Genomic DNA, 72089 nt, shown 5'->3' with positions numbered 1-72089 from the left:
TCGTAGGAAGGAATTCAAATGAGTGACCATGGGTGACTGTGTTGTAGTAAAGCCAATTTATTAAATAAATAAAGTAAATTTATTAAAGAAGCAAGGCAAGCAAATATATCATAATACATCTTGCTTATGAAGCAGAGACGGACTTCCCAGCTAGTCTGAGAAGTGCTGTGTGGTAGAGGTTTGGCTTTTTATACTTCTTTGTCTACAGGTTTTAAAATTCCTCTGCCATATATCTTGGTACAGATTAACTTTCAAAGTCTCCCTTTTACTTTGTATGGTTTTCCAGAAGTTATGAGAAGCATCTGGTGATTTTATCTTTAACAAGCACCGAGACTGCTGGCTTCTCTGTTTAAATAGTGAGATAAAAACTTCCTCCTTTCCCAAAACAGCTGACTTTGTTTAGTGGGTGAAATAAACTCTCTTCTTTCCTTCCCTCCTCCTCTCTCCTGCCTTAGCAGTTCCAGGGTGATTTACACTTTCTATTCTCTGGTTAGGAAAAAGAGTCATTAACCCCCCCGGCCCCTTTCTTTTCTGAATTCTTTGATTAGTGAGGAGAGGTATTAGCCGTTTATTTGTTCTCAAGATAAGGTTTTGCTGCAAATTTGCTACAAACTGTCTAAACTGTTTGGCCTTGTTTAATTTTCTTGTCTCAATTTCCCTATTCCTCCTGCCCGGGACATTTCCTAGCTTCTCACTATCTTTAACAATATTGTTAAGGGTAGCTGTGTTATATGTATTTGAAAGCTTTTGGGGTAAGAGACAAAAAATTACTCTTAATAAATTTATGATTATTAAATCTATTTTGTTTTGAGAGGCTGATTATCTTTATGAGACTTATGGCACCGGCTCAGTTCTAATACCCAAGATGACCACCAGTGGGTACTTTCTCAGTACGTATGAGAAGAAGAAATGCCAATTCTTTAATTTCCAAACTGAAGCTGAGTACTGAGGACATATAACTCCTGGCACCGAGGACTTCAAGTACCTGGGAAAACATTTTCCATCTTGACAGCAGCACCCTGTCTGAGATATCAAAGTTTGTTTTATTTACATAATTGCTCTATAATTGTGAGAATCTTTACATGATACATAAATATGTGAAGGAGATAGAAGAAATTCCCAATTATTTAAATATAATTCTATTTGCAATGTTAAAAAATTATAACATTAAAATATTTTATCATCTGTATCTCTTTATATTAATATAGTTATACTCATATATTGTTTCAATTTTTTAAAAATAAATAAAACAATATGAAAAAATGCTAAAAATCACTAATCATCTGAGAGATGCAACTCAAAACAACAATGAGGTACCACCTCACACTAGTCAGAATGGCTATCATCAACAATTTAACAAATGACAAGTGTTGGAGAGGATGTGGAGAAAGGGAACCCTTGTATACTACTGGTGGGAATGCAGACTGGTGCAGCCTCTGTGGAAAACAGTATGAAGTGTCCTCAAAAAGTTAAAAATGGAAGTCCTATTTGACCCAGTGATCCCACTTCTAGGAATATATCCCAAAAAACCAGAAACACCAATCTGAAAGAATATATGCACCCCTATGTCCATAGCAGCACAATTTATAATAGGGAAGACTGGGAAACAGCCTAAGTGCCCATCAGCACATGAGTGTATTAAAAAATGGTGGTACATCTACACAGTGGAGTACTATGCAGCTGTAAAAAAGAAGGAACTCTTACCATTTGCAACAGCAAGGATAGATCTGGAGAGCATTATGCTAAGTGAAATAAACCAGTCAGAGAAAGATAAGTATCACATGATCTCACTCATTTGTGGAATATAATGAACAACATAAACTGATGAACAAAAATAGATACAGAGACACAGAATCATCTAATGGACTGTCAAAACTCAGAGGGAAAGCCGGGGAGGGTAGACTGGGAGGCGGGGGTGTGTATGTGGATAAGAGATCAACCAAAGAGCTTGTATGCATATAAGGATAACCAATGGACACAGACAATGGAGGAGGGTGAAGGCCAGGACTGGGTGCTGGGGCAGGTTGGGAGAAGACAATGGGGGAGGGGGTGGAAAGGGGACATATGTAATACTTTTAACAATAAAGATCTTTTAAAAAGTTTATCTGGAACCCCTTAAAATTACTTTTAAAAACTTTAATTGAATTTATTGGGGTGACATAGCAACAGATTAGCCTGGGAATCAATACCTCTTAGTGATGCCAATATCAGTCAAGTCTCAACTACAATAGGACAGTGCACACAGCTCACACAGGGGCTCAACTGTAGTGCCCAGCTCAGGGGGTTGGGGAGGCTGTGCCACTGGGGTTCACAAGACACCTACTACATAAGGTGACTCTAGCAAGTCTGGAGACCTAGCAGATCTACCTAATAAATAGAACCAAACACAAGGAAGCAGCCAAGATGCGGAGCAGAAAAAGAAACATGTCATAAATGAAAGAACAGGAGAAATCTCCATTAAAAAAAAAAAAACCTAAATGAAATGGAAACAAGAAAACTACCAAATACAGAGTACCAAACAATGGTTATAAGGTTGTACAAGGAACTTACTGAGAACTTCAAGGAACTTAATGAGAATTTCAAAGACAAAGAAAAGGACCAGTCAGGAATGAAGCATACACTAACTGAAATAAAGAATAATTTATAAGGAGCCAACAGTAGAGTAGAGGATGATGGGAATAAAATCAAGAATTTGGAATATAAGGAATCAAAAACACCCAATCAGAACAGCAAAAAGAAAAAAGAATCCAAAAATATAAAGATGATATAAGGATCCTCTGGGATAAATTCAAGTGTACCAATGTTAGCATCATGTGAGTAGCAGAAGAAGAGAAGAAACAAGAGATGGAAAACCTACTTGAAAAAACAATGACAGAAAACTTCCCTTACCTAGTGAAAGAAATAGATTTACAAGTCCAGGAAGCACAGCAAATCCCAAACAAAAAGGACTCAAAGAGGCCTACACAAACACACATCACAATTAAAATGTCAAAGGATAAAGACAAAGAGAGAATCTCAAAAGTAGCAAAAGCAGTTAATTACCTACAAGGCCAGAAGTGAGTAGCAAGAAATAATCAAAATGATGAAAATCAAGAACCTACAACCATGATTACTCTACCCAGCAAAGGTATATATAGCTAATAAGCTAAGTGTCCGACTGTCTGGGTAATGACGTCACGTAGCAATGCCCAGCTTCCTCTCCCTAGTGACTAGCCTCCTTGAAGTTTCTTCAGCCCAGGAATATGACTTGCTTTATATCCAGGTGGAAACATTTCACACCAAAACCAAATGTCTGTGAAGTGTTTTCACATGCCTCATCTCATTTGATCCTCACAGAAGTCCTGGAGCAGGTAGACAGGAGACTTGGTAGAATCCTATTTTCTTTTCATTAGCTGGAAAACAGAGCTTTAGAAAGCTTAGAAACTTGATCTGACTGAAAAGAAGTAAGAAATGGTGGACCTTGAAAATGACTTCAGGTTTTCTCACTGTGCAGAATATAGTCAAACACTGCTGCAGTTAAATATTTTACCCTTTGTTCTCCCTGAGTGATCCACAATAATAATCTGCTTCATGTTGATATTTACTGCTGTGTTGCTGACAATAACCTGAAAGAGAAGTTGGGGTGCTTCACTGGGCTGGAAAAAGTTTAGCTAAATCAGAAAGCAGGTCTAATTAAGCAATTTTATTCTATATCTATAAAAGGCTAAGTTGATTTGCGCATGCCCAATAGATATAAAGCTCTTGCTGGCGCCAATCCACATGTGTGTTTCTATCTGTCATTGTTGATTGTGAACTTGGTTGACACTTCTATTATAGAGAAAGGGCGAATAGTGATATTAAAATATTTCTTCTAATTAATTTCCTTTCTATATGCATGAATCTGTTCACCAGGCCACTAGTCATTTAGAACTGAAGGTCAGATAAAGAGCTTCACAGACAAGAAAAAGCTAAAGGAGTTCATCACCATCAAACCAGTATTACATGAAATGTTAAAGGGTCTTCTTTAAGAAGAAGGGAAAAAAAGAAGAAGAAGAAGAAGAAGAAGGAGAAGAAGAAGGAGAAGGAGAAGGAGAAGGAAGGAGAAGGAGAAGGAGAAGAGAGAAGAAGAAGAAGAAGAAGAAGAAGAAGAAGAAGAAGGAGAAGAAGAAGAAGAAGAAGAAATAAAAGATCAAAAGTATGAACAATAAAAGGCAATAAATATATATCTATCAATAATTGAATTTAAAAATCAAAATAAATGAACGAGGAATCTAATGAACAAAATAAACTGATGAATAAAAGAACCAAAGGTATGGAAACATGGAACAGATTAATAAATCTCAGAGGGAAGGAAGAGATTAACCAAAGAACCCATATGCATATATGCATTACCTATGTACACAGAGAATAGGATGCTGAAGACCTGGGGCGGGATGAGAATAAGTTGGAGGAGAACAGTGGAGTCATGACAGTCTCTTCAATAAATGGTGTTGGGAAAATTGGACAGATATATGCAAAAAAAATGAAACTAGACCACCAACTTACACCATATACAAAAATAAACTCAAAATGGATAAAAGACTTAAACATAAGATGGGAAACCATAAAAATACTAGAGGAATCCACAGGCAGCAAAATCTCAGACATATGCCAAAGCAATTTCTTCACTGATACTGCTCCCAGGGCAATGGAAACTAAAGAGAAAATAAACAAATGAGACTACATCAAAATGAAAAGCTTTTGCACAGCAAAAGAAACTATCAACAACAAAACAACAAGAAAGCCCACTGCACGGGAGAACATATTTGCCAATGTTATCACCAATAAGGGTTTAATCTCCAACATTTACAGGGAACTCATACAACTTAACAAAAGGAAGATAAACAACCCAATCAAAAAATGGGCAACGGATCTTCTTTTTGAAAGAAGATAGAAGGAAGGCTAATAGACATATGAAAACATGCTAAAAGTCACTAATTATCCAAGAGATGCAAATCAAAATGAGAATGCGGTACCATCTCATACCCGTCAGAATGGCTATCATAAACAAATCAACAAACGACAAGTGCTGGCGAGGATGAGGAGAAAAAGGAACCCTCGTGCACTGATGGTGGGAATGCAGACTGGTGCAGCCACTGCGGAGAACAGTATGGAGTTTCCTCAAAAAACTAAAAATGGAACTCCCATTTGACTCTGTGATCTCACTTCTAGGAATATATCCTAAGAAATTAGAAACACCAATCAGAAAGGATATATGCACCCCTATGTTCATAGTAGCACAATTTACCATAGCTAAGATTTGGAAACAGCCTAAGTGCCCATCGGCAGATGAGTGGATTAAAAAACCGTGGTACATCTACACAATGGAATACTATGCTGCTGTAAAAAAGAAGGAATTATGCCATTTGCAACAGTATGGATGAACCTGGAGAGCATTATGCTAAGTGAAATAAGCCAGTCAGAGAAAGATAAATACCACATGATCTCACTCATTTGTGGAATATAATGAACAACATAAACTGATGAAAAAAACAGATCCAGAGACAGAGAAGTATTGAACAGACTGTCAAACCTCAGAGGGAAGGTAGGGGAGGGTGGGGGTAAGGGGGAGAGATCAACCAAAGGACTTGTATGCATGCATATAAGCCTAACCAATGGACACAGACAATAGGGGGGTGAGGGCATGAACTGGGGTGGGGGCTTGGAGGGAAATGGGGGGATAAGGACACATATGTAATACCTTAATAAAGAAATAAAAAAATAATTTTAAAAAATGTGAACAATAGTATGGCAATAAATACATATCTATCAAAAAATTGAATCTTAAAAACACAATAAATAAGCAGAACAGAAACAGAATCATAGATGGAGAGAACATTTTGATGATTGCCAGATGGGAGAGGGGATGAGGGTATGAATGAAAAAGGTTGAGGGATTAAGAAGTACAAATTGGCTGTTACAGAATAGTCATGGAATGTAAAGCACAACATAGGGAATATAGTCAATAATATTCTAATAAATATGTGTGGTGTCAGGTGGGTACAAGATTTATCAGGATGATCACTTAATAAATTATGTAATGTCTAATCACTGAGGCGTACACTTGAAACTAATACAATAGTGTATGTCAACTGTAATTAAAAAATAAAAATGATTTAAAATGCAAAGTATTTTTTTTTTGATTTTCCAAGGACCATCTGTCAGTTGACAGGTGTCATAAAAAACAAACAAACAGAGGTGAGGATATAAGACTGACGTTTGAGAGAACAGGTTAACTTTCCAATGAGTTTAGTATCTTGCCCACAAGAGGGTGCATTTTCCTAACAAATGTACATTTCCTGCTTAAATTCTGAGCTCACATTCATCCTTTTACTCTGACCTTAAACTTTCCTCACACTCAGAAGTCAAGACACAATGACATCAGAGACTCTAAGAATGAACTCTTTTACAGGATCAGTGATTACACTGTTCTTAATGTTTGGTAAGTAAAAAGGCACAGAAAACTTAAAGTATTTCTTTCCATTATGTTGGAAATCTTTAACCATGATTTTCTCTAAGGGGTAAAGCTGCAGATCATGCTCAAGGTAAGCAGAACCATTATTATTATTATTATTATTTATTATTATTTTTTTCAGGAAGAAGCAATGGTGGTAATTCAGTGACGCAGACAAAAGGCCAAGTGACCCTCTTAGAAGGGGCTTCCCTGACTGTGAATTGCTCCTATGAAACCACAGGGTACCCCACTCTTTTCTGGTATGTTCAGTATCCCGGAGAAGGTCCACAGCTCCTCCTGAAAGCCGCAACAGTCAATGAGAAGGGAAGCAACAAAGGATTTGAAGCCACTTACCAAAAACAACCAAATGCCTTCCATTTGGAGAAAGCCTCAGCCCACCAGTCAGATTCTGCAACGTACTACTGTGTGCTGGGTGACACAGTGACAGAAACTGCAGGGGGAGCTGAGCACAAACTCTGAGCAGCAAGGAGAAGATCTAGTTTACTGTTGTTGTCACCCACCACTCCACCCCAGGCACTCTTGTTGGTATGAAAGTCATCCAGATCAACTCTAAGAACACTAGGAGAACAAAAAGTAACCATGGTTTGCTCAGTGGATGGAGTGTTGCCCTGCAGACTGAGGGGTCCTGAGTTTGATTCCGGTCAAGGGCACATATCTCAGTTGCAGGCTCCTATAGGGCCCAGGCCCTGGTTGGGGCATGAGAGAGGCAACCAATCAATGTGTTGCTCTCACATCGATGTTTCTCTCTCTTTCCCTCCCTCTTCCACTCTCTTTAAAAAGAATTAATGAAAAAATATCCTCGGGTGAGGATTAACAACAACAACAAAAAAGTAACCATGCCTCATATGAAGTGCTTTAATGGTGAGAGTGAAAACAGAGTGTGTCTGTATAGTTTCCTAATCACAGCTCAAATTTATGATTTTGAATGTCTAAATCTGGAATGAAAGAAATAACCCATGTGTTAATCCTTGCATAAAACTCTAGCTCACTGACTTAACCCAAGTCATGCAGGAAAATATTATATTTAGAGACACACCTGCAACAGATGAGGTTTCAAATGTCTCTTTGACAAGATGGGACATGCAGGCCTGATTTCTAGGGAAACATCAGCCCAAGAAGCAATAGATTCTTAAAGGAAGAAAGAAATACAAGAATGAAAGGAGAAGGAGGAGAGAGTGTTACATATGACCACTCATATGCAAAGAGAAGATGGAACATTTCTTAGTTTCTTTTTGGGCAAATTACATGTCAGGCATAGGGTGGTGTTCTCCATGCACATTAAAGCAAAATTTTGCCCTGGCTAGGTAGCTTAGTTGGTTAGAGCATCGTCCCAATACACCAAGGTTTTGGGTTAGATCCTTGGTTAGGGCACATATAAGAAATCAACCGCTGTAACCGGTTTGGCTCAGTGGCTAGAGCGTCGGCCTTCGGACTGAACGGTCCCAGGTTCGATTCCGGTCAAGGGCATGTACCTTGGTTGCGGGCACATCCCCAGTGGGAGGTGTGCAGGAGGCGGCTGATCAATGTTTCTCTCTCATCGATGTTTCTAACTATCTCTCTCCCTTCCTCTCTGTAATAAATCAATAAAATATATATATATAAAATAAATAAAAATTCAGGGGAAAAAAAGAAATCAAACAATGAATGCATAAATAAGAGGAATAATAAATCAATGTCTCTTTCCCTCTCAAAAAAAATCAATAATAACATTTTTAAAAGTAAAATTTTTTATCTCTGTAATAAGAATAGTGTCTGCATCACAGTAAAAGCTCTTCAAATGTTTGTTAAATTAATAAATGAATAGGAAATTTATTACTGCTATCACAAAAAGTTACCAATTTTTTCATTAAAAAATTCATTCAACAAAAATTATTTGTATCTACTCTGTGCCAGATCATAATCTAAGATACAGTACACAGAACAAACAAAATTTGCTGCCCTAATAGAGCTCATATCTTAATATAGGCCTTCCTCCATGTTTCTACTATTCTAGTCTTTACTGTACATCAGATCATTTAATTCTCTCAAAAATTGTTTTATAGCCTTAGCTGGTTTTTCTCAGTGGTTAGAGCATTGGGCCTGTGGACTGAAGGGTCCCAGGTTTGATTCCAGTCAAGGGCACATGCCTGGGTTGCGGGCTTGATTCCCAGTGAGGGGTGTATAGGAGGCAGTCATCAATGATTCTCTATCATCATTGATGTTTCTACCTCTCTCTCCCTCTCCTTTCCTCTCTGAAATCAATAAAAATGTATTTAAAAAAGATAAAGAAAGAAAATTCTTCACGGAGAGATATTTTTAAAAAAATTGTTTTAGGACACATATGTAATACCTTTTGTAATACTTTAAGCAATAAAACAATTTAAAAAATTGTTTTATAGCCCTAGCTGGTTAGGCTCAGTGGGTAGAGTGTCTGCCTGTGGACTGAAGAGTCCCAGGTTCGATTCTGGTCAAGGGCACATGCCAGAGGTTTCAGGCTTGATCCCTAGTAGGGGGTGAGCAGGAGGCAGCCAATCAATGATTTTCTCTCATCATTGATGTTTCTCTCCCTCTTCCTTCCTCTCTGAAATCAATAAAAATATATTTAAAAAATTATTTAATATTACTAGGTCATTGTGAATACACAGATAGTGAGGCACTAAGAATTCAAGTCACTTATTCACGGTCACATAGATAGTTAGTAGCAGAGCCAGGACTCAAATGCAGGTTCACCATAAGTGTCTTAAGTATTAACCTAGAGCAGTTATATAAATGCATATACAGGTCCCATTGCCAGCAGTAAAGAGGATTCTGAACCAGAAGTTAATCCGAAGTAGATGTGACTGTAAGATGGTTTTCTGCTCACACATACAGAATGACTCTTTGAGGAGATATAAATGTATCCAGGAGAGCCAAGCCTGGTGTCTGATGAGCCAGGCAGTAAACTTGAGTCTGCCTTTCATGTGGCACAAGAGAATATAGGAGAGAGGATTTGGATGCAGCCCTGGGCAGTGACCTTGACAGAGAAAGTATGGAGATGCATCTGAGAGCCTTCTGTATTTTCTGGCTTCACTTTTTAATGAGATGGGGAGAATTTTGGTGAGGATAATTAAAAAAGTTCAAGATACATTTTTCTTAGGATTTGGGACATCTGAACAGGAAGAATGAAGAAAAGAAAGTTATATTTCAGTTCAGCTGGGATAATTATTGGAGATTATAGAAGGGCTACAAATTAGTGAGCATAGAGACTTGTTGACCAATCTCTTGGGTGTGGCATTTGATTTTTATTAATTTACTAGAGGCCCGGTGCACACAAATTTGTGTACTCGGGGAGGTCCCTCAGTCTGGCCTATACCCTCTCGCAGTCTGGGACCCCTCGGGGGATGACCACCTGCTGGCTTTGGCCTGCTCCCTGGGGGATTGGGCCTAAGCTGGCAGTCAGACATCCCTCTGGCAGCCCAGGAGCCCTCAGGGGATGTCCACTTGCCAGCGGGGAGCAGGCCTAAGCTGCAGTCGGACATCCTTAGTGCTGCTGAAGAGGCGGGAGAGGCTCCCACCACCACCACTGTACTGGCAGCCGTCAGCCTGGCTTGTGGCTGAACAGAGCTCCCCCTGTGGGAGCGCACTGACCACCAGGGGGCAGCTCCATTGAGCATCTGGCTCCTGGTGGTCAATGTGTGTCATAGTGACCAGTCATTCCCAGTCTTTCTGCTGTTAGGGTAAATTTGCATATTACCCTTTTATTATATAGGAGTGCCAGGCCAGCTTGGGTGAGGGGCTGATGGCTGTTTGCAGGCTGGCCACAGCCCCTTCAGGGTGGGGGTCCCCACTGGGGTGCCTGGCCAGTCTGGGTGAGTGGCTGATGGCAGTTTTCAGGCTGGCCACAGCCCTCCAGCAGGGGTCCTCACCCCATGAAGGTGTGGCCAGCCTGGGTGAGTGGCTGATGGCTGTTTGCAGGCTGGCCACAGCCCCTTCAGGTTGGGGATTTCCACTGGGGTGCCTGGCCAGCCTGGGTAAGGGGCTGATGGCTGTTTGCAGGCTGACCACAGCCCCTTCAGGGTGGGGATTTGCACTGGGGTGCCTGGCCAGCCTGGGTAAGGGGCTGATGGCTGTTTGCAGGCTGACCACAGCCCCTTCAGGGTGGGGATTTGCACTGGGGTGCCTGGCCAGCCTGGGTGAGGGGGTGATGGCTATTTGCAGGCTGGCCATGGCCCCCAGCCACCCAAGCTCCCAGTGGAGGCTGGCTGGAAGCAGGTATCTGGGATTTATTTGTCTTCTATAATTGAAACTTTGTTGCCTTGAGCAGAGGCCACAGTTGGCTCATGGCAGGCAGGAAGCTTGGCTTCCTCCATCGCCTGGGCAACCACGCTTCCTGCTTGCTCCAGCTCCCTGGCTTCCAGCCGCCATCTTGGTTGGGTTAATTTGCATATAGTTGCTCTGATTGGCTGGTAGGCAAGGCTTGGGGCATAGTGAAGGTACGGTCAATTAGCATCTTTGTCTTTTATTAGTGTAGATAATTGCAGTGCAATAAACTGCACACATTTAGAATGTACAATTTGACCAATGTTAATATATCTCTATGCCACAATCAAGGTAATGAACATTTCCATCAACCCTAAAAGGTTTCTTTTGCTCTTTATAATCCCCCCTCCTCCTACTTTGGACCTGAGAAAATAATTTTCTATCTGTTGCAATAGTTTAGGTATATTGTTTCATTATTGTTTTTCTGTTCTACTCATCTTTAACTTTTGCTTTCTCATCCCTTTTTTACTGACTGTTTTGGGTTCCTGGGATACTTTTTAATATTCCATTTTATGTATATTGGCTTTTTGGCCGTATCTCTTTGCACTGTTTTGAGCAATTGTTCTAGAGTTTCCAACATACATGTGTACTATTCAGAGTGTTCTGAGAGTTAATATTATTTTCATGTAAAATGTTAAAATCTTGCACAGTATGTGTCTTTATCCGCCAGTACTGAGATATGTTATAGTTGATCATATATATTATATCTACATACATTGAAAAAACTGCCATAATTAGTTATATGCATTTTAAAACTTAATGGAAGAATAAGAAGTCTTTTCTACTTACCAGCTATTTACATGTCTTGTATTCTTCTTCCATTCCTGAAGATTCAAACTTTTCTGAGTCACTAAGGATATGTCTAAAATGTTGCATTTCCTTTTAACCTTGAAACACTTCCTTTAGCATTTTTTTTGACTAGGTCAATATTTTTAAGTCACCTTCAACTGTAAATGTCTTTATTTCACCTTTATTTTGGAAAGATTTCCACTGGATCTTCAATTTTGTCTTGAAAGTATTTTTTTGCACTTTATTTTAGTTAATTGATTAAATTTTTATTGAGGTAACATTGGTTAATACTATGTTATAGCTTTCAAGTGTGCAATTGATATCTTTATACACTATATTGTACTCACTACCAAAGTCTAGTTTCCATCCGCCATCATATATTTGACCCACTTTACACATTTTGCCCTCCTACCACACCCCCTTATCTCTGGTAACTACCATTATGTTGCCTATATCTTTGAGTTTGTTTTTGTTTTGTTTATATGTTTGTTTATGTATATATAAATTTATATAACATATATATCCACATGTGAGTGAAATCATGCAAATTTTATCTTTTTTTGTCTGAATTATTTCACTTTACATAATGCCATCAAGCCCCACCCATGTTGTCACAATAAAAATATTTCATCTTTTTTATGGCTGAGTAATATTCCACTGTGTGTGTATAAATGTCTCATCTTCTATCTATTCATTGGTTGATGGGCACTTAGACTGTTTCTATATCTTGGCTGCTGTAAACAATGCTGCCTGCAATAAGCATACGATTGAGCTTTTAAAATTAGTGTTTTTTATTCTTTAGATAAATATACAGAAGTGTTATAGTAGGATCATATGGTAATCCTATTTTTAAATTTTTAAAGGAATCTCCATACTGTTTCCCATAGTGGCTATACCAATTAATAATCCCACGTTTTTTTATTTTAAAGATGCTATTTTACTGTCTCTATGTTTTCACTGTCTCCATGTTTTGTGATAAAAATCCATGATTATTAAAATAACTGCTCCCTTTTATTTTTACAGCCGATAAATTTATATATATGTACATATATCTACATTATTTTACATATGTTATATATTAGTATATAATCTTTGACTGATGGTAGTTTAATTACGATAGGTTTAAGTGTAATTTTCTTTGATTTTTAGCCTGTTTTAGTTTTGCCAATATTCTTGAATTTGTAAATTTGTGTCTTTCATCAAATTAGTCATGTTTTTGTCCATTCTTTTTTTTAAGGCATGAAAATACATTTTATTATTACTATTTTATTTTTATTTTATCTTTATTGTTGAAAGTATTACAGATGTCCCCTTTGTTGTTTTTTTCCCATTGACCCCCCTCTACCCTGCACCAGCCCCTCCCATGCCTTCACTACACTATTGTCTGTGTCCTTGGGATATGCATATATGCATATAAGTTCCCCAGTTAATCCCCCCCCCTCCCCCCGCACCTTCCCTCTGAAATTCATCTGTTCCATGCTTCTATGACTCTGGATCTATTTTGTTCATTAGATTCCACATATGAGTGAAGTCATGTGATATCTTTCTCTGACTGTCCATTCTTTTTAAAAATATGTTTTAAGCTCCAAACTCTTTCTCCTTTCTGGGATTCTAATTACATATATTTTAGACTTTTGTTATATTCTCACATGGCACTTTTTGTTTCAGGTTTTTTTTTTCTTGTTCTTAAGTTTGATCAGAGTTTCTTGATTTTTGGCATTATGAACATTTTGGCTAAATAAATTTTTCCTGGTGGGAGGCTGTTCTATAAATTGAGGAATTTTGGGAAGTACCTAGGTCACTACTCACTAGGTACCAATACTCTGCCCTCAAGTTGTGGAAAAAAAAATGTGTCTACAGTTGGGAAATGTCTTCCTGGGGAGAGGCAGAGTTGTACTTGGTTGATAATTGCTGAATTAGATAATTTATACTGACCTATTTTGAAGTTCACATACTCTTTTCTCTATCATCTTTATTCTACTATTGAGCTCTTACTGTGAGATTTTATTTCATTATTGTATTTTTAGTCTTAAAATTTCCATTTGCTTCTTTTTGTAGGTTCTATTTCTTTGTCAAGAATTCTTTTCCTATCATTAATTTTGTTAACCTAAAATAAAAAGCCTTCCAAAGTGAGAGGTAACAAGCATTTATTTAAGATCAATAAAAATAGCTACTAAGAATACACTGACTCAGGCAGAAGCCCAAATAGTGTTTCAATTAGGAGTCAAAGTCAATGGTTATTTATGGGAATGGGAAGAGTAAATAATTACATCATGGAAGGAAGCCATTTCTATTGGCGTAGATGACATAACATAGTGATGTTAATTCTAAGCTATTAAAAAACTTTTTTCAGGCCTATAGTCACCAGCCCAGTAGTCATACATAAACATTTGCTTGTTATCCTTATAGACAAGTCATTGGGAAACAGGGTGACCTTATTCCCAGGTTAAAAGTTATTTTACCCGTTTTAACATTCTGAAGACTTGAGGCATAAGATGTGCAAAGCAGTTCCTCTGGGATGACAGATTTGGCTCCATTTTATATTATTTTGGTCATTTCAAGTGTGCTTCCTTTTACTTCATGGACTATATTTAAGAGCTTCTTTTACCTCTTTTCTATTAGTTTTAGCATCTTAATCATCTTGCCAATCGCATCTGTTGATTATCTTATACTTAGATACATATTAGTCAATTTTTCTGATTCTTTTTGTTAAAAGAAAGAAACAGCGGGTCAAAAGTGAAGTTGCTTGCCCCCAGGACTACAAACCAAAACTTAATTGTAATTTCAGCCCCTCTCTGGAGTGTGACTTTGAACCAATCAGTCTGGAATCTCCTGATCAACACTAGTGAGGAGCTTTGCATGATAGGACCCTTGCACCTCCTGCTACTCAAGAAAGCTGACTCTGCCGGAAACATTTATTTCTTCTCTTTTGCCAATACAGTTCTTTTCCTTCTCTGTTTATTCCTATAAACACCTTCCATTTTGTACATCTTAGCGCACCTCTCTATTTGCCTTGTTAGAGCCTCCTCAATTCATGAATTGTTCGATAAAGGCAATTAATTCTTCAAACTTACCCAACTGAATTTTGTTTTGTTAATATTTGTATGTTGAAAAACTTTGGAATTTATTTTAAACCTTTTAAATGTTATGTAGTATAAATTATTTTTATTAAAAAAAGATCATCTGGAGATTTTTGTTTTAATAGGAAATCAAACTAGTTTAGTTCAGAAGAAGAAGGAGGAGGAGGAAGAAGAGGGAGAAGAAAAAGAGGAAGAGGAAGAAAGAAGAAGATGAAGAAGAAGAAGAAGAAGAAGAAGAAGAAGAAGAAGAAGAAGAAGAAGAAGAAGAAGAAGGGAGAAAATAAGAAAGAAAGAAAGAAAGAAAGAAAAAGAAAGAAAGACAGAAAAAGAAAGAAAGAAAGAGAAAGGAAAAAATAAGTGTGTCTCTCCTTTTGTGAGTGGTTGTTCAAATCTCAGTTCAGTTCTCTAACCTTTTGTTATGTTGGTTTCGGTCTTTCTCCATCATGTTTAGCTCAGTGATTAGTAAGAAACTTGTTTGGGTGGGCCTCAGGTCAGTTTCTGAAACTGCTGCTACATTGGTTTGAGTCTGTCCTGCACAGGTCCACTCAGAAGTTACTAGTAGTCTGAGACTTGGACAGTGGTTCACATCGCAGCTTTGTTCTCCTGCTGTGGGTCTGTCCCATGCATGTCCAGTTTTGGGAGTAGCCTGGCACATAATCTGTTCTCCATGTTTTTCATCAGGGTGTTTCTTTCAATTTTAGCTTTGTGGTTTGCCACCGTGCCATCAACAGTCTGACATCACAGAAAAGCCCCCGCCCCCAAAGTGTGAAATTCATCCTTCTGTAGGCTGCTTCTCCAATTTTTGACTCCCCTCCACAATATGCCTGCTTTTGTATAATTTTTAGAGTCCACTTGAAAATGAGAATGCTTTCTTGTTTTTGCCCATGCCTTAAGTACTAAAATTTTTGCTAAAATTCTAAAATTTTTTGAATAATGCATCAACTTCTAAGAGCACGGTAGATATGCTACAAAGGGTCAAAGACTATGTCTTCTCAGTACCTAAAACAGTTGTTTTGTTTTCAATTTTCTCCTCTATCTATTTTTAAAAATGTTTTAAATATTTTCTTGTTTTTAATGGACCATGGTTTATAGTGTTCTAGGCTGTCTGTGGAGACTGTTTAATGTTTCCGGCAATCAATATACAGTATATATTTCTTATAACCCTGTGAAATCTTTACCAAAGGATATGTTTTTATTGATTTATTTTTTTAGAGAGAGAAAGGGACATCGATGTGAGAAACATTAACTGGTTGCCTCCCATATGCACCCCACTGGTGAATTGAACCCATGACCTTTCGGTGTATTGTACGATGCTCAACTGAGCCACACCATCTAAGGTCCTATCAAAATTCTTAAAGGATAACATCCCATTTATGATGTTATTCTTCTTCAACTATAAGATGCTTCTTTTACCACCATTAAAACCTGGAGAATTCCTTTGCATTCTTCCAGTTCAGAGGAAACAGCACTGTGCCAAGGCACCAAAAAACGCTGTGGCTTTAGACTCAGTACATGCTGGAGTTTGCCAATGCCCAGCAACACTGATAGGAGTTGAAATGACCACCACCCTGGGATCAGCCAGCAGGGATGACTCCTCATAGCTTTCTTTTAATTGTTTCTTTTCTGTCCTAACGTTAGTCCTCAATATAAGCCCATCTACTTTCTGTGTTCTAAAAACAGGTATAAATATTTCCTCTTCAGATGATTTCTACTCTTTTTACTTATGAATTTGGGTATATTCTCTTTTACATTTTTATTCTTTTAGTTAGGAGGACAACTAGAAGAGATGGGAGTGAGTATATAGCCCTAGGACTCAGAAGTTCACATGTATAGACTACAAATTAAAAAATTGACAGCATTACTGAATCTTTTATGTGGAAAGCAATCTTTTTTTAATAAAAATATATTTTATTGATTTTTTACAGAGAGGAAGGAAGAGAGATAGAGAGTTAGAAACATCGATGAGAGAGAAACATCGATCAGCTGCCTCCTGCACATCTCCTACTGGGGATGTGCCCGCAACCCAGGTACATGCCCTTGACCGGAATCGAACCTGGGACCTTTCAGTCCACAGACCCGACGCTCTATCCACTGAGCCAAACCGGTTTCGGCAAGAAAGCAATCTTAACAGGAATAAATAAGTGAATGAAGAACCCCAAAAGTGGGCTGGGCTCATGCTCTTGGAATAAAAGAAAATAAATATTTCGATTTTTGTCAAAGAGCCCTATTAGCCACAGAGAAAGCAGAGACTTTCTCTATTCTCAGGTTTTCAGAGACAGCTTTCTTGGTGTGGAAGTATGTCCTTCAGGACATGTCTTCCCACCCAGAGTTACTTTTTGCCACATAGCAGCACTGCTCTCATTGTATAGGCTCTCTGCTTTCCTCTAGGGTTCATGAGCATTTTGGTGCATGAGCACCAGGCAAGGGAAATACCTCATACCACATGCAGCACTGAGCCACCCAACACTCAGTCTGAGGTAATTGGTCTGATTCCAAAGACTCATGAACTTGAATTCCACATCAGATTAGCTTTTCAGATCCTGATTTCTCATTGAAGTAACTTGTTAGTTTACTTTTATGTGGCACCTCATTTGCAGAGGACTCTAGGACTAATGCACCATTATAATTTGGGAAGGACAAAACATATTGTGTGAAAGTTTTGATATAGTTCAGAAAAAACTAGTAGAAGGAAAACACTAATTAGATCTCTGGACCCTTGGTTCTGAAGCTGACCACCAGAGGGCGATGCTGTGCAAACTAGAGATCTTGTGGATCAGTACCATCTGCTGAGTTCCCCCTCCCTGCAGCTGGCTGAGCACTTTACAGAGACAGGTGACTAGAATCAGACGTCAGAAAGCTCCAAGCTCATCTAAGCCTGCCCTTCCCTACATCTCCTACTTGCAAGGGCTTCGTTTCGGCAGCCACTTTCCTGCCTGCTCAGGGGAGATTTTCCAGAAAGGAGCCCACAGCGTTTCTACTACTCAGCCATGCTCCCATTGCTTTTCTCAATAGTGGGGATGATATTTGTCCTGAGTGAGTAAAATTACATAATAGTCTATAGTTTTATAGGTTCTGACTAGAAGTACTTCTCCTAGCAAACGGTACTGCTTTTACTAATGAAACATTGACTTGCAGAAGATGCCAGAGCCCAGTCAGTGAGCCAGCCTGACCACCACGTCAGTGTCTCTGAAAGAGCCTCAGTGGAGCTGAGCTGCACGTATGTCTATGCTGCCACTCCCTCTCTCTTCTGGTACGTCCAACACCCCAGCCAAGGCCTCCAGCTGCTCCTCAAGAACGTCTCAGGAAAGACCCTGGTTCAAGGCATTAAAGGCTTTGAGGCTGAATTTAAGAAGAATGAATCTTCCTTCATCCTGAGGAAATCCTTGGCCCAGTGGAGCGACTCAGCTGTGTACTTCTGTGCTCTGAGTGACACAGTGCCTGAGGCTGCAGGGGGAGCTGAGCACAAACCACGCAGTGGAGTTTTCAGAGACTTAAGATCTGTTCCTGTGGTATCTTTAAAGATCTTACGCTATATGATAGCAAATGAGGCAAAGAGAGTTATGCAGACCCAGGTCCTTTAAATAATTCCATAATTCCATGCCTGATAAACATTATTTCAAAAGCTTTTTGCTCTTTGTAGAAACTACATAATAATAAATAGTGTTCTAGAATGATGAGGGAGACAGTGTTCCTATCACATAGTAATCCTACTTGCCTTGAGGTTAACTGTTTAAGGGATTTACTCTGTGGGTTTTTATTCATTATTTTGTCTCACTCTCAATCCAGAAAACAAAAGATAAACCCCTTAAGTTATTTTCGTATAAGTTTGCCTCCATGTCTACTTGGTCATTCTCAGATAATTTTTTTTTTGGGGGGGGTAATAATTTCCCCTGGGTCTCTCTGTGCCAGTCACAATGTGTCAGAATATTTTCTCTGAGTTTAAGTACACCTAGTCGGGGATTTTGAAAAATTATTGGTCAACAATAAAAGATTGATAATGTGTGTGAAGGGCTTTGAAAACTGTCATGGTCATGTTAATTCTGGAAACTATTTAAGAACAGTGTAGAGAGGGAATAAAGATATAGAGTTCATCATTATTTGTCCAAAGACTTTTTCTCAGTCATATACATAGCTTTCTGGTCTTTTGGTATCTTAAATTCTATAAATCTACACCAGAAATTTGTGGGTGTAATCCATTTTGCTGCTTTCTTCCAGCTACAGACATTTTTCTCTTGCCTTCATTCTAATTATGTATGATTTCAGTGTTGGACTATTAGAGAAGGATTCTGATATGTTAACATTGTCAGAATTAATCACATAGTAAGTTTAGCATTGCCAAACTCTGCTAGAAATATTGATTAAAATTGCAGTGGATAGTAGGTGTTCACTGGACCCAATTTAAATTTATTATCTAGTTTTAAACATTTTTGTCTAGGATGGAAAGAACTGTATAAGCAGCTGCTATAGTCCTTGTGTTCTTAAAGCCTTGGAGAGTAACAAATAATTTGGAGGAAGAGGAGAAAGAGGAGGATCTACTATTTAGCTTACACTGTAATGTATAAAAAGAGACGTGCATAGGAGCCCCCTAAATATAAAGATATTAAGTAGATTGTGACCAATCGGTCATCTTAGCCAAATGGCAAAGCAGGAGATGAAGAGTAATTTTTAAGGCATAGTGATATGATTATATATAATTATGGGAACCCTATTCAGAGTGTGTCGGATGTTCAAGGCCAGTTTGAGTGTGGGGACCCTGTCCAGAGTACACCGGATGCTCAAGGCTAATCTGAGCATGGGAATCCTAATCAAGGCTAATTTCCCAGATGCAGGTGCAAAAGCAAGGATGCAGCAAGCTATACACTGACCCAAAAGACTGCTGTCAGTATTTTGGCAAGAAGCCTTTTTTGTCTAAGTTAGGTATGTTACTGACCAGCCAGTGCAGGGCTGTGTTGTGGGGAAGATGTGTCACTGACCAGCCAGTGCAGGGCTGTGTTGTGGGGAAGATGTGTTACTGGCCAGCTGGTGTTGGTTGTTTTTACTAGGGTGTCTCCTGTATTGGCTACTGTATTAGTAAGAGCTGCCTCTGTAAGGCTACTTTGAAGAATTGCTTTGTCTAATGGCTCCTTAGTAGCAATGGCTACTTGGGCTGCAATAAAGTCTCTCTTATATGCCCATGACTTCTTACTAGTGTGTCTTCTCTGTCCAATATCCAGTGTCCAAGGAGGTCCAGCCCCTGGCAGAGGGACTCAGACCCAACAGTAATACATGTGTTTGTGTCATTCTATAAGGTTATAAGCATGCAAAAGGGATATTAGAAACAGAATTATGCATAAGAAATGTATATTCAATTAATGTTTCTTTCCCTTCTTTCTTCCTTTCTATTTTCAGATCAGACTCTCTTCTATATCTGACTATTTCAGGTGACTCACTGTCATTGGCTCAGCTAGTTGCCCAAAGGGACTATGGTGGGCACTTTATGTAGATTGCTATGAGGAGAACTAGCAGTCTCTTTGATTTTGAACTCAAGCAGAGTGTGCAAAAATAAGTTCTACACCAAGGACCTGAAGCAGCAGGGGGATTATATCCTTACTCCCATACCTAGTTCTGCCTGAGAAATCCAAGTAGTTTTCTGCTTTCCCTCCATTTTCTCCTTCCTTTTATTAATAACTAGAGGCCAGTTGCATGAAGAGATTTGTGCAATAGGCCTTCCTTCCCGTGGCTGCCGGCACCGGTTTTTCTCTGGCACCCGGGACCCAGGCCTTTGCTCCGGCCGCAGTGGAAAGCCAAGCCTGGAGGCTTCTCTGCTCTGGCCACAGCAGTGAAGGCAAGCCTCTTCAGTCTTCAGTCATCTTCAGTCTTCAGTCTTCAGTCATCTTCAATATTCAGTTTTTGCTGGGGCCAGAGCCTTCAGTCTTTGCTCCACACCTGCATAAGCAAATTAACCGCAAATTTTGTTGGGTTAATTTGCATACTCATCCTGATTGGCTGGTGGGCGTAGTGGAGTGACACCAATTTGCATGTTTCTCTTTTATTAGTGTAGATTTGTTATTTATATAATTATAATTTTTATGAGATGATGTCTACAACAAATTTTTATAAGAATAAAGGGAAGATACTGAGTTATTTTATTAATGAAATGAATAATTCTGACTTTTCATGTGATTATCTTGTCTTACTAAATACCCCACCACTCTGAAGCATCTGGCCTAATTGAAAGATGGAATAGCTTACTGGTGAGTGAGTTACAGTGTCAGTGGGGAGACAATATCCTGCCAGGCTGGGGCTTTGTTAACAGGATTCAGCATGTGCTTTGAATCAGAGACCCTTATATGTACAACAAATCCATCAAAAATGGGTCTGGAAATCAAAAGGTGGATGTGGGATTGGCTCCTCTTATTATTATGCCTGAAAATCCACTAACAGACTTTTAGATTTCCACTTTGGCATCTTTTTGCTGTGTTGATTTTGAGATTTCAGTTCCTAAGGGAAGACATCTTATACCAGATGACAAAAAGTGTGTCCACTCAATGAATGATGAGACTACCTCCTGGAGATTTTGGCCCCAAATCATCCAACCAACATGGAAGAAAAAAAAAATCTATTGGCACCCTGGCCGGTGTTTCTCAGTGGTTAAGAGCATTGGACCTAATACTGAAGGACCGTGGGTTCAATTTCTGGTCAAGGGCGCATACCTTAGTTACAGGTTTGTTCCTGGCCCCAGTTGGGGCACATGTAGGAGGCAACCATCGATGTGTCTCTCTCACATTGATGTTTCTCTCTCTCTCCCCTCCCTCCTTTACTTTCACCCTCTCTCTCTCAAAATCTATTGGATGGAGTGATTGATCCAGATTAACAAGTGGAAATTGTTTTGCTTATACACAATGAAAGCAAGAAATACTATGAGGCCAATGGTAAAGCTAATAGAGAATGTAGCAACCAAAATGGAAATAGGACAATTAAATACAGATCTTTTTGAAATAAAGGTTTGGATCACTCAACTACCCAATGAGCCCAGGTCAACAAAGGTTTTTGCCTGAGGGTAATGAAAATATGAAGTTGGAATGGCTGAAGGAAGCCATAGATATCACTTAAAGCCTTGTGATCCATGACAGAAACAAAAACTGTAGTACTTTTGCATATTTTTAATTTGCTTGTGATATATGTACTAGAGGCCTGGTGCACAAAATTTGTGCAGCGGGGGGGGGGGGCATCCCTCAGCCTGGCCTGCAATGATGGCAGCATCCCTTGCCCCGGCTTCTGGCCCGAGGCCCCTCTCCTCCTGCCACGCGGTCAGGGCGGGGCCACTGGGCTTGTGTCACCATGAGCCCAGTGTCCCTTGCTCTGACCTGAGGCCCCTCCCTTTTCCTCCCGCTGGGTGGCCTGGGCCCCTCCTCTCCTCCAGCCCGAGGCCCCTAACCTCCCTTTTCATGGCCAGGGCACAGACGCTGGACTCATGTTGCCAGGGCAAGGCAAGCCCAGCATCCTGCGCCCCGGCCTCTGGCCAGAAGCCCCTCCCCTGTCACCGCGCGGCCGGGGCATGGATGCTGGGCTTGTGCTGCCATGGCAATGCTGCCAGCGTCCCACCCTGGCCGCTATGGGCACTGCCATCTTTGTCGCAGAGTGATGGGTAATTTACATATTACCCTTTTATTAGATAGGATGTGCTAAACATTTCTTCTCCCCTTCATATTTTTATTTTATATACAACTTATTGAAAAGTAACTTTGCAATGTAATCTTAAAGTAACAATTTTCAGAGGGAATTTGAATTTGAAGAGTTATTTATATAATCAGTGATGGCACAATTGCAACTGTGTATTTTGCCATTTGGGGGAAAGGGCGAGAAGTTCTTGTAAGAAGGTTAGCTGTATCCATATGTGTTTCATATGTGTGTAGAAGAGTGTAGATAGAAGCTGAGTAGTCAAATTGATTTCTTGGCCCTTAGCTCCCAATTCTCCATTTGCTTGTTCTATGACAATAGACATAGACCCTTCAAGTATTTTCTTTTGCCAGTGGCACAGTGTTAAACTTTGTTAGTATAGGGTACAGAAGGAAAGGGTTTGTTTTTTCCTGGTTTCTGTTTCCTCTTGGCAGGATCATGCAGCATGGGAGACTTCTCCAGTGACCAGGTTCCTGCAGTGCAGGGACCAGCAGCACCCAGAGGACAGCAGCTTCACCCAGCATCCCCATGCTTAGGGTTTTGTTGAAGACTGCCTCCAGTGAGACACTTACCTGTGGACATCTTTTTCCAACCCAGGGAGGATGGTTTTGTGATGTAGTGGAGGAACAAAGTTATCTCTATCTTAAGGTTCTTGTAGCTGTTCTAACATCAGATAGACACGAGACACATTAACAAGAGTAAATAACTAAATTTAATATACACATATGTAAGGGAACCTTACATATATGAGAGTCAGAGAGGCCACATGCAGAAGAGGTTCAGCGATAGAAAGGGAACATGGTAAGACACTGGAATGAGGGATGAGGTAAAGCACGTTAGGGGCTTCAAAGTGTCCTGCAGGATGATAAATAAAGTGAACTTCCATTTAGTAAATAGCAGTTTGTCCTGCCCTATACATAGGTCAAAAGAGATTACCTCTGTTAAATCCGGTTCTTCTAGGTAGTTAAAGGGAGGGTCAGAAGTTTCTAATGAGCCTGAAGCTAAAATTGCCTTTAGAAAGGTTTCTTTTCTTCTTTATAACCATTTTCTTGAGGTTCTGTACTCTGTTATAATCAATAATCATTTATATTAAGCTTCTCCTATTCAATTTACTGTGTAATTTTTCTCTACAGATTGCATCAAATTCATTGATTTATCAAGGAACTCAATCAGCTAGGGAGCATCCTCCACCTCTCTACCTCCAACTCTATTTGGGAAAGTAAAGCAGATTTATTATTTATTGGTTTTTATTAATATAACTAGAGGCCCGGTGCACAAAAATGTGTGCACTCAGGGGGGTGGCCTGTGCCCTTTTGCAGTCTGGGACCACTTGGGGGATGACCACCTGCTAACTTAGGCCTGCTCCTCTGGGGATTGGTACTAAGCTGGCAGTCAGACATCATTATGGAAGCCCAGGAACCCTCGGGGGATGTCCACTTACCAGTGGGGAGCAGGCCTAAGCTGCAGTCGGACATCCTTAGCGCTGCTGAGGAGGCAGGAGAGGCTCCCACCACCACTGCTGTGCTGGCAGCCATCAGCCTGGCTTGTGGCTGAGCAGAGCTCCCCCTGTGGGAGTGCACTGACCACCAGGGGGCAGCTCCTGCATTGAGCATCTGCCCCCTGGTGGTCAGTATGTGTCATAGTGACTAGTCATTCTCAGTCGTTCTGCTGTTAGGGTCAGTTTGCTTATTACCCTTTTATTATATAGGATAGAGGCCTGGTGCATGGGTGGGGGCCGGCTGGTTTGCCCTGAAGGGTGTCCTGGATCAGGGTGGGGGTCCCCACTGGGGTGCCTGGCAAGCCTGAGTGAGGGGCTGATGGCTGTTTTCAGGCTGGCCACACCTCCTTCACAGTGGGGGGTCCCCACTGGGTTGCCTGGCCAGTCTGGGTGAGGTGCTGAGGGCCGTTTTCAGGCTGGCCAAGCCCCCCGGCGATGGAAGCTCCTAACCTCTTTTTTTTTTCTTTTTCTTTTTTTTTATCCTGAGATTTATTTACCTTCTATAATTGAAACTTTGTAGCCTTGAGTAGAGCTCAGAGCTGGCCAGGGCGGGTGGGAAGCTTGGCTTCCTCCATCACCAGGGGCAACCCAAGCCTCATGCTCGCTCCAGGTCTGTGGCCATGGCCAGCTGGAAGCAGGTATCTGGGGTTTATTTATCTTCTTTAATTGAAACTTTGTTGCCTTGAGTGGAGCTCAGAGCCAGCCGCGACAGGTGGGAAGCTTGGCTTCCTCCATCACTATTGCATCCAAGCCTCCTGCTTGCTCCAGCTCCGTGGCTGCCAGCCACCATCTTGGTTGGGTTAATTTGCACATAGTCACTCTGATTGGCTGGTGGGCATTCCCTAAGGCATAGTGAAGGTACAGTCAATTTGCATGTTTGTCTTTTATTTGATTAGATTATAAAAATTAATATAATTATAAAAACTTTATATAATAAAAACTGGTATTAAGAGGAATTTGGAAATATTATATCAATGAACATAATTTTGATTTCTCACATTTTGTGCTTGTTTGACCGAAAATTTCATTATAGAAGGAAAATTGTAATCAACTTAAAGAGATTATTTTATTTTAACTTAAACACAAATGAGCATTCATTCACTAATGAGAATGTGTTTGAAGACTGTAGTTCCAAGTCATCTTTTTTAATGTAACTCTCTTAATATATCTTTATTTCTGATTTTTTAAGTTCTTTTAAAAAATATACATGTTTATTGATTTCAGAGAGGAAGGAAGAGAGAGAGATAGAAACATCAATGATGAGAGAGAATTGTTGATTGGCTGCCTTCTGCAGGCCCCACACTAGGGATTGAGCCTGGTTTCTCCCAACTGCCCTCCCCTGCCAGCCTGGTCACCCCTAGCTGCCCTCCCCTGCTGGCCTGGTTGCCCCCAATTGCCCTCCCCTGCAGGCTTGGTTGCCCACAACTGTCCTTCCCTGCAGGCCATCTTTTACCACATGGGGGCGGCCATCTTGTGTGAGGGCATTATGGTCAATTTGCATATTACCTCTTTGTTATATAGGATAATCTCTTACTATGGGCAAAGCCCCTAACTTAAGTTCTTTTAGGTAGTGAAGGGAGAGGCAAAAATTTCTCTTGAGCCTGTGGCTAAAGTTGCCTTTAGCTCAAAAAAATCTGTATACCACAGAGGCACATCTTGGGGTAACTCATTCTGAACCACCACACTATGCTATTTATCAAATTTTCAGGTATTGATCAAGATATAGATAACTGATTTGTAATTTCCTCCATAGCTGGCCTTATATTACAATGTAAGTGAACCACCCCTGCCCTGGAATTTTCTTTCTTGACTAGGACAATTGATTCTCCTTACAGTTGAAGTTGAAGTTAAAGTTAAATGGAACACATACATGATATCCTATTTTCTGTGTTGAAAAGTCTTTATATAAATCACACATCCAAACACTAATATATTCTGCTATTACTTTGTGATATACAGTTATCATAAAAAATTGTAGATACTTTATCAGGGAAGTTATGAAAATCTACAATCCATCCTATATAATAAAGAGGTAATATTCAAATTGACCTTCACTCCATAATGCTGTCACAAGATGGCTGCACTTACAGCGGAGGCAGGGTTCTAGTAACACAAGATGGCTGTGCCCATAGCAGAGGTGTGGTTCCTGTAATGAGCCCTAACGAGCAATCAACAGGGACATGAGGCTGCATGGTGCCGGGCCAGGGCGGGTGACCTGAAGCTGCACCCCCCACCTGGTGGGCTTGACAAGGGACCTCAGGCCATGCCCCCTGCCTGGCGGGGCTTGATGGGGGACCTCAGCCATGCCCCTCTGCCCTGGTGCAGACTGGGGGAGTTGAGGGTGTGTCAGGGGACCTGAGGCTGTGCCCCCTGCCCTGGCAGCAGGCTGGGAGACCTCAGGCTGTGTCCCCTGCCCTGGCGCCAAGTCGGGGGACCTCTGGTTGTGCTCCCCACCCCGGCGCTGGGCCAGGGGACTTGAGGGTGTGCTGGGGGACCTGAGGTTGTGCCCACTGCCCGGCACTGGGCTGGGGGACCTGAGGCTGGGCCCCCACCCAGAGGGGCTTGATGGGGGTGTGGCTGGCTGAGTCTGGGTCTTGCATGATTTCGAGGTGCATGTGGGTGGGCATGGACTTGACTCTGGGTCCCGCAGTGCGCCCCAGACTCTGACAGGAGGAAGATTTTCATACATATTTTACTAATTTTCTTTCATCTCTGACACTTCTATTATAGAGAAAGGGGAAATAGCAATATTAAAATATTTCCTCTAATTCCCTTTTAATGTGCATGAATTTTGTGCTTTGGGTCACTAGTGTAATTATAATCCTTTCTTATTACTTATTCCAGAGATTTTTTTTAGTTTAATATGTAGAGACACTTTGCCATGAAAAATATTAACATAAGGTCAATGGGGGAAAAGGAGACATATTTAATACTTTAAAAAATAAAGAACTTATAAAAAATATTAACATACTATAAAGCATATTTGGTAACATGAAAAAATTTCACTATGTCATTACATATTTACTATCAAATACACAACACATTCAATACACATGTTCAATCTTTTTAGCACATTAACAAAGTTATATTAGGATAATTAATCCTCCATGTACAATTCCTATGGGGATTCAAGGACAAGGAAATTTATTTAATAAAAAAATGCACTAAAACATGGTTATAAAAGGTAGATTGTTAAAATGTTTAAAATATGTTATACATATAGTTATGACTTCAAATTGCTTTTTGTGACATGTTTCACATAACAGGATATTAAAATTGACCCTTGTATTATTTTTCTAGGGCTGCAATAACAAAATACTATAAACTGGTGGCTTAAACAACAGAAATTTGTTTCCCTTTATAGTCTGAACTCTAAATCCAAGATTAAGATGGTAGGGTCAGTTGTTTTGAGGCCTCTCTCCTTGACTTGTAGACAGCCGCCTACTCGCTATAACCTCACAAAGTATTTTCTCTATGTCATGCATGTCTGTGTGCAAATTTCCTTTTCTTATAAGGACATCAGTCATACTGCATCAGGACCTTTCCATATGACCTCATTTTACCTTAATATCTCTTTAAAGGTTCTGTCTTTAAATGCAGTCACATTCTGAGGTACTGGGAGTTAGGGCTTCAACTTTTAGATTTTGGGGAGACACAATTCAGTCAATAAAACCCTCTCAGGAAATAAGTGGGAAATTAATAAACAAGATAGTGAAGTTTTCCTTCCTTGATTAAACTTTCCCCTAATTTCTGATGCACAAAATGATCATATATAATTTTTATGAGGTTTCCACTTTCTCTTTTTACAGAAAGTTTTATTTATTGTATGTGCCCTGACTGGGGATTGAACCCACAACCTTGGCATATAGGGATGATCTCGTTTAGTAACCAACTGAGTTACATGTCCGGGGCTCCCCTCTTCTCTCTCTTTTGTTGCAAAACATATTTTTATTGATTCAGAGATGAAGGGAGAGGAAGAGAGAGATAGAAACATCAATGATGAGAGAGAATCATTGATCAGCTGCCTCCTGCACGCCCCCCACTGGGCACCGAGTTCACACCCAGGCATGTTCCCTTGGCTAGAATTGAACCTGGGATAACTTCGGTCTACAGGCTGACCCTTTATCCACTGAGCTAAATGGGCTAGGGCTTCCCTCTTCTCTTAATGTCTTTTTATAGGACCTTCAAACATGTATTTATTACTCTTTCATAAAAGCTATTATTTTTTCTTTTTTTTAACTTAAATCTTTATTGTTCAGATTATTACATTTGTTCCTCTTTTTTGCCCACATAACTCCCCTCCTCCCAGTTCCCGCCCCACCCTCCGCCTTCACTCCCCACCCACTGTCCTCATCCATAGGTGCACGATTTTTGTCCAGTCTCTTCCCGCATCTCCCACACCCCTTTCCCCCCCCAAGAATAGTCAGTCCATTCCCTTTCTATGTCCCTCATTCTATTATGATCACCAGATTATTTATTCACTCGATTCTTAGATTCACTTGTTGATAGATGCATGTTTGTTGTTCATAATTTGTATCTTTACCTTTTTCTTCTTCTTCTTCTTCTTAAAGGATCCCGTTCAGCATTTCATATAATACTGGTTTGGTGGTGATGAACTCCTTTAGCTTTTCCTTATCTGTGAAGCTCTTTATCTGACCTTCAGTTCTGAATGATAGCTTTGCTGGATAAAGTAATCTTGGTTGTAGGTTCTTGATAGTCATCACTTTGAATATTTCTTGCCATTCCCTTCTGGCCTGCAAAGTTTCTGTTGAGAAATCAGCTGACAGTCGTATGGGTACTCCCTTGTAGGTAACTGACTTTCTTTCTCTTGCTGCTTTTAAGATTCTCTCTTTGTCTTTTGCTCTTGGCATTTTAATTATGATGTGTCTTGGTGTGGTCCTCTTTGGATTCCTTTTGTTTGGGGTTCTCTGCGCTTCCTGGACCTGTAAGTCTATTTCTTTCACCAGGTGGGGGAAGTTTTCTGTCATTATTTCTTCAAATAGGTTTTCAATATCTTGCTCTCTCTCATCTTCTGGCACCCCTATAATTCTGATGTTGGTACACTTGAAGCAGTCCCAGAGGCTCCTTACACTATCTTCGTATTTTCGGATTCTTTTTTCATTTTGCTTTTCCGGTTGGGTGTTTTTTGCTTCTTCGCATTTCAAATCTTTGCCTTGATTCTTGCGCTCCTCTGGTCTGCTGTTGAGAGCCTGTATAGTATTCGTTATTTCAGTCTGTGTATGCTTAATTTCTAGTTGGTTCTTTATCATAACATCGAGGGTCTCATTAGATTTCTTGAGGATCTCACTACATTTATCGGCGGCTTCTAGACAGTTCTTAAGAGACCTTAAAAGTGTGGTTCTGAACTCAATATCCTCCATTGACAGTTTTGTCCTGTTTCTTTGTCTCTGCATTTTTTATGCTTTCTTGGTGCACCCCCTAGTGGTCTTTGTGCGCAGTCTTGTTGTAGTTAAGCCTTGATTGTTGTTGGCAACACCGGGGATGATTTGACCTCCAGGCTAACTGGCTATGAGAGTCCGCTGTGTCTGCAGTGGGAGAGCTTCTGTGCTGGATCTCTAGGGCGGTGCTAATCTAGCCTTTGCCTGAGGCTATCCGGCAAATGGCTCTGCACAGGGCTTGGGCGGGGCGGGTCCCTGGGGATCTACAGGGCTGGCCAGAGTGAGCAGTTATGGCTGCTCTCAGTTCCGTCCTTAGGGGCTCTGCCTCACAGAGTCCCAGCAACCGCTGCAAACCTCGGAGAGAAAGCTGCCTTCGAGTTCCGACCGAAGTCAGACAGTCCCACCTTTCCCACTTGAGTCTGGGTCCCTAGAGACTCGCCCGGATCTGGAGCTCAGAGTCTGAAACTCCCTCCCGATTGAAAACAACAACCGCGCCCTCCACCTCCAACCCGCTCCGCGTGCACTCCGCACCTTAGTATTTCACCTCAGCACTGCGCCTCCTCTGAGTCTGGGTATGACATTCTCTCTCCTCCTAGTTGTAGAATTTCCACTCAGCCAGCCCTCCTGTGGTTCTGGATGATGTCCGTTCTGTCTTTTAGTTGTTTTTTGAAGTGGTTGTTCAAGGCAGCAATCTCCGGTGTTAACCTATGCCACCATCTTGGTTTCTCTCCATAAAAGCTATTATTTACAGCTGGCTTCTTTAACCACTAATATAATAGAGTATGGTATGTCCTCATTTTCAGTTTCATTCCTTTTAGGAAGTAAATCTTAATTTCTTCTTGGTATTTCATTTATCAATTTTCCCCTTCTTTTCTCTTTTTCTGTCTGAATATAAATTTTTAAAAAGTGTTCTGCCTTTTTATTCTTTTTTGAAAAAGTTAGATTTCATCTTTGCAGAAGTTAATTTAGTTCACTAACTTATTATTCTCTTTGATCCTTCCTTTACTGTTCTTTTAGCAAAACTGACCTTCCTTTGGTGGGTTTGGTGGGTTTAGTGGGTTTAGTAGGTGATGGAGGGGCTGTCAATCTTTTCACAAAGGGGAAGAATTCCATTTGATCCACTCAGCCTTCGTTGTATCCTTTTAAGGTTTGTCTCTTAAGCAATATGTAACAAGATTTTTTTAATTTCAATTCAATCAAATAATCTTTTAAATGTTTTGATTACTAATATATTTGGACTCATTTGTTTTTATATTATGCTTGATTTGATTTCAATCTTTTATTCTTATAGAAACACAAGTTAGCATACATTATAAACATTTATTTTTATTCTATACTAGAGGCCTGGTGCATGAAGTTTGTGCAGGGGGGGAGCCCTCAGCCCGGCCTGCACCCTTTTGCAACCCGGGACCCCTAGGGGGCCATCCTCCTTGCAATCCAGGACCGCTGGCTCCTAACCGCTCACATGCCTGCCTGCCTGATCTCCCCTAACCATTTTGCCTGCCTGCCTGTCTGATTGCCCCCAACCACTTGCCTGTCTGCCTGATAGCCCCTAAGTGCTTGCCTGCCTGCCTGATCGTCCCTAACCCCTCTGCCTGCCTCTCTGATTGCCCATAACCCAGTGGTTGGCAAACTGCAGCTCGCAAGCCACATGCGGCTCTTTGGCCCCTTGAGTGTGGCTCTTCCACAAAATACCGCATGTGGGTGCGCATGTACAGTGCAATTGAAACTTCGTGGCCCATGCACAGAAGTCAGTAGTTTGTAGAAAAGCCACACTCAAGGGGCCAAAGAGCCGCATGTGGCTCGCGAGCCACAGTTTGCCGACCACTGCTAACCACTCTGCCTGCCTGCCTGATTGCCCCTAAAAGGTTCATTATAGTGTTGTATTTCATAGATAAAAAATCAACAGCTTTACTGTTCATCAATATGGAAAGGGCTTTATATATAGCAGTATATCCATCATATAATGCAGCAGAAAGACCTACATGATTTATTATTGAGTTTATAAAGCAAGTTACAGGAAGTTATGTACAATATGTATATTTGTATGAACTAGAAAACTGTAAATGAAATACTACATATTTTCTGTTTATTTATATACTAGAGGCCCGGTGCACAAAAATTTGTGCACTTGGGGGGTCCCTCAGCCTGGCCTGCACCCATTTGCAGTCCAGGACCCCTTGGGGGATGTCCACCTGTCAACTTAGGCCCACTCCCTGGGGGGATTGGGCCTAAGCTTGCATTCAGACATCCTTCTGGCAGCCAGGGAGTCCTTGGGGGATGTCTGACTAAAGGCTTAGGCCCCCAAGGGATCGGGTCTAAACTATTAGTTGGACATTCTTAGTGCTGCCACGGAGGTGGGAGGGGCTCCTGCCACCACCTCTGCACTGGCCAGCCATGAGCCAGCTTCTGGCTGAGTGGCACTCCCCATATGGAAGTGCACTGACCACCAGGGGGCAGCTCCTGCATTGAGCGTCTGCCCCCTGGTGGCAAGTGCGCATCATAGCAACCGGTCATTCTGCCATTCAGTCAATTTGCATATTAGGCTTTTATTATTATTATATAGGATAGTGATGGCGAACCTTTTGAGCTCAGCATGTCAGCATTTTGAAAAACCCTAACTTAACTCTGGTGCCATGTCACATATAGAAATTTTTTGATATTTGCAACCATAGTAAAACAAAGACTTATATTTTTGATATTTATTTTATATATTTAAATGCCATTTAACAAAGAAAAATCAACCAAAAAAATGAGTTCATGTGTCACCTCTGACACACGTATCATAGGTTAGCCATCACTGATATAGGATGTCCCTATTTCCCCCCTTTTACTCCCTCTACCCAGCTCTTGCCCCCCACTTCTCTCTGGCCATCACCATACTGTTGTCTGTGTCCATGGGTTGTGCATATATTTTCTTTGGCTAATCCCTTCTTTAAATTCACTTCTTTAAATTTGTATTTTCAGATAAGTACTTATAACTGCACTATTATATATTTTCTATTATATAATTTAGAATTAAGATATTTTTTAATTGAACCCTTGTAAATTTTAGCACAGTTTAATAAATTATGCTAGAAGCAATTAGGAGATTTTTCATGTAATGCAGATACATTTCAATTAATATTTTATTGATTTTTAATTTTTTAATATTTTAATTTGAAATAATCTCATACATGTAAAAAAAAACTATAGAATACTACAGCATATTATATGTACCCTTCACCCAATATCTTAGGTGTTAATAATTTAAACATAACCATTATACAACTAACAAAATTTGGAATATATTTTCTTATAATCTCTTTAATGTTACTTAATCCATTTACTTTGTTTTTGTTAATCTTCACCCAAGGATATTTTTCCACTGAATTTTAGAGAGAGTGAAGGGAAAGGGAGAGACACATTGATTGGTTGCCTCCTGCACATGCTCTGATAGGGACTGGGGATCAAGCCAGCAACAGAGGTACATGCCCTTGACTGGAATCAAACCTGGGACCCTTCAGTCCATGGGCTCTATCCACTGAGCAAAGCAGGCTGCAGCGTAACTCATTTACTTTTAATCTATATCTGTCTTTATATTTAAAATGGGTTTTGTTTTTGATTCACCCTCATACTCTGTCTTTTAATTGGTGCATTTATGCCACTGACTTTCAGAGTGCTTACTGATAAAGTTACTACCATATCAGATGGCTTCTGGGGCTTCTGGGACTGGCCTGCAGCCTGGGATCAGATACGATCACGGGCGGCAGGCAGGCGGTTTCTGTGGCTTCTTTGATGGCAGTTAATTTGCATATCACGCTGATTAGCCAATGGGAGGTGTAGCGAAGGTATGGTCAATTACCATGTTTGTCTATTATTAGATTAGATAGGAGGATTTGGTATACACATGTAACTCTATAGTAAAACACCTCGAAGCATCAACTCCAAATTGAGGAATGATGAAAAGGTCAAAATTGGGAGTGGTAGTCAAAGTGGATTTTAGTTTATATGTAGTTTTATTATTTTAATAATTTAAACAGTCATGAATTCCTCTTAGTGTTAAAATTAATAAAAAGTCATACAAACCGTTCTAAAGGCTTATCCATATTCTCCTCTATTCTTTTCATGGAAAAAGGGGAAAAGGAGAAAGTGACACCTTCTTCATAAGATTTTTGTTCAACCATCCCAATTATAAGTAGTTTTCTTTGGGATCATATAACTTTTCATTTTCACTCCTTTTAGGGTCCTACTCTTTGACTGTAATATAGTTATGTATAATTTTGTCTTCCCCAGTAGCCTGTAAATTACTGTCTAGTTTCTTGTATATATCCTTAAGACCTATTAAATTGCCTTTTTTATGATAAAACTTCAGCAAATGTTTATGGATTTATTTTGAACTAAGTAAAAGATATTGAATAGCATAAGATGAGAAATGCCACATTATTTTAATATGTTCATTTAATGAAATGACATTTTGAAAGAAGGAAGTCACTCATTTTAATACCACTTAATCTAATGATGTATTTTCTTTCCTGACTATTTGCATTTCCTTCAGGAAACATGGAGTGAATGGGGTTGGGGTGGTGTGACAGCTGAGTTAGCTGGGCTGAAGTCCTCTTTATTTACAGTTTTAGTCCACTAGGGGGCACTGTAAGCTTTACAAGAAATGACTTTTTCTGATGGTCCCAGAAGGTTGAACTGTTAAGAGAGTAGATTAGAGAGCATGTGAGCCAGTCATATTATAGACAGAAAGGGTGGGGAGAGGAGGAACAGTGTTTATGTAAAACTCATCTCAATTTTCAGTTCTGCCACTATGTAAACTTCAGAAAGCTGGAGTCCATATTCCATAACTCCATTGTGAGAATGATTCTTTCTGCTTAGTTATGGGAGTAGGAATGTTATTGTCACTGTGAACAAGGAAGCTCAATATCTGCATAACCTGTTTTCAATTTTTATTTAATGTTTCTGAAATCTATAGGCAGTAATTATTCCAATACCCCAGATATCTTTCTTTTAAATTTTTTTTTGTTTTTATTGATTTTTAGAGAGAGAGAGAGAGAGGGAGAGAGAGAGATTGATTTGTTGTTCCACTTGTTTATGCATTCATTGGTTGATTCTTGTATGTGCGCTGACCAGGGATTGAACCTGAAACCTTTGGGACAAGCTGTAACCAACGGAGTAACCTGGCCAGGATTTCTTCCTTTTCATATATCTCCCCTGAGACTAGAAGGAACAAGAATAACAAGGAGAGTGGAAGAAAAAATAAGAAAAATCAATAGAAAGAGGAAAAGGAAAGGACAATCTTTAATTGATCAGCACTGTGTGGGTCTGCAGGGTGTCCAAGAGTTGGGCAGAAGAAGAGAAGAGGTGGAAATTAAGTCAGAGTGGACATTATACACATGCTTATGTTTCACCAACTGAACTTCTGTTGTAATAATTGTTTATGTTTGTGGTGACTGTAGGTCCTGGGTTTGTAAAACTCGTTGGAATTCAGGATAATATATTTATTTCTTCAGTACACAATGTATGTTATCATATCATTTTTCTTTATCAGAATTCTTCTTTAACTGGGTTCTTAAATTCTGTGTCAAACTATGCAATTTGAAAATGAGGTCATTCTTCCAGGTTCTACTTCAAAGCTTCATGATTCTTCAAGGCTCTCCTTAACCCAGGTGACACTCTGATTTTGCTCAAAAGTATCATCCACCCTTCCTCACATACTAACACAAATTTCTCCTCCATAAGGTATTTTTAAAAAGCACCTTATAACTTCATATATTGGAAATATTGACCGCGCCTCTTCGGCACTGTTGTACTACAGTTGTGCCCTCTCACTGGGCCCCTGTGGGTGGAGTTTCCTGTTAACATGAATGACAGACTTGGATGTGATTGGTGCTCAGTGAGTTTGGTGGAACATATTGACTGTTAGACAAAATTTACCTGGATCCAAGACTCTATACCTTCAAGAGCAGGGGCAAAGGCACCACAGAAATTGGGCACGAAATAATGAAGAGACACCTGGGAGCTCTGCTGGGGCTTCTGTGGGCCCAGGTTTGCTGTGAGTTTGGGTGTCCCAGATGGGAGCTGGGGAGCGTTCCACAGCTGACAGTGGGGGTTGGGGGAAGGGAGAGCTGACAGAGAGCTCCTTCTTTGTTGTTTCTTGGGATATTTTACAGGTTTAGAAACTCTAGGGGGGTGGGAAATGGAGGGATAAGGACACATATATAATACCTTAATCAATAAAGAAAAATAAAAGAAACTATCAATCATTCCCAGTGACATTATGTTTGTTTGTTTTTCTCTTTCCAAGCAGGGGTGAGAGGGATGAACGTGGAGCAGAGTCCTTCAGCCCTGAGCCTCCAGGAGGGAGCCAGCTTTACTCTGAGGTGCAATTTTTCAACCACAGTGACCTATATTCAGTGGTTCCGACAGAATCCTGGGGGCGGCCTCATCAATCTATTTTACCTGACTTCAGGGACAAAGCACAGTGGAAGGTTAAGCTCCACACTGAATACTAAGGACCTGTACAGTACCCTGAGCATCACAGCCTCCCAACTGGAGGACTCAGCCACCTACCTCTGTGCAGCGAGGGCACAGTGCTGCCAGGTGATCTGCAGCCTGTACCCAAACTGCAGCTGGGCCTGCAGCCCCACCTCTTCCACGGGCAGGCATGTTGCCCCACAATAGCCTTTGCACAGTAAGCTTGGGGCTATCTTCAGCTCTATAGGGCCCCAAAGACAGTGGCAGTAAACCTTGTTGGTAAATTATCTATATATATAAAAGCCTAAGTGACCGAATGACCAGAACAACTGGAAGACCAGTAGACCAGTCACTATGATGCGCACTGACCGCGCACTGACCACCAGGGCGCAGATGCTAAACTCAGAGGCTGCCCCCTGGTGGTCAGTGTGCTCCCATAGCGAACCTCCCCCTGCGGGCCAACCTCCATCGGTAAACTTGGGAGGACGTTGCTAGAAGCCAGAAAGCAACCAGGCTGAGAAAGCACTTCCTCCCTCGGCCCACCGGCCCTGATCGCCCCTATCAGGGCCTGCCAGCCAACCTCCCATGACTCCTTCCCCCCCTGCCCCCCAACCGTGCTGACAGGCCCTGATTGGCCTCTCCCTGCTCCTCCCCAGCCAGCCAACCTCCCACCAGCAAGCCACAATTACCCCGATCAGGACTGGGTAAGTCTGCCCCGATAGGCCCCGATCACCGGCCAGACTGAGGGACTCCACGTGTGCACAAAAATGTATATGTGGACATTGTAATAAAGCATATCAGAAAGGTATTATAATTCTCAAAAAGTTTAGAGACTCTTGCTTTAAAAATTGCTGCAAAATTGGAAAGCAAATATTCATAGGCTTAGATATAGAAATTAAATGAAAGATAATGCCTTCAAGGAAAAGTACCATTTTCATGTGAAGTTTGAACTAATTGAACAAACTATTAACATAGAAGATAATTAAAAAAATTTTTTTTATAATTAAAGAGACAATTCTGAGATGCATAAACAAGCATTCTAAATTAGTATATACAAATCATTAAGCCACTTTTAGTTTCTTATAAGTCCTCCACAATTATAGAAAAGGTCAGAAAAAACATTATAATGCCATTGTATAAATTTACATTTAAAATTAATTCTGACTTACATGAAGCTGATTGGTCTGAAGAGTTAAATATTTTATAGAAAAATTTGCCCACTAGAGACATCAGCTGTAGATTTACTAGAATTTATATTTAAAACTCACTTATCAGATATTTATGCTAATGCTGAACAGCATAGAAAATATTCCTAAAATCTCTAGTATCATTTGCACCAACAGAAATATCCTTCTCAAAATTAAAAACCATCAAAAAATTTGTTTGCAATCTTGCATTTGGCAACAGCAATTGCAATTACATTCAATTATATTGATTGAAATGTGTTACTAAAAGTATGAGTTTTAATAGCTTACTAAATTATTTTACAGAATAGCAAGCCAGGGAAAAAACACACTTAAACACAACAAAAAACCTTTTGTGGGAGTGAATTCTTTAACAGCAAAAAAAAAAAAAAAAAAAGAAAAGAAAGAATAGCAAGCCTGAAAAATCCTTTATTGTCAAGATATCACATTAATAAAGTATTCTTAGTTATTGTATTACATACAATTATAATTCCCAAATTTTTTTGAAATCTAAGTTTTTGTTGTTATATATCATTCTAAATTCAATTATGTTTTATAAGTAAGAAGATAGTTTTTAAAGAGAGCTTTATATTTTATTACATCATATCACCTTTTCTTGTTTTTTTTTTTTTTTTTTTTTTTTTTTTTTTTTGTACTAGGGCCTCCAAACTTTCATTCAGTACTGGGTCCCACAAATGATATAGCCAACCAAGCTGGGAATTTTGAACACCCTGGGTAAACTTGGGAGGACGGTTCTAGAAGCCAGAAAGCAACCAGGCTGTTTGAGAAAGCACTTTTCCCTTGGCATATGAGTAAGCTTACCTCCACCAGGTTCTACAAGTGGCTGAGATCTTTTTTTACAAGAAACATATTTCTCCAGAAAGGAACATTCTGTTTACCCATAACTCAGCCACCAAGTCTATCCCCATTGCACTGCCTATGATAATCTTTACACTCAGTGGTAAAGTCCCATTTTATTCCATTTTAGAATGGATTTAGGTTCTCCTTGATCCACCACTGATCTTATAGGAGAGTTGAAAACCCAAATAAGAACCATCCTGAGGACCCTGCCACTGAAGGGGCCCCAGAGTCAGTTAGGGGCAACCTCAGACCCACTAGATTGCATGTGGATGTGAAAATGGTCTTGGGGTTCCAAGTTCTAGGACAGTGGTTCTCAACCTTCTGGCCCTTTAAATACAGTTCCTCATGTTGTGACCCAACCATAAAATTATTTTCGTTGCTACTTCATAACTGTAATGTTGCTACTGTTATGAATCGTAATGTAAATATCTGATATGCAGGATGGTCTTAGGCGACCCCTGTGAAAGGGTCGTTTGACCACCAAAGGGGTCGAAACCCACAGGTTGAGAACCATTGTTCTAGGACAATATCTCCCACTCTCACACCACTCTGCATTGTGCACAACCAGTCCTCAACAAATTTTTGTTGTTGCTAAATAGTGTAAAAAGAATTTTAGAGCTAGAAGAGCACTGAGAAATCCTTTAGTGCAACTTCACTTGAAAAGACAGAAACTAAACCGAAGATGCAACTACGAAACAATTAGATAGTAAGTTAACTGGGAGTAGAAAGAAATGGAATTACCTCACGTTTTTAGCATTGTTTTCCTGCTTCTTTCCTGTGGGACCATATGCTGAGCAAAGAGAAACTGTGTAACACAAGCCCAGTCACTTAGAATTCTGCAGTTTGGGTCTGAGGAAGCTTTGGTTCAATCAGTTTGAACACTGGAAGGGAGAATTCCAATTTTTGGAAATGTTTGACACTTCTGGCAGGAAAGATGACCCAGGCTGAGCTGTTGTAGTTACTAGCAAATAAGTTCATCACTCACTGGCTTTTGTAGGAGAAAGTCAAAGGATTTTCCTAGAAACAGCAAGTATATTCATTATCCCAGGTGGACAATTCTGGAAGGCAGGATGGGAATAGAGCGCATCACTAACACATTGTTATAAAAAACGATCATTGTAAGCTGGAGTCTAATGGAAACACTGTCCTCACACAGCTGAGGTCTATGAAAGAATTAGAAAAAGCCTTTCTAGGTCGACACTTCTAGATGCTGAGTCAGGAAATTTTCAATGAAATAGTCATAGTGCAGCAAATTTTGCCACGGGATCACTATACCTGTGCTACTGTTAATATATGAAACACTGTGCTGAGCAGAGCATAGTCAAACTATAACATTCAGTCATGGATACATAACTCAAAAGGGAAAATACTTATGTAAACTGTCTGTTCTCTAAGAAGAGGGAAATTTGCACAATGTAAGATTTGGGAGTTCTAGCCTGTAGGAGATGGATGAGAGACTAAGGGAAGATCCTTAGAATGAAGTTTTATATGTGTAAAAACACACATTTTATATCTTCATATTGGTAATCTATGATTTGAGATTCTTCATCATAGCTGTTCTTAAATCTTTTTATTTTTATTGTTGACAGTATTATAGGTGTCTTTCATCGCCCCCCTCCCCCCCCCCGCTCCTTTTCCCCCATCCACCCAGCGGCTTCCCCACTCCAGGCCTTCACCACATTATTGTCTTGAGTCCATGGGTTATGCATATATACATACTATATATACATATATACATGAAATTTGTGCACGGGGCTGGGGGTGGTGACCCTCAGCCCAGCCTGCATCCTCTCTAATCTGGGACCCCTTGGGGGATGTCTGACTGCCGGAAGTTGGACATTCCTCTCACAATCCGGGACTGCTAGCTCCTAACGGCTCGCCTGCCTACCTGCCTGATCGCCCCCTAACCACTACCCTGCCTGCCTGATTGATGTCTAACTGCTCCCCTGCTGGCCCGATTGCCCCCAACTGCCCTCCCCTGCAGACCTGGTTGCCCCCAACTGCCCTCCCCTGCCAGCCTGATCACCCACAACTACCCTCTCTTGCCGGTCATCTTGTGGCAGCCATGTTGTGATGATGTCACGTCAGCCATCTTGTGACAACGTCGCGTGACACCATCTAGGCTTTTATTATATAGGATATGTTCTTTGGTTAATCTCTTGATGCGAGAGCCATGTTCCGTGAGGCTTAGGGTTTGGGATCTGGAGAAGGGCCACAGAGATGAGACAAGAAATAATAATTTGGAAATAATGGGGGCCAGGTGGAGAGTCCAACGCAAGGGGAAGGACTTCACTGGTGCCCAGGCCTTGCCAACCTTTTGTTCAATTTTGGATACACATATAGCCCTTAGTCAGGCAGGCAATTCTGGTAACAGACAGACTATCTTAAAGGTCAGTAGTATTAGTAAAGATTTACTCTGAGACTATTTGGTCAGGAAATTGCTTGAGCCACCATTTTCTCAACTAAACAATTGGTCATAGCTCTGGCCCTTGCCAGGGCTCAAGGTTCACCAGCGTTCCAGGCTCCTTGTTTACACTTCGCTGATAGTGAAGACAATGGGTAGTTTCCAACACTTCCTATCCCTGCTCCCTCCTCCCCTCTGCCATCTGTCAGTCTATTTCATGTATGCATGTCTCTGGACCCATTTTGTTCACCTGTTTATTTTGTTCATTAGATTCCACATACAAGTGAGATCATGTAATACTTGTCTTTCTCTGACTGGCCACATAGTATTCCATTGTGTAAATGTACCACAGCTTTTTTATCCACTTATCTACTGATGGGCACTTGGGCTCTTTCCAGGACGTAGCTATTGTAAATAATGCTGCAATGAGCACAGGGGTGCATATACTCTTTCTGATTGGTGTTTCAGGATTCTTAGGATATATTCCCAGAAGTGGGATCGCTGGGTCAAAAGGCAGTTCCATTTTTAACTTTTTGAGGAAACTACATACTGTTTCCCACAATGGCTGCACCAGTCTGCATTCCCACCAGCAGTATATTAAGGTTCCTTTTTCTCCACGTCATTGCCAACACTTCTTGTTTATTGATTTATTGATGGCAGCCATTCTGGCAGGTGTGAGGTGATGCCTCATTGTTGTTTTAATTTGTATCTCTCTAATGATTAGTGATTTTGAGCATTTTTTTCATATTCAATTGGGCATGTCCACTTTGGAGAAGTGTCTATTCAGATCCTTTGCCCATTTTTTATTGGATTGTTTGTCTTCCTGGTGTTGAGTTTTATGAGTTCTTTATATATTTTGGAAATTAATCCCTTATCAGATGTATCATTAGAGGATATGGATTCCCTTTTCATTTTGTTGATTTCTTTAGCTGTGCAGAAGTGTTTTAGTTTGTTGTGGTCTCATTTGTTTATTTTTTCCTTTGTTTGCCTTGCTCTAGGAAATGTATCTGTGAAAACACTGCTATGTGAGATGTCTGAGATTTTATTGTTTTTTTTCTAGGATTTTATAGTTTTGCCACTTATATTGAAGTCTTTTATCCATTTTGAGTTTATTCTTATGTATGATATAAGTTTGTGGTCTAGTTTAATTTTTTTGCATGTATCTGTTCAATTTCCCCAACACCATTTATTTAAGAGACTATCTCTACTCCATTGTATGCTCTTGCCTGCTTTGTCAAATATTAACTGACCATAGAGGTATGGGTTGATTTCTGGGTTCTCTGTTCTGTTCCATTGATCTATATGCCTGTTCTTGTGCCAATACCAGGCTTATTTATTTATTTATTTATTTATTTATTTATTTATTTATTCCAGTGGCTTTGTAGTAGAGTTTGATATCTGGTATTGTGACCCCTCCAACTTTGTTCTCAACATTGCTGAGGCTATTCTGGATCTTCTTTGATTTCATATACATTTTTGGAATATTTTTCAAGATCTGTGAAATATGCCATTGATATTTTAATAGGGATTGTGTTGAATCTATAGATTGCTTTGGGTAGTATGGACATTTTAATGATGTTAGTTTTTCTAATCCATGAACACGGTATATGCTTCTACTTGTTTGTACCTTCCTTTATCTCTGTTTTCAATGTCCTAGAATTTTGTGAGTAAAGGTCTTTTACCTTGTTCCTTCTTGGTTAAGTTTCTCCTTAGGTACCTTATTTTTTGTTGTTGCAATGAAAAATGGAATGCTTTTTTTTAGTTTCTCTCTCTGAGAGTTCATTTTTGGTATATAAATGTGCCGTTGATTCCTGGATGTTATTTTGTATACTGCTACTTTGCCGAATTCATTTATTAAATCTAGTAGTTTTTGGTAGAGTCTTTTTAAAAAAAATATATTTTATTGATTTTTACAGAGAGCAAGGGAGAGGGATAGAGAGTTAGAAACATTGATGAGAGAGAAACATCAATCAGCTGCCTCCTGCTCACCCCCTACTGGGGATGTGCCAGCAACCAAGTTACATGCCCTTGACCGGAATTGAACCTGGGACCCTTCAGTCCGCAGGCCGATGCTGTATCCACTGAGCCAAACCAGGTAGGACAATTTCGTAGAGTCTTTAGGTTTTCCTTGTACAATAACATGTCATCTTCGAATAATGACAGTTTTATTTCCTCCTTTCTAATTTAGGTGCTCTCCCCCCGCCCTAACCCCCCCTCTCCCCCGCCCCCGCTTCTTGTCTGATTGCTGTAGCTAGAACTTAAGTGCTATGTTGAATAAGAGTGGTGAAAGCAAATATCCCTTTCTTATTCCTGATCTTAAGGGGGAATGCTTATAGTTTTTGCCCATTGAGTATGAAGTTGGCTGTAGGTTTGTCATATATGGCCTTTATTATGATAAAGTATGATTCCTCAATTCCCACTTTGCTAAAAATTTGTAACATAAATGGGTGCTGGATTTTGTCAAATGTTATTTCTGCTTCTATTAAAATGATCAGATTTTTACCCTTCCTTTTGTTGTTGTTTTTTTCTGATGTATTACCTTTATTGTTTTGCAAATATTGTACCAGCCTTGCATCTCCAGGATAAATCCCACTTGGTCATGATGCATGCTAATTTTAATGTATTGCTGGACCCAATTTGCTAAAATTTTGTTGAGGATTTTAGCATCTATGTGCATCGGGGAAATTTTCTTTGTGTGTAGTGTATTTATCTGGCTTTGGAATTAGGATAATGCTGGCCTCATAAAAAGAACTGGGAAGTCTTCCTATCTTCTGAATTTTTTGGAATAGTTTGAGGACAATAGGTGTTAGTTCTTCTTTGAACATTTGGTAATACTTGCCTTTAAGCCATCCATTCCAGGATTTTTGTTTGCTGGAGTTTTTTGATTACTGCTTCAATTTCATTAGTTGTTATGGTCTCTTCAGGTTTTCTGATTCTTCCTGATTGAGTTTTGGAAGAGTGTATGTTTCTAGGAATTTGTTTATTTTGCCCAGGTTGTGAAATTTGTTGGCATGTGGTTGTATATAGTATTTTCTTATAATCCTTCATATGTCAGAGGTGTCTGTTGTTACTTTGCCTCTCTCATTTCTGATTTTATTTATTTGGGTCCTCTCTCTTTGTTTCTTGATGAGTCTTGCTAATGGTTCATCAATCTTTCTATGTTTTCAAAGAACCATCTCTTGGTTTCATTTATCTGTTGTATTGTTTTTTAAAATCTCTATTGCATTTACTTCCACTCTGATCTTTATTATTTCCTTCCTTCTACTTACTCTGGGTCTTTCTTGTTGTTATTTTTCTAGTACTTTAAGATGTAGAGTTATAGTGCTTATTTGAGATTTTTCTTGTTTCTTGAGGTAGGCTTATAATACTATAAACTTCCTTCACCCTTTCTCTCTCTCTAAAAATCAAGAAACTATTCTTTTAATGTATATTTCTATATTGGGTGCATATATGTTTACCTGGGTTATATCCTGTGATTGTATTGATCCCTTTAGTATTAAGTAGTGTCTTTCTTTCTCTTGTTATGTTCATTGTTCTGAAATATATTTTGTCAGGTATAATAGTGCTACCCCAGCTTTTTTTATAATCATTTCCATTTGCATGGAATATATTTTCTGTCCTTTCACTTTCATTCTGTATGAGTCTTTGTTCAAAGGTTGGTCTCTTTTAGAGAGCATATATATGGTTCCTTGTTCATTCAGCTATGCTATGTCTTTTGATTGGAGCATTTAATACATTTATGTACATGGTTTTATTGATAGGTACTCATTTATTGCCAGTTTTATTATTTATGCCTATGTTCCTCTCTCTATTTCTTCTTCTTACAGTGGTCTCTTTAACATTTTTTGCAATGCTGATTTGGTGGTAATAAACTCCTTTAGTCTTTTTGTTTTGCTGGGAAGTTCTTTATTTCACCTTCAATTTTGAATGCTAGCCTTGCTGGATAGAGTATTCTTGGTTTTAGATTCTTGCTTTTCATTATTTTGAATACTTTATGTCATTCCCTTCTGACCTGTAGTTTTTCTGTTGAGAAATACCCTGACCTTATGGAAGCTCCCTGGTAGATAACTGACTATCTCTTGCTGCCCTTAAGATTCTTTCTTTGTCTTTAACCTTTGTCATTTAAATTATGATGTGTCTTTGTATGATTTTCTTTAGGTTCATCTTGATTGGGACTCTCTGTGCTTCCTGAACTTGTATGATGTTTTCCTTCATCAAGTTTTCTTTTGTTGTTGTTGTTGTTTTTTAATTTAAATTCTTTAATGTTGAAAGAATTACATATGTCTCCCTTTCCCCCCATTGATCTCTCCATGGCTGCTCCCACCCTCCAGCACATGCCCTCACCTCCTCCTACTGTCTATGTCCATTGGTTATACTTATATGCATGCATACAAGTCCTTTGGTTGATCTCTTAGCACCCTCTCCCCCCTGCCTTTCTCTGAGGTTTGATGGTCTGTTCGATGCTTCTATGTCTCTGGATCTATTTTTATTTATCAGCTTATGTTGTTCATTATATTCCACAAACAAGTGAGATCATTTATCTTTCTCTGGCCGGCTTATTTCGCTTAGCATAATGTTGTCTAGTACCATCTATGCTGTTGCAAATTGTAAGAATTCCTTCTTTTTTACAACAGCCTAGAATTCCATTGTGTAGTGTACCACAGTTTTTTAATCCACTCATCTGCTGATGGGCACTTAGGCTGTTTCCAAATCTTAGCTACTGTACATTGTGCTGCTGTGAACATAGGGGTGCATATATCCTTTCTGACTGGTGTTTCTGATTTCTTGGGATATATTCCTAGGAGTGGGATTACTGGGTCAAATGGGAGTTCCATTTTTAATTTTTTGGAGGAAACTCCATATTGTTTTCAACAGTGGCTGCACCAGTCTGTAGTCCCACCAGCAGTGTAGGAGGGTTCCTTTTTCTCCATATCCTCATCAGTACTTGTCATTTGTTGATTTGTTGCTTCATCAGGTTTTCTGTCATTATTTTTTCAAACAGGTTTTCTATCCATTGCCCACTTTCTTCTTCTTCTGGTACCCTTATGATAATGATGTTGTTACATTTCATGTTGTCCCAAAGTTTCCTTAAACTATCCTTATTGTTTTTAATTATTTTTTATTTTTGCTGCTCTGATTGAGTGATTATTTTATACCTTGTCTTCTAATTTGCTGATTTGATACTCAGCTTCATCTTTCCTCCTGTTTATTCCTTGCAGGATATTCTTTATTTCAGATATTTCATTCTTAATTTCTGACTGGTTGCTTTTCATAGTTTTTTTTTGTCTTTTTAAATTCTGTTGAGCATTCTTAAAACCATTACTTTATACACTCTTTCTAATAAATTGCTTGCCTCTATTTCATTTAGCTATTTTTCTGGAGAGTCTTCCGGTTTTTTCTTTGCAGCCTGTTTCTTTGTTTCCCCATTTTGCTATTTCTTTGTGTTTGTTTCTATGTATTGGGTAGGACTATTATAACTTCTTGGTGAGGAGGCCTTTTTTTAAGTTAAATCTTTATTGTTCAGATTATTACAGTTGTTCCTCTTTTTTCCCCCATAGCTCTCCTCCACTCAGTTCCCACCTCACCCTCCGCCCTCACATCCCCCCCACCACTGTCCTCATCCATAGGTGCACGATTTTTGTCCAGTCTCTTCCCGCATCCCCCACACCCATTTTCCCCCCAAGAATAGTCAGTCCACTCCCTTTCTATGCCCCTGATTCTATTATAATCACCAGTTCATCCTGTTCATCAGATTATTTATTCACTTGATTTTTAGATTCACTTGTTGATAGATGTGTGTTGGTTGTTCATAATTTGTATCTTTACCTTCTTCTTCTTCTTCCTCTTCTTAAAGGATACCTTTCAGCATTTCATATAATACTGGTTTGGTGGTGATGAACTCTTTTAGCTTTTTCTTATCTGTGAAGCTCTTTATCTGACCTTCAATTCTGAATGATAGCTTTGCTGGATAAAGTAATCTTGGTTGTAGGTTCTTGGCATTCATCACTTTGAATATTTCTTGCCACTCCCTTCTGGCCTGTAAAGTTTCTGTTGAGAAATCAGCTGACAGTCGTATGGGTACTCCCTTGTATGTAACTGACTTTCTTTCTCTTGCTGCTTTTAAGATCCTCTCTTTGTCTTTTGCTCTTGGCATTTTAATTATGATGTGTCTTGGTGTGGTCCTCTTTGGATTCCTTTTGTTTGGGGTCCTCTGCACTTCCTGGACTTGTAAGTCTATTTCTTTCACCAGGTAGGGGAAGTTTTCTGTCATGATTTCTTCAAATAGGTTTTCAATATCTTGCTCCCTCTCTTCTTCTGGCACCTCCATAATTCAGATGTTGGTGCGCTTGAAGCTGTCCCAGAGGCTCCTTACACTATATTCGTATTTTTGGATTCTTTTTTCACTTTGCTTTTCCGGTTGGGTGTTTTTTACTTCTTCGTACTTCAAATCTTTGACTTGACTCTTGCGATCCTCTAGTCTGCTGTTGGAACTCTGCATAATATCCTTTATTTCAGTCAGTGTATGCTTAATTTCTAGCTGGACCTTTTTCATAACCTCGAGGGTCTCACTAGATTTCTTGAGGGTCTCACTACCCTTATCAGCAGTCTCACCAGACTTTTTGAGGGTCTTACTAAATTTATTGGCGGTTTCTAGAAAGTTCTTGAAAAACCTTAAAAGTGTGGTTTTGAACTGTATATCCAGTAGTTTGCTTTCCTCCATTTCTGTCATTTGTGTCCTGTTTCTTTGTCTCCGCCTTTTTTATGCTTCCCTGTGTTGGTAGAGTGGCTTTGTGTGCTAGGTGTCCTATAGGGCCCAGTGGCTCAGCCTCCCCAATTACCTGAGGTGGACACTCTTGGTGCACCCCTTTGTGAGCTTTGTGCACAGTCTTGTAGTTAAGCCTTGATTGTTGTAGGTATCACTGGGAGGAATTGACCTCCAGGCCAATTGGCTGTGAGAATCAGCTGTGTCTACAGTGGGAGAACTTCTGTGCTGAAGACACCCTTATAGGGCAAGACTTGCTTCAGTGGGGCTTTGGTGCTCACTGAGTCTTCCCTCTGACTGTGTCCCTTATGGATCTGAGGAATTGTAATCTGGATGGTCCCACTCTGACCACTGGGTACACTGGCTCTTGGATCTAAGGAGGTGCTAATTTAGCCTCTGCCTGAGGCGACCCAGCAGGAGCTATGAAGAGATCTGCAGATTCCCCTTCCTTGTTTGGGGTTTGGAGGTGCCCAGATGAGGCCCAGGTGTGAAGTAATGCAAGCTGCTATGGGGCCTTGGGCCTTCTCTTGTAAGTTCTGGGTCTGTCTGGCCCAGCTGCAGTTTGTTAGGTAATTTTCAGATTGCAAAGGGCCAGGGGATTCATATGAAAAGTCTCTGCCGCAACTTGGGTGGGGCGGGGTCTCAGGGTATCAACAGGGCAGAGCAAGCAGCTATGGCTGATCCTCAGCCCTGCCCTAAGGGGCCCCGTGTCTCAGTGTCCCGGTAATTGCTGCAAGCACCTCTGAGAGAAAGCCGCCCTCGAGTTCCGAGTTCTGCCCACTGCCAGACCATCCAGTCTCTCCCCACACGAGTCTGGGTCCCCAGAGACTTCCCGGAACCGGAGTTCAGAGCAGTTGGGGGCTTGCAATTCCCTCCTGATTCAAAAAGACAGCTGTGTCCTCAGTCGCCAGCCCTTGCCGCCTGTGCCTCCGTACCTCTGCAGTCCACCTCAGCAGCTCCTCTGAGTCTCATTGTGATTTTCTCTTTCCTTCTAGTTGTGGAATTTCCACTCAGCCAGCCTTCCTCTAGTTCTGAATGATGTCCGTTTTGTCTTTTAGTTGTATTTTTGAATTTGTTGTGGGAGGCAGCAATTTCCGGTGTTTACCTATGCCGCCATCTTGGTTTTTTTTTAGGGGTGGCCTTTTTTAGTGGGTTTCTTGTGGGACCCAGTGGTGTAGTCACATCTTCTGAACTGCGTGTTCTAGGAATGTCCCTTGTGTGGGTTATGTGGGCCTCTTGTAATTGTGTCTCGATTGCTGTTGTTTCATTCGAGGGTGGGATCAGACCTTAGGCTGGCTGACTGTGAGGATCAGCCTCAGCCACATAATGTCAACTGTTATACAGATGCTGACAGAACAAAAGAAGACAAAACAAGTCCATTCTGAAAACAACACAAAAAAACAAGCAAAACAAATAAACCACCACCAACAAAATCAACAAGAAAAGAATAAGAAAAAAAGAACATTATAAGACAAGAGGCAAAATAATTAGAGAAGGAAAAGAAACAAAAAACGAGAGCATGAAAGAAAAAAGGGAAGAGGAAAAAGAATAATAATAAAAGAGAAAAGAAAAAATAATAAATGAAATAATAATTAAAAATAAATAATAATGATGAATAAAATAAAGTATAGAATAGGAAAAGAAAAATGGGAAAAATTTTTGAAAAAGAGAGAAAAATAGAATAAAAATGGAAACAGAGAAATGAGGGTTATGAAAGAAACAAATTTAAATATAAAATATCCTACATAATAAAAGCCCAGCAACCAAATGATGCAACGACCAGAATAACTGATAGACCAGTCGCTATGATGTGTACAGGGGACTCTGGCCAAGTGGGAGCCTGGGCAGAGGCCCTGCCCTGTGGGGGCCAGCCACATGGAAAAACTAGAGTGTCAAACAAGGCTGAATTTTTTACATTGTGCTCCCTCCTCCTTGGTGTGGTGGTGATGGGGTGCCAGGGAGGGCAGATGCTCAAAGCAGGAGCTGACCCCTGGTGGTCAGTCTGTTCCCACAGTGGGAGCAGCTGCTCAGAGGGCAGGTCCACAGCCACTTGGCTGACCGGGATGAGTGGTGCTCCCACAGTGGGCTGATCCCTGCAGACCACGTCCCCCACCAGTGCACGAATCTTGTGTACCGGGCCTCTAGTATAAAAATAAAAGGTTAAAAAATGGGGTTTGACTCTGCAGATTTTTGTGCCTACTGAAATCACCTTCTGGTTCTGCTATTTGTAAAGCTCTTTGGATTTTACTCCAGTGTTGTCTGAATCTGGTCACTTGGTGTGCTTTTCCCGGGCCTCCTGGGATGTTCTCTGGTGCAAGCCAATGTCAGTTGCTGTCCCTGCATGGCCCTTGGCAACCTGACTTAAGCTCAGCAGGGCCTCTGTAGCCCAGGGGCTGGGACTGCCTTGTGTCTCCCACCTCGAGTGTCCCTGCTCTCCCTTCACCCATGGGACTGTGCTCTTCAGGGGTATCCAGGACCTGGCTGGGGTGATTTAAGCAGCCTTGTATTGGAGGTGGTGCTCATGGCTTGTAGGAGTGGAGGCAGGCACTTCGTCTCCTTCCTAGAGCTGCATTGTTTGAACTCACTGGTAAGCTTGTCTTTGGTTTCCTGTTCTGCAGCTGAAGGGCCCAGTACACATCCACCTGTCTCCTGGACAGAAGCCCACCCCAGAGATATAGCTCTGCCTGGCTCCCTGGCAGCCCATCACCACCACACCAAGTAAGAGGGAACACAATGTAAAAAATTCAGCCTTGCTTGGCACTCTAGTTTTTCCATGTGGCTGGCCCCCATAGGGCAGGGCCTCTGCCCAGGCTCCCACTTGGCCAAATGACAGAGTCCCCTGTACCACCGTCAGACTAAGCAGTATGGGGCACAGATTTCCAGCCCAAGACCATTCCCCTTCGCCTCCAGTCACAGAAGAATGGGGCTGACCTAGCATTCCGCAGGTGAGGGGAGGGATGCCACCTGTGTGTTCGAGGTGGGAAAGACCAATCCTCTTTCCAAAGACACACTGTCCAGCCCCTTTCTGGATCTCTGCTCAAAGTTCTTCCAGATAATAGAGGGCCCCTCACCCTCTATTGCTGGGTGTACCGATCAGACTCCTCTGGGGCTGGATCTCTGCCGTGAGGCCCTTCTTGCAGATACAGATCAGAGGGGACTTCCTAGGCTGGTGCTGTAACAAAGAAATCACTTTTTGTCTGGGATGGTGTGGGCTGAGTCTCCCCGGTGGATCAAATCCCCACTGATTCCCACAATCTGATGCTACGAGGGCTCCCCTTCCCTTCTCTGTTGCTCTGGATTGGTGGTCTCTGCATGGGACTGAGACCCCATGCTCCTAGTCTAGTGGGTGGGGGGTCTGCTACTGCATAATCCTTCCAGCTTCTCAGCCTGTGAATTGGCTCACCTCTTCACGCCCCTGTCCTTCCTCTGGGATCTGGGAATCCACGGCAATACTCCTGAAAGCAGTTTGTGTTCTGGAGTGCTCTCTGTGCTGATCCCTGGACCCTATTAAACTTTTGACCTACAAGACAAACTCAGGATTCAGTTCAGAGAATATTTTTCAGTGGCCTACTTCAACCACGCCACCTTCATCCCCATGCAGTCCCCTGTCCTTAAATCTTTAAAGGTGTATAATGTGGATGAGCGATGATGTTTATTCTCCAGAGGATCATTGAGTACAAATAACTGGAAAGGGGCTTTCACTTCTGGAAATGAAGTAGTCTTGGTTTCCCAGGGACCATTTCTCATGATCAGCTCTTTAGGGTCAATTCCTATTTCTACTATTTCGCTAGCAGACACAGGTGATATTTAGCCTTCTCCAGATTTTTTTCTTAGACAGGTAGTTGAAAAATACCATGTTATTAAAGTAAATGAAAAAGAGTTTTTGACAGTTGGAGATAATTCTGTAAGTTTACAGACTGAAAATTTTTATCATGTTTTGGGAAAACACTGTAGTGGAGTTTGGGGAAAAAATGACAGAGTATGGAATCTGAGCCAGTAGTGGCCAGGAAACAGGAATGCATGCCCTGAGTGATGGCTTATACTTTAAGGGATATTTCAGCAAATATATAAGCTAGTCATTGCATTTAGAATATACCATCTCTTTTGACATCAGATAATAAAAACACCTGTAGAATAAATTTACATATAGATACATTTTCTGAATCTGCAGCCTGATGTTTTCTGAGAATTTGTATTCTTTCTCTCAATACTTTATATAACCCACATAGCAAGGAATAGATTTAAAGCTTGTCAGATTTCCCATTGCAAATCAAACCAATCTATGGCTCAAACTGTTTCCCAACTCATGGGACTTCCACCACCTGCTCCTTTATCATTGAGTTTCAATCTTCTACCTCTTATAGCAGTCATCTTTATTGCAACATTTTAACTGTGTGTGCTGTCAGTTTTCTTGGAATAGCAAGGTCATGGGCAAGACCAGCTCAGAGAAGCTGAGTCTGAGATAATAGCTATTTGAAATCTTCAATGATTTCTCTCTCTCTTATTCTGATCTTTGACTTATATGTTTATTTTAGAAAGAGTTTTCCTCCACAACAGACAAATGAGAATGGTAGATTTAGCTGAAAAGGAAGGTTTCATATTTTCTTTGTCTAAGAGATTGAATCATGGCACTTTCCTGATTTCAAATATGCCATCCCAGGTGTGGGAACCACGCCAGAGATGCCTGATAGTTAAGGCTGATTAAAACACAGAGGCCTGTTGTCAATACACAGAAGGTCCAAGGCCACTCTATGCCTAGGCTAAGATACCATAAGCAGGTGCAAGGCCACAGCAATCTCACGGTGTGCTGGGCCTTTCTGTAGCCAAAATGATTGATGTCATTGTTGGCACAAAACCTCTTTTGTGTAAGTAATATTAAAAGTATGTTACTGAGGCTAGAGAGAGCTCAGACAGGGCTGAAAGCTGGTACTGCCACAATGTAAGGCTAAGAGCTCATAGAAAGCTCAGATATATCTACCATGTTAACCAGCTAGAGTGTGCTGGGCAGGAGAGAGAGGAGAAGCTGCTGACCAGAGAGCTCAGATACCACTATGATGTAAGGTGGTGAGTTTAGAGGCAGCATGGGGCTGCTCATATAATAACTGTAGGTACAGAGGCTATTAAGGGTGCTACTGCTTTATGGGAAAGATGTCTTTTTGACCAACCAGTGTATGGCTGCTGGTATAGAACTGTTATAAAAAACTGTTTTGTCTGATGACTTATGGCCACTGGCTTCTGCACTAGACTCATCCTTATATACCCACAACTTCTTATGGCTTCTCCGTCTAAGACCCAGCGTCCAAGAAGTCCAGCCCCAGGCAGAGGGGCTTGGACCCAGCACCTGTGCCTAGTGAGCAGAGGATAAAGGAGAAACTTGGACTAAGTTCCCAACAGTTAGTACAGTGGCTAGGGTTTGAGAAGGGACCTGCCCTGGCATAATAGGGAAGAATTTAGAAGAATATATGGACTCAGAGCAATGCAGAGCACCAGAGCTCTGTCTGTTTCTGGCACCAGGTCATCTATACTAATAAAAGGGTAATATGCTAGTTAGACCGGGTCAACCAGACATCTTCCAGACGTCTGACTTCCTTCTGGACAAAGCCACTGTGGTGGGGGCTGAGGCAGAAGTAGTTAGGGGCAGTCAGGTCAGCAGGGGAGCAAGCAGTTAGGGGTGAGATCAGGCTGGCAGGGGAGCAGTTAAGAGTCAGCAGTCTCAGATTGTGAGAGGGATGTCTGACTGCTTGTTTAGGCAGAGATCAGGCCTAAACTGGCAGTCAGACATCCCCTGAGGGGTCCCAGTTTGGAGAGGGTGCAGGCTGGACTGAGGGACACTCCCTGTGCATGAATTTTGTGCACTGGGCCTCTAGTCCTATATAATAAAAGGCTAATATGCAAATTGACCGAACAGCAGAATGACCAGTTACTATGACACACACTGACCACCAGGGGGCAGATGTTCAACACAGGAGCTGCCCCTGGTGATCAGTGCATTCACACAGGGGGAGTGCTGCTTAGCCAGGAGCCAGGCTCACGGCTGCAGAGCGCAGCAGTGATGGCGGGAGCCTCTTCTGCCTCCGTGGCAGTCAGACATCCCTGGAGTGCTCCTGGACTACAAGAGGGTGTAGGCCGGGCTGAGCGACCCCCCCAAATGCATGGATTTTGTGCATCGGCCTCTAGTTGTTGAATAAATATCAACAGCATTTACCTCTTTCCAACTTAATAATGACTCAGTAGTGTGCAGGGATGTAAATCTTTTCTTTTTCAGAGACGTAAATCTTGATATCTACATTCTTATTGTTCATGCAGTCTGATCTAAGACCTGGTTTGTTTGACCTATTGCTGCTTTCATACGACTGAGTTCCTTATAGGCACAGGGTAAAAGAAATACATTTAACCAGTGAGTTCTGTAGTTTAGAGATGTGACCACAAGATGACAGTGCTCCTCTGCTGATGCTGAATATGTGGGGGGTTCATTTCAGTGGATTCTGAGTAAATAGGCTATGGCAGAAGCAGAGCCGTTTTCTTATTGGCTGGGTAAACAATGTGAGAAACCATTATGATTGTCAGAGAGAAGAAGTGGCAGCCTGATAACAGAAGCAGTTCTGTTGGCTGAAGATTGCAAGTATATAATTGGTCTCAATTAGGAGGAACAATGAAGTCATCCATTGGAGCTTTATTTATGTTCTTGTGGCTGCAGCTGAACTGTGAGTTGAGGGATTTGGGGAGAGTATATTAGTGAACATTTCTTTGAAGCCAAGGAATAAACAGGCTTTATTCAGGGTTCCTCTGGTTACTATAGAAAAGGAAAAGTAAATTCTGGACTGTAATTATCAGGCAAACCTTTTTTTCTCTGACTCTTTCTTTCTGCATAGGGGTCAGCCATGGAGAGAAAGTGGATCAGCATCCTTCTACCCTGAGTGTCCAGGAGGGAAACACCGCTGTTATCAACTGTTCTTATTCAGACAGTGCCTCAACTTACTTTCCTTGGTATAAGCAAGAACCTGAAAAAGGTCCCCAACTCAGTATAGACATTCGTTCAAATAAGGACAAAAACCAAGCTGGAAGACTCACTGTTTTCTTGAATAAGGCGGCCAAACATTTCTCCCTGCAAATCACAGCCACCCAACCTGGAGACTCAGCCGTCTACTTCTGTGCAGCGAGTACACATTGCTTTCCAGGCACCTGCATCCTGTACACAAACCTGCGAGTGGGGCAGTCCCCTCTGCCTGGGAGAGACCAGCAAGCACAGCATTTGTGAAATTGTCTGCAAGTGGAATCTAATGTGTTGTATGTTAAAAACACATAATAGGAAGGTTAGTTTCAAGATGACCCAGAAAGTGTTAGAACATTTTGTTGGAGGACTGTTCCTTAATGGATTTTTCATTTTGGAATGTAAAGCTCTTATTTTATTTATTTTTTTTTAAAAAAAGTATTTTTATTTATTTCAGAGAGGAAGGGAGAGGGAGAGATAGAAACATCAATGATGAGAGAGAATGATTGGTGGGCTGCCTCCTGCAGGCCCCCGATGGGGATTGAGCCTGCAACCAGGCATGTGCCTGTCCAGGAATCAAACTGTGACCTCCTGGCTCATAGATTGATGCTCAAGCATTGAGCCACACCAGCTGGGCTATGTTATTTAAAAATATTTTTGGTTAATCCTTCCTTGAGGATTAGTTTTTCCACTGCTTTTTAAAAAAATTCTAAACTTTTTTTTATTTCAAGAAAAATGATTTTAAATATAATAATGTTACATGCAATAAACAATATCTCCAGAAAAATGATTTTAAACATAATAATGTTACATCAATAACACCAATTATTTAAGAAAAACAATCTTAAATATAATAATGCTAGAGGCTCAGTGCATGAAATTCATGCACGGGGCGGGGGTCCCCTCAGCCCAGCCTGCACCCTCTCCAATCCGGGACTCCTCGGGGGGATGTCCGACTGCTGGATTAGGCCCGATCCCGGGATCGGGCCTAAACTTGCACTCGGACATACCTCTCACAATCCTGACTGCTGGCTCCTAATCGCTCACCTGCCTGCCTGCCTGGTCACCCCTAACTGGCCCCCCCCTGCCAGCCTGATCACCCCTCACTGCCTCTGCATGCTGGCCTGATTGCCCCCAACTGTCCCCCTCCCCACCCTCCTGGTCATCCCCAACTGCCCCCCCTCCACACCAGCCTAGTTGCCTCTCACTGCCCTCTCTGCCAGCCTAATTGCCCCAACTGCCCCCCCTACTGGCCTGGTCACCCCCAACTGCACCCCCCACCAGCCTGGTTGCCTCTTACTGTGCCCGCCCCCAGCTGGCCTGGTCACCCCCAACTGCCCCCTCTGCTGGCCTGGTCACCCCCAACTGCCCCCTCTGCTGGCCTGGTCACCCCTAACTGCCCCCCTCATCGGCCTGGTTGTTCCCAACTGCCCCCCATGCTGGCCTTGTTGCCCCTCATGCCCCCCTACCGCCATCCTGGTCACCCCACCCAGTCTGCTGTTCAGTTGTTTGGTCTTCCCTCACTAACCCCCCTGCCGGCCTGGTTGTAGGCAGCCATCTTGTGAGGGCATGAAGGTTCATTTGCATATTACCTCTTTATTATATAGGATTACATGCAATGAACATTAATATTTCAAGAAAAAAAGGATTTTAAGCATAATAATATTACCAAAACTGTACTAACATACTCGTAGTATGATATCACAAAAGTTGTAGGAAATATTAAAATCTGCTAAATAACAGGATTACTTCTAGTATATTTAAAAATATTTTTTTCCCTCTGGCTCTTTTTTTGCTCATTAGTTAATGTTGTTCACTATATTCCACAAATGAGTGAGATCATGTGATATTTATCTTTCTCCGACTGGCTTATATTTCACTTAGCAAAATGCTTTCCAGGTCATCCATGCTGTTACAAAGGGTAAGAGTTCCTTCTTTTTTACAGCAGCATAGCATTCCATTGTGTAGATGTATCACAGTTTTCTAATTCACTCATCTGTTGATGGGCAATTAGGCTGTTTCCAAACCTTAGCTATGGTGAATTGTGCTGCTATGAACATAGGGGTGCATATATCCTTTCTGATTGGTGTTTCTGATTTCTTGGGGTATATTCCTAGAAGTGGGATTATTGGGTCAAATGGGAGTTCATGTTTAAATTTTTTGAGGAAACTCCATACTGTCTTCCACAGTGGCTGCACCAGTCTGCATTCCCACCAGCAGTGCAGTGCAAGAGGGTTCCTTTTTCTCCACATCCTCGCCAGCACTTGTCGTTTGTTCATGCTTTTTAGAAAGAGTGGAAGGGAGGAAGGGAAGGAGGGAAAGGAGAAGAAGAGAGGCAGAGAGAAACAGAGAGAAAGACATAATGTGAGAGAGACACATCTATTGGTTGCCTCCTGCACGTGCTTGGACAGGGTCGGTAAACGAACCTGCAACCAAGGTACGTGCCTTTGACTGGAATAGAACCCTCGACCCTTTGGTGCACAGGCAGATGCTCTAATCACTGAGCAACACTGGCAAGGGCTGTAAAGCTCTTTTAAATGAAAGTATAGTTGATATAGAATATTATATTAATTTCAGGTGAACAATATAGTGGTCTGAGATTTATATACCTTACTAGAAAAGTCTAGTACCATCTGTCACTGTACAAAGTCATTTCAATATTAGTGACAGTATTTCCTAGTGACTGTACATTACATCCCTATGACTTCTTTATGTTAAATTGTATGTTTGTGCCTCTTAATTCCCTTCATCTTTTTGCCCATCCAAGTTTTCCAACACCATATATTGAAGACTTTTCCCCATTGTATATTCTTGCCTCATTTGTCACCAATTTAATTGATTACATAAACATGGGATCATCTGGGTTCTTCTTTCTGTTCTATTGATCAACTTGTTTTTGGTTAGTACCATACTGTTTTTGTGATAGTACCATACTGTTCTGTGCTAGCACCATACCGTTTTCATTACTATAGCTTTGTAGTGTAATTTTACATTAGTGAGTGCGTGGTCTCCAACTTCAATTTCATTTACTTCTGCTCTTGTCTTATTTTCTTCATTCTACTAACTTTGGGTTTTGTTTTTTCTTCTTTTTCTAGTTCCTTTAGATGTAAATTAATATAATTTGAGATTTTTCTTATTTCTTGAGATAGGCCTTATTGCTCTAAACTTTCCCCTTAGTACAACTTCTGCTGCATTCTATAGATTTTGTAACTTTTTTTTTTTGTGTGTGTGTATGTGTTGGTAATGTTCACCCAAAGATATTTTTTCCACTGATTTTTAGAGAGTGGAAAGGAGGGAGAGGGAAGGAGAGAGAGAGAGAAAGAGAGAGAGATAGAGAGAGAGGGAGAGAGAGAGAGGGAGAGAGAGACATTGATATATGCTCTTGACCAGGAATAGAACCCGAGACCCTTTGGTGCATGGGTTGATGCTCTACCACTGAGCCACACCGGCCAGGACTGTAACATTGTTTTCATTTTAATTTGTCTCAAGATATTTTTTTGAAATTTCCTCTTTGATTTCTTCTCTGACCCATTGGTTGTTTAGTAACATGTTCAGTCTCCATGTGTTTTTTCCAGTTTTCCTCTTATAAACAATTAGAGACTACCTTTTTGCAAACCTTGATTTGTTCTTTTATATGTTTGTATTTTTAACGAATGTCATATGAATAGAACCATACAATACATAATCGTTTGAGAATTCTACATATTGGTGAGAGGAAGTACCAGCCACCCAGTGGTTATACGTGGTTGGAGAAGGTTTTTGATATAATTTCAATCTTCTTGAATTTATTGACTTGTTTTGTGGCCTAACATGTGGTCTCTCCTGGAGAATGTTCATGTGTACTTAAAAATAATGTGTATTCTACTGTTTTGGGTTAGAATGTTTTGTACATGCTTATTAAGTATATCTAATCTAGTGTGTCACAAGGCCAATGTTTCTTTGTTGATTTTGTCTGTGCCTATCCATTAATGTAAGCGGGGTGTTTAATTATTATATTACCATCAACCTCTCCCTTTGTGTCTGTTAATATTTGCTGTATGTATTTAGGTGAGCCTATCATGGGTACATAGATATTTACAAGTTTTATATCCTCTTGTTGGATTAATCCTTTATCATTATGTTATACCCTTGTGTCTTGCAGTGGTTCTCAACCTTCCTAATGCCGTGACCCTTTAATACAGTTCCTCATGTTGTGGTGACCCCCAATCATAAAATTATTTTCGTTGCTACTTCATAACTGTAATTTTGCTGCTGTTAGGAATCGTAATGTAAATATCTGATATGCAGGATGTATTTTCATTGTTCGCGACCCACAGGTTGAGAACCGCTTGCAGCCGTGGGCAAACTACGGCCCGCGGGCCAGATCCGGCCCATTTGAAATGAATAAAACTATTGAAAAAAAAGACCGTACCCTTTTATGTAATGATGTTTACTTTGAATTTATATTAGTTCACACAAACACTCCATCCATGCTTTTGTTCCGGCCCTCCGGTCCAGTTTAAGAACCCATTGTGGCCCTCAAGTCAAAAAGTTTGCCCACCCTTGGCTTAGAGTCTTTGTTTTAAAGTCTATTTTGTCTAAGTCTTGCTACCCCAGCTTTCATCGCATTTCCGTTTGAATGCAGTATCTTTTTCTGTCCATTCACTTCAGTCTGTATCTTTAGATCAGAAGTGAGCCTTGTGTAGGCAGCACACGAGGGGTCTTGTCTCTTTAAACCCATTTGTCAGAAGGACTGCACTTGCTCCGGAGGCTCTAGGGGAGAATTTGTTCCCTGACGCTTCCAACTGTGGTGGGTGCCAACATTTCTTGACTTGTGGATGCATCACTCCAATCTCTGCCTCCATAGTCTCCTGTCATCAAATCTCCCTCCGTCTCTGTCTTAAAAGTACACATGTGATTGCATTTAGGCTCCTATAATCCAGAATTACCTTTCCATGTCAAGGAAAGATAATTGAAAAGACAAAAATATAAAAGAACAAACCAAGGCTTGCAGGAAGGTAGTCATGGGGATGTGTAATTTAAAAATGACAGCATAAGGGAGTCTTGGGGAGTAATTAAACTCTTCTGAGTCATGATTGTGTGATAGTTACATGATCTATTAAAATTCAAAACTATAGTTATAACTGTACAGGAAAGTAGTCAATTTTATATGACTTTTTAAAATAAAAATATCAAAATTCTTAATTATATCTTCAAAGGTTTTCGTTGTTGTTGTTTTTTGTGCCTGTGTGTGTGTGTGTGTGTGTGTGTTTTCCATATAAAGCAACATTCACAGATTCCAGGGATTAGGACCTGATTTTTTTTAAGCCATATTTTTGCTATCATAGTTGACAAGGCTGGTGATTTTCTTTTCTAAATTGAGAAAAGAACATACTTGTTAGTCAGAGTCCAGTCATGAAAATAAAAACCATATCAATTACTTTATTTTATTTCTCACTGTTTAACATTTCAAATCATCAATCTTCCTTCTTTTTTTGTTAATCCTCACCCGAGGATATTTTTCCATTGATTTTTAAAGAGAATGGAAGGGAGAGGGAGAGACAGAAAGAAACATCGATGTGAGAGAGACACATCGATTGGTTGCCTCCTGCATGCACCCAACCAGGGCCGGGGAAATCTGCAACCAAGGTATGTTCCCTTGACTGGAATTGAACCTGGGAACCTTCAGTCCTCAGGCCGATGCTCTATCCACTGAGCCAAACCAGCTAGAGCCATCAATCTTCCTTTTAATATAAAACTATACCATGTTTATCTTCAGTATAATTGTTACCATTATTAATGCAAAAGGAAGTGTGGGTTGGGTGAGACTCTCAGCCAGTACATAGAAAGTTTGACGTGACCCACAGCAACGTCTGCACCAGGAAATCCTGTTTCCTGTTCTGGGGCAGCAGCAGCACCCAGCTCAGAATTTCTTCTCTCCGTCTGTCAGTCACCTCACATTGCAGAGCCTAACACTGAAGAAGAAAAAGAAGATATCTTCCACCAAGTGGGAGAAAACTTGAACATGTTGGTGTCCGGTCTTCTGAGGGTGGTCATAACTTCCATGTGGCTAGGTAAGGATGCCCCAGGGGGAATGGGTCTTCTCTGTGACATAACAACATGGGGTGCAGGCAGTCTTTTATCAGTACCCTGGGAAGGAAAGCTGGCCGGGTGTTTAAAAAATTCTTTTTGTCCCACATCACTTATCCCATAAGCTTCTGTTTGTATTTTCTTCTTTCAGGATCCAGTATTGCCCAGAAGGTAACTCAAGGCCAACAAGCAATACTGGTGCACGAGAAGGAGGCTGTGAGCCTGGGGTGCACATATGACACCAGTGTTCCAAATTATAGTCTATTCTGGTACAAGCAGCTCAGCAGTGAGGCGATGATTTTCCTCATTCGTCAGGACTCTTACAACCAGCAAAATGCCACAGGAGGCCGCTACTCACTGAATTTTCAGAAAGCAAAGAGTTCTGCCAACCTCATCATCTCAGCTTCACAGCTGGAGGACTCAGCAGTGTATTTCTGTGCCCTGAGTGAGCCCACAGTGAGAGGCGTGTTAGAAGGAGGTGTACCAAAACCCCAGGGCTCTGCTTCATGCATCCACCTGCTGTAGGGACCAAGGCGGGGAATTGTAATCACAGACAGGAAGCGACAAGGGCTGTGGCAGCACAGGTGTAGGTAGGGTTAGAGGGAAAACACTCTATGAAAATACCTCTCTAGGTTCATGGAACATGTGTAGAGTTATCATAAATAAAAAAATCCATATTCTTAAAATTTGGGGTTGAAAATATTTATAAAGACAAAGAACAGCCTCAATAAATAGCTTGCCATTTTGTGATAGATTGAGCTAGAGACGAATTGACTAAGGAAATTCAGAAACATCTGACTCAGAAGTCAATAAAAATATGTGTGAATGTTGGATTTTCAGATCAATTTGTTCAATAAATATTTGCTGGGTATATATTATACAGGGGAGGAAAAATTCTCCTCTATCCTCTTTGGATCACTGTCTAGGTCTAAGAATTAAACTGACATAAGGCCCGGCTGATGTGGCTCAGGAATTGAGTGTTGACCTATGAACCAGGAGATCACAGTTTGATTCCTGGTCAGGGCACATGCCCAGGCTGCGGGCTCGATCCCTGGTGGGGGGCGTGCAGCAGGCAGCCAATTAATAATTCTCTCTCATCATTGACGTTTCTATCTCTCCTTTTCCCTTCCTCTCTGAAATCAATAAAAATATTTTTAAAAACGGACATAAAACAAAATAACAGGAGAAAAGTATACACATTTTATTAAATTTTTATTGTACATGGAAGCCCTTACAAGCAAATGAAGATATGAAGACGTGATCAGGGCAGGAAGCTTTAAAATTTTTTAGATACGAAACAATAAATTTATGTAGAATTGACAAGACCAATGTGTATGAGCTAGTGGAAGTCCAGCTAAGTAGTCCTTATCTTCCTTAACTAGGAAGATGAACAAAGTCTGCTGTGTCTCTCTCCAATAAAAGGAGAATTCATTTCCTGTGTTTAGGCTGAAAAGATCTTTTTTTGTTTGTTTGTTTTCTGTTTCTTTTTTTTTCATGTCTCTTTTTTAAATGTTTCAATTAAAGTTGATAATGTCATTTTATATTAGTTTAGGTGTACAGCATAGTGGTTAGATAATCATATTCTTTGCAAAGTGATTCCCCTGATATTTCAAGTACCCATCTGACACCAGTTATTGCAACATTACTGACTATATTACCCATGCTATACTTTACATCCCTATGACTATTTTATATCTACCAATTTGTTATTATTATTTTTTTGTTAATCCTCACCAGAGGATATTTTTTCCATTGATTTTTTTTAGAGAGAGTGGCAGGGAGGGAGAGAGAGAAAGAGAGAGAGAGAGAAAGAGAGAGAGAGAGAGAGAGAGAGAGAGAGAGAGAGAGAGAGAGAGAGAGAGATAAGAGAAACACATTGATTGGTTGCCTCCTGCACATGCCCCAGTGGGGACTGGGAATCGAACCCATGACCCTTCGGTTAGGGCTGATGCTCTAACCACTTAGTAATGCTGGCCAGGGCGTATCTACCAATTTGTATTTCTTAATACCTTCATCTTTTCCCCTCAGCTCTCTAACGCCCTTACTATCTGGCAATCCTCTGTTTGTTCTATGTATCTATGAGTCTGTTTTTGTTTTGTTTGTTTATTTTGTTCTTTAGATTCCACATATGAGTGAAATCATATGGAATTTGTCTTTTTCTCTTTGACTTATTGCACTTAACACAATGCCCTCTAGGTTCACTCATGTTGTTGCAAATGGTAAAGTTTTATACTATTTTTATAGCTGAGTAATATTCTGTTGTAGATATGTACAACCTCTTTTTTATCCACTCATCCATTGATGGGCACTTAGGTTGCTTCTATATCTTTGTTGATGTAAATAATGCTGCAATGAACATATAGGTGCATATACTTTTCATATTAGTGTTTTGGGTTTCTTCCAGTAAATACCCAGATGTGAAATTGTTGGGTCATGAGGTAGTTCCATTTTTAATTTTTTGAGGAACCTCCATACTGTTTTCCATAGTGGCTATACCAATTTGTTATCCCATTAACAAAGCATGAGGGTTCCCTTTTCTCTACATCCTTGCTAACACTTGTTGAGGACTTATTGATGATAGTCATTCTGAAAGGTGTGAGGTGATAGCTCATTGTGATTGTATTTTGCATTTCTGATGATTAGTGATGTTGAGCATCTTTTCATATATCTATTGCCATCTGCATGTTTCTTTGGAGAAATGTCTGTCAGGTCCTCTGCCTATTTTTAAATTGGATCATTTGAGGTTTTTTGGTGTTGAATTGTATGAGTGCTTTATAAATTTTGGATATTAACCCCTTATCAGATGTATCCCTGGTGAATATCTTCTCCCAATCACTTTGTTGTCTAATCATGTGGTTGATGGTTTCCTTTGCTGTGTAAAAACTTTTCAGTTTGATGTAGTCCCCTGTTTTAACTTCTTGTTGTTTCCTTTCCTCAAGGTGATATATCAGAAAAAATATTACTAAGGGCAATGTCAGAGCGTTTACTGTCTATGATTTTTCCTAGGAATATTATGGTTTTGGCTCTTACATTTAAGTCTGAGCTTATTCTTGTATATGGTGTAAGAAGGTGGTCTAGTTTTATTTTTTTTGCATGTATATGTTCAATTTTCCCAACATCATTTATTGAATAGACTTTGTCCCATTGTATATTTTTGTCTCCTTTGTCATAGATTAATTTACAATTTAGGCATGGGTTTATTTTTGTGCTCCCTGTTCTGTTCCATTGATTTATGTCTGTTTTTATGTCAATACCATGCTTTTTTTTAACTTTTATTTTTAAATACTAGTGGCCTGATACATAAAATTCATGTGTGTGTGTGGGGGGGGGTGTCCCTCAGCCCAGTCTGCACCCTCTCTAATCAGGGATAGGGCCTAAACGGGCAGTTGGACATCCCTCTCACAATCTGGGACCGCTGCCTCCTAACCACTCACTTGCCTGCCTGCCTACCTGATTGCCACTAATTGCTTCTGCCTGCCAACCTGATTGCCCCTAACTGCTCCCCTGCCAGCCTGATTGATGCCTAACTGCTCCCTTGCCAGCATGATTGCCCCCAACTGCTTCCCCTGCTGGCCTGGTTGCCCCCAAGGCTTTTATTATTATAGATAATATACACATTCAAATGTACAGCTGTATCAGGCCAGCAGGGAAGGCCTATCGTGTAAGAGTAGGCCTTCCTTCTCCCGATTGCCAACACCGGTTTCCCCCTGGCACCCGGTAGGGGCTCCTCTTGAAGCCCTGGCTTTGTCCGGAAGGACATCTGGTCTAATTAGCATATTACACTTTTATTATTATCCTATCTAATAAAAGAGAAACATGGTAATTAGCCGTACATCCGCAACCCTTCCCATTGGCTAATCAGGGAGATATGCAAATTAACTGCCAGCCAAGATGGCGGCCTGCAGCCAGGCAGCTTGAAGCGAACATGAGGCTTGCTTGCTTCAGTGACAGAGGAAGCCAACATTCCCCACCTGCCACTGCTGGCCTCTGAGCTTGCAGTTTGAAAAATTGTTACAAATATAGAAGCTAAACAAAACCCCAGAAACCTGCTTTCAGCCAGCCGAGATCTCAGAGCTGGAGTTGATGCAGTGTTTCGATTATAGAACCCAAACAAACCAGATACCTGCTTTCAGCAGCAGAGGCCTCAGAGCTGGAGCCAAAGCTAAAGCTGGCCCAGAATAAAAAAGAAAAAGAAAAAAAGGAGCAGTTGGGAGCTTCAGTCACCCACCAGCCTGAAAACAGCCCTCAGCCCCTCACCCAGGCTGGCCAGGCACCCCAGTGGGGACCCCCACCCTGAAGGGTGTGTGACCAGCTACAAACAGCCATCATCCCCTCACCCAGGCTGGCCAGGCACCCCAGTGGGGACCCCCACCCTGAAACAGGACAACCTTCAGGGCAAACCAGCCGGCCCCCACCCGTGCACCTCTATCCTATATAGTAAAAGGGTAATATGCCTCCCAGCACCGGGATCAGCAGAGCCAAGAGGCCTCCCGGCACCGGGATCAGCGTGACAGGGGGCAGCGCCCAAACCTCCTGATTGCTCTGCAGCTCTGTGTGTGACAGGGGGTGGGGCCACAACCTCCCTATCTGCCCTGCTCTGTTCGTGACAGGGGAAGGTGACCCAACCTCCTGATCAGCCCTGCTCTGTGCCTGATAGGGGGGAGCTCCCCAACCCCCTGATCACCCTGCGGCTCTGTGTGTGACAGGGCGCGGCGCCCCAACCCCCTGATCGGCCCTGCTCTGTGTGTGATGGGGTAGAGCCATAACCTCCCCATCGGCCCTGCCCTGAGTGTGACAGTGGAGGCGCCCCAACCCCCTGATCCGCCCTGCTCTGTGTGTGACAGGGGGCGGTACCCCAACTCCCCTATCGGCCCTACTCTGTGAGTGACAGGGGGGAGCTCCCCAACCCCCTGATGGGCCCTGCTCTGTGTGTGACAGGGGGTGGTGCCCCAACTCCCCTATCGGCCCTACTCTGTGAGTGACAGGGGGGAGCTCCCCAACCCCCTGATGGGCCCTGCTCTGTGCGTGACAGGAGGGAGCTCCCCAAGCCCCTGATGGACCCTGCTCTGTGCGTGATGGGGGGCAGCGCCCCAACACCCTGATCGGCCCTGCTCTGTGCGTGACAGGGGGTGGCGCTGCAACCTCCCCATTGACCCTGCCTTGAGTGTGACAGGGGCGGTGCCCCAACCCCCCAATTGGCCCTACCCTGAGCGTGACTGAGGGTGGCATCGCAACCTCCCAATCCACCCTGCTCTGTGCATGACAAGGGTGGCGCCCCAACTCCCCAATCGGCCCTGCTCTGAGCCCGACCATGGGTTGCACCTAGGGATTGGGCCTGCCCTCTGCCACCTGGGAGCAGGCCTAAGCCAGCAGGTTGTTATCTCTCGAGGGGTCCCAGACTGTGAGAGGGCACAGGCCGGGCTGAGGGACCCCCTCTCCCCCCCGAGTGCACAAATTTTTGTGCACCGGGCCTCTAGTAGAAATATAAACTCTCAGGACATTTGCTTGAAATGTCTTGAAGCAAACAATAGAAATCAATTGCAAAGTTCTGAAAATCCCAGAACATCCCAACTCTGATGGCATTGCATTGCATTGCTAGGTCAAAGTCCTTGACCTGCCCAAACTGCAGTTTCCATTCTGCATTACCTGTACTCCTTCCTCACCTTTGCTTGTTTCGGAATGGCAGCTTGCCGATAATTGTCAAGGTCTCCTAGAAGTGCCTAGACTGGAGCAGCATCCACTTTCCTTTGAAGATGCACACATACCATTTTGTCTCATTTCCAGCTCCTTCTTTCACCATCTAGTATTTTTGGAATGGTCGTCCACTGCCATACACCCAGCTTTCAGAGCTGAACAGAAGCTTTCCACACAGACAATTGTGGATTCAGACCCTGAGTCTACCTCTCCTTATCTGAAAAATAAAGTTAAAAAAAGCACAGATCTATTTTATAACGTTCTAATGATAGGGATAAAGTGTCTAATGTGTGAATGATACTTAAAGGTGACGGATCAGTACAATAGCAAAGAGCTTATCTTTTTTGGGTGAGTCTGGTTTTCAGGGAGTTGGGCCCTTTAAGGGAACGCCACCCTAGTTTCCTACGTGAGTCGTCCCTCCTGTCCTGGGGCTGGAGGCGGTGGCCCTCTAACCTGGAACTGACGGCCGGCTGTGTGCTGCTGGCACCACCAATCTGAGTTCCAGAAGGAGCGAACCTGCGGTGTGTGAGCGAGTGAGCTAAAGCAGCACCACCTGCAGGTGGCAGGCGCAGCTGAAGCCTGCCCATCTGTCTCTCTTTGGAATTCCTCCAGAGGAGGCGGGCAAGCTGCATGCAGTTGTGCTGCTCCTCTTTGCACGTTCGTTCTCCAAATAGGGGCTCCCCATTTCCCACCACCCGCACCCCTGTGTGGGCTGGGCACACCATCTGCACACAGCGCCCTGCTGCAGCGCCCAGACTGGATGTAGCATCCCCATCCTGCTCCCGTCCTTGCTGTCGCTGTGGTGACGAAGCAAGCATTCCACCAGGCCACTCACACTGCCTGCTCTCAGTGGTTGACCCCCCAGGACTGGGGAACTTTGGCGGGGCTGAGGGGACTGGGTGTCACCATCTTGTGGCTATGGGAGCTCCCATCTTTGTGATGGAGTGATGGTTAATTTGCATATTACCCTTTTAATAGATAGGATATTTTTATTGATTTCAGAGAGGAAGGGAGAGGTAGAGAGAGATAGAAACATCAATGATGATAGAGAATCATTGATCGGCTGCCTTCTGCAAGCCCCACACTGGGGATTGAGCTTGAAACCCAGGCATGTGCCCTGACTGGAAATCAACCTGGTTCATAGGTTGATGCTCAACCACTGAGCAACACCGGCTGGGAAGTACCGTGCTGGTTTGATTACTATAGTCTTGTAGTATAGTTTGATATCAAGTAGCATGATACCACAAACTTTGTTCTTCTTTCTCCAGAGTGCTGTGGCTATTGGAGTTTGTTAGTGGTTTCTTATAAATTTTAGGGCATTTTGTTCTAGTTCTTTGAAAAATGCCATTGCTATTTTGCTAAGGATTGCATTGAATCTATAGATTGCTTTGGGTGGTATGGATTTTTTAACAATGTTAATTCTTTCTATCAATTAGTATCGTATATTCTTTCATTTATTTATATCGTCCTTAATTTCTTATATTTTTTTGAGTATAAATCGCTTACCTCCTGGGTTAAATTTATTAATAGGTATTTGGTTTATTTTTTTATGCAATTGTATATGGAATTGTTTTCTTAATTTCTCTTTCTGATAGCTTGGGTTTGGTGTATCAGAATACAACCAATTTCTGAATATTAATATTTATTAATATTAATGTATCCTGCTACTTTACTGAACTCATTTACAGTTCTAATAGATTTTTAGTGGAATCTTTAGGGTTCTCTCTATATATGCGGTACCATGTCATCTGCAAATAATGACAGTTTTATTTCCTTCTTTCCAATTGGGATGCCTGTATTTTCTTCTTCTCATCTGAGACTTTGGGTAGGACTTCTAATATTATGTTGAATAAAAGTGGTGAAAGTGGACATCCCTGTGTGTTCCTGTTCTTAAGGGAAATACTTAAGCTTTTCCCTGTTGAGTGTGATGTTACCTGTGTGTTTGTCATACATGGCCTTTATTATTTTGAAGTATGTTTTCTCTATTTCCAATTTGCTGAGAATCTTTATCATAAATGGGTGCTGGATTTTGTTAAATGCGTTTTTCTGCATCCATTAATATAATTATATAATTTTATCCTTTATTTTGTTTATGTGCTATATCATGTTAATTGATTTGTGGATATTGAACCAACCAGGAATAAATTCCACTTGATGATGTTATGTAATCTTTTTAATGTACTGCTGAATTCAATTTGCTAATATTTTTTGAGGATTTAATAATAATCCTCACCCAAGGATATATTTATTGATTTTAGAGAGAGGAAAAAGAGGGAGAGAAGAGAGAGAGAGAGAGAGAGAGAGAGAGAGAGAGAGAGAGAGAGAGAGAGAAAGAGAGAGAGAGAGAGAGAAACATTGGTTGCCTCTTATATGCACCCCAACCAGGGACTGAACCTGCAACCTAGGTATGTGCTCTGACTGGAATCAAACCTGTGACCATTCAGTGTATGGGACAACCCCCCCCAACCACCTGAGCAACACCGGCCAGGGCTTGTTGAGGATTTTTACGTCTATATTTATCATAGATGTTGGCCTAGAATTTTATTTTCTTGTAATGTCTTTGTCTCATTTTGAAATCAGGGCATTGTTGACTTCATAAATCAAGTTATTGCTGGCACTCTTGAATTTTTTCAAGTAGTTTGAAAAGTAAATGTCAATTCTTCTTTGAATGTTTGGAAAAATTCACCTGGTCCAGGACTTCTATTTGTTGAAAGTTTTTGATTACTAACTAGATATTTTTGGTAGTAGTCTGTTTATATTTTGTGTTTCTTCTTAAGTCTTGGAAAATTGAATGCTTCTAGGCATTTATCCATTTCTTCCAGTTTGTCCAATTTGTTGGCATATAATGGTTTGTAGTAGTTTTTTTTACAATTCTTGGTATTTCTGTGGCATCAGTTGTCAACTGTCTTCTTTCTTTTGTGATTTTATTTGGGTTCTCTCTCTTTTTCTTGATGACTCTGGTTTAAGATTTATAAATTTTGTTTTTTGTTTTTTTCAAAGAACCAACTCATGGCTTCATTGATTTTTGTATTGTCTTTTAAAAAATTTATCTTTATTGTTGAAAGTATTACAGATGTTCCCCCTCTTCCCCCATTGACCCCCTCCACCCCATGCTCACTCCTCCCAGGCCTTCACCAGGATATTGTCTGTGTCCAAGGGTTATGCATATATGCATATGTTTCCCAGTTAATCTCTGCCCCCCACCCCCACTCTGCTTCCCTCTGAGATTCATCAGTTTGTCCCATGCTTCTATGTCTCTGGATCTATTTTGTCCATCAGTTTATGTTGTTCATTATATTCCACACTAGAGGCCTGGTGCATGACATTCGTGCACTGGGGGTAGGTGGGGTGGGTGGAGATGGGGAGGTCCCTCAGCCCAGCCTGCGCCCTCTCCCTTTTCATTTTGTTGATGGTTTCGTTTGCTGTGCTGAAGCTTTTTAGTTTGATGTAGTCCCATTTGTTTATTTTCTCCTTAATTTCCCTTGCCCTAGTACATGTATTGGCAAACATTGCTACTAGAGATGTTTGAGACTTTTCTGTCTATGGTTTTTCTAAGGTTTTTATGGTTTCATGACTTACATTTAAGTCTTTTTTTTTTAAGAATGAATTTATACTTTATTCACTTTTGAATTCTTGGATTATTTTTAGCACATGTGTGTACTACCTTTTTCATAAAATAGAAAATTTTATTTCAAAAAATTCTACATGCAAAAGCAAATATTAAATATCTTTTAAAACAGCATGAATAACGTTGGTTATACTTTATGTTAATGGCTGTTAACAATATATTTCTAAACCTTGCTTGAGCATAAGAATCACTTGAGCTACTTATTGAATATACAGATTCACAGGTCTCTCTGTAGATTTCAGTTAGTAAGCCTGAGGGTAACTCAGGCATTTGTGTTGAAAACCATCACTAGTCTTCCATTCCCATACAATAGGGTGTTAGTTTAGCTTTTACGTATAATTGAGAACCCTATTTCCTTTTTTTTTCTCTCTTCTAAATCTTTGTTTTTTTTATATATATTTTTTATTATTACATATGTGTCTTCATTCCCCCATCAGCCCCCCAAACTCCCACCTATGCCCTCAACCCCCTGTTGTCTGTGTCCATTTGTTAGGCTTATATGCATGCATACAAGTCCTTTGGTTGATCTCTCCCCCTTACCCTCACCCTCCCCTACCTTCCCTCTGAGGTTTGATGGTCTGATTGATGCTTCTCTATGTCTGTTTCTGTTCATCAGTTTATGTTGTTCATTATATACCATAAATGAGTGAGATCATGTGGTATTTTTCTTTCATTGACTGGCTTATTTCACTTAGCATAATGCTCTTCAGGTCCATCCATGCTGTTGCAAATGGTAAGAGTTCCTTCCTTTTTTATAGCTGCATAGTATTCCATTGTGTAGATATACCATGGTTTTAATCCACTCATCTGCTGATGGGCACTTAGGCTGTTTCCAAATCTTAGCTATGGTGAATTGTGCTGCTATGAACATAGGGGTGCATACATCCTTTCTGATTGGTGTTTCTAGCTTCTTGGGATATATTCCTAGAAGTGGGATCACGGGCTCAAATGGGAGTTCCATTTTAAGTTTTTTGAGGAAACTCCATACTGTCTTCCATAGTGGCTGCACCAGTCTGCATTTGCACCAGCAGTGCAGGAGGGTTCCTTTTTCTCTGCATCCTCTCCAGCACTTGCTGTTTGTTGATTTGTTGATGATAGCCATTCAGACAGGTGTGAGATGATACCACATTGTTTTGATTTGCATCTCTCAGATAATTAGTGACTTTTAGCATGTTTTCATATTTCTCTTGGCCTTCCTTCTATCTTCTTTCAAAAAATATCTATTTAGGTCTGTTGCCCATTTTTTTGATTGGATTGTTTATATTCCTTTTGTTAAGTTGTATGAGTTCCCTGTAAATGTTGGAGATTAAACCCTTATCAGTAATAACATTGGCAAATATGTTCTCCCATGCACTGGGCTTTCTTGTTGTTTTGTTGATGGTTTCCTTTGCTGTGCAAAAGCTTTTTATTTTGATGTAGTCCCATTTGTTTATTTTCTCTTTAGTTTCCATTGCCCTAGGAGCAGTATCAGTGAAGAAACTGCTTCGGCATATGTCTGAGATTTTGCTGCCTATGGATTCCTCTAGTATTTTTATGGTTTCCCGTTTTACATTTAAGTCCTTTATCCATTTTGAGTTTATTTTTGTGTATGGTGTAAGTTGGTGGTCTAGTTTCATTTTTTTGCATGTATCTGTCCAATTTTCCCAACACCATTTATTAAAGAGGCTATCTTGACTCCGTTGTATGTTCATGACTCCTTTGTCAAATATTAATATAATAATAACATAGTGGTTTGGGTCAATTTCTGGGTTCTCTGTTCTATTCCATTGACCTGTATGTCTGTTTTTGTGCCAGTACCAGGCTGTTTTGAGAAGAGTGGCTTTGTAATACAGCTTGATATCTGGTATTGAGATCCCACCTACTTTGTTCTTCTTTCTCAGAATTGCTGCAGCTATTCAGGGTCTCTTTTTTATTCCAGATGAATTTTTGGAAAGTTCGTTCTAGGTCTGTGAAATATGCCGTTGGTATTTTAATGGGAAGTGCATTGAATCTATAGATTGCTTTGGATAGTATGGACATTTTGATGATGTTGATTCTACCAATCCATGAACACAGTATGTTCTTCCATCTGTTTATGTCTTCCTCTATCTCTTTTTTCAGTGTCCTGTAGTTTTTCGCATATAGGTCTTTTACCTCCTTAGTTAAGTTTACTCGTAGGTATCTTAATTTTTTTGGTGTGATGGTAAATGGGATCGCTTTTTTAGTCTCTCCTTCTGTAAGTTCACTATTGGTGTAAAGTAATGCCATCAATTTCTTGGCATTAATTTTGTATCCTGCTACATTGCTGAATTCATTTATTAAGTCTAATAATTTTTTGATGAAGTCTTTAGGGTTTTCTATGTACAGTATCATGCCATCTGCGAATAAGGACAGTTTTACTTCTTCTTTTCCAATTTTGATGCCTTTTATTTCTTCTTCTTGTCTAATTGCAATGGCTAATACTTCCAGTACTATGTCGAACAGGAGTGATGAGAGTAGGCATCCCTGTCTTGTTCCTGTTCTTTGGGGAAATGGTATTAGTTTTTGTCCATTGAGTATGATGTTGGCTGTGGGTTTGTCATATATGGCTTTTATTATGTTGAGGTATGATCCTTCTATTCCCACCTTGCTGAGAGTTTTTATCAAAAATGGGTGTTAGATTTTGTTAAATGCTTTTTCTGCATCAATTGATATGACTATGTTGTTTTTTTTCTTTCAATTTGTTTATGTGATGTATCACGTTTATTGATTTGTGGATATTGTACCATCCTTGCATCTCGGGATAAATCTTACTTGGTCGTGGTGTATGATCTTTCTGATGTACTGCTGGCTCCGATTTGCTAGAATTTTGTTGAGGA

At 41.0% G+C, this 72089-nt stretch overlaps 2 gene segments (V, D, J or C); both read left to right on the top strand.

Annotated features, from left to right (window-relative positions):
- Positions 1-53475: 53475 nt before the first annotated feature.
- On the top strand, positions 53476-54230 carry LOC118664139. The segment is given in 2 exon segments: positions 53476-53574; positions 53743-54230. Coding segments are annotated over 2 exon segments (438 nt in total).
- Positions 54231-59763: 5533 nt separating this feature from the next.
- On the top strand, positions 59764-60455 carry LOC118673263. The segment is given in 2 exon segments: positions 59764-59914; positions 60082-60455. Coding segments are annotated over 2 exon segments (423 nt in total).
- Positions 60456-72089: the final 11634 nt, after the last annotated feature.

Source organism: Myotis myotis, unplaced genomic scaffold (assembly GCF_014108235.1).
Source record: "Myotis myotis isolate mMyoMyo1 unplaced genomic scaffold, mMyoMyo1.p scaffold_m19_p_1, whole genome shotgun sequence".
In the NCBI taxonomy this organism is placed as follows: domain Eukaryota; kingdom Metazoa; phylum Chordata; class Mammalia; order Chiroptera; family Vespertilionidae; genus Myotis; species Myotis myotis.
The sequence above is the reverse complement of the archived record's forward strand: the minus strand, read 5'-3'. Positions and strand labels throughout refer to the sequence as shown.